Source organism: Oryzias latipes, chromosome 8 (assembly GCF_002234675.1).
Source record: "Oryzias latipes chromosome 8, ASM223467v1".
In the NCBI taxonomy this organism is placed as follows: Eukaryota; Metazoa; Chordata; class Actinopteri; order Beloniformes; family Adrianichthyidae; genus Oryzias; species Oryzias latipes.
The window spans coordinates 13,755,277-13,827,365 of NC_019866.2; the positions used below are offsets into that span (position 1 = coordinate 13,755,277).

The 72,089-nt window shown below is 41.1% G+C and overlaps 2 protein-coding genes across 2 annotated transcripts; one reads left to right on the plus strand and one right to left on the minus strand.

Annotated features, from left to right (window-relative positions):
* Positions 1-20,022: 20,022 nt before the first annotated feature.
* On the minus strand, positions 20,023-22,141 carry LOC110013317 (beta-galactoside-binding lectin). The gene is made up of 4 exons (XM_004071499.3): positions 22,054-22,141; positions 21,177-21,256; positions 20,543-20,714; positions 20,023-20,443 (listed from the first exon to the last, which is right to left on the minus strand). The coding sequence occupies exons 1-4, from the start codon at positions 22,060-22,062 to the stop codon at positions 20,297-20,299; spliced, it is 408 nt and encodes a 135-aa protein (XP_004071547.1). The 5' UTR covers positions 22,063-22,141; the 3' UTR covers positions 20,023-20,296.
* Positions 22,142-67,078: 44,937 nt separating this feature from the next.
* Positions 67,079-69,087, plus strand: LOC101169292 (beta-galactoside-binding lectin-like). The gene is made up of 4 exons (XM_004071717.4): positions 67,079-67,185; positions 67,986-68,065; positions 68,513-68,684; positions 68,784-69,087. Exons 1-4 carry the CDS (start codon positions 67,177-67,179, stop codon positions 68,928-68,930), a joined length of 408 nt encoding a protein of 135 aa, XP_004071765.2. The 5' UTR covers positions 67,079-67,176; the 3' UTR covers positions 68,931-69,087.
* Positions 69,088-72,089: the final 3,002 nt, after the last annotated feature.

Sequence of the window (72,089 nt, forward strand, 5' to 3'; positions counted from 1 at the left end):
CACAAAAATGTAAATGCATTTTGGCCACATGTAATACGTGCAGCATATTGCTGCATTGTCCAAGACTAAATGGTTGTAGTTTCTAACTTAGTTTCTATAGTGTTGCTTACCACTTTTGTGTGGTAGAGCAGTGTTTTTCAACCTTTTTTGAGCCACGGCACGCTTTACCCTTGACAAAAATCCCGCGGCACACCAACATCCAAAAAAATAGATAAATAAAAATAAAAAATAAAAAGCTCAGTCTGTTTTGATCTACAGCCGCTCTGCAATCTCACATGCATTTTTGTGATAGTTGTTGCAGAAAACGCTGGAATCTGAAGCTGTTTTTTCCAAAAGATGTATTAAAAATTAAGTCAAAAGATTCAAAAACTGTTTGATGTGTGTTCGTTGTTTTAAGACGTTAAGAGGAGAGACTCATTGTGCGCTAAGACAGTCACTTTACTGCATCATGGGAGATGTAGTGCCCGTAATCCGCCGACCGCAGAAAGACCAGCGTCTTTGAGCTTCATGGTTTTGTTCACTTGTTCCAGTCTGAAACCAGATTATGTGGAAAGCTACACCGCTAAAGACAAGCTTTAGATGGTATTTTTGTTAGAACAGAGAGACTTTTTTGCGCTAAATCGAAACAAGGAAGTGAATACTTTAACCACTTCTGATTGGTCAGACTGATGAAATGTGATTAAGCCTTCAAGAATGATTGGTGGAGACAGATAAAGGGGCGGGACTTTTCCTTACACAGTTATAGCTGCAGCTAAATCGCGGTATCCCCGTTATTCTTATCAAAATGTCTTTAATAGAATCATATAAACACAAAGAAAAAATAATTTTATGATATTTCATATTCTTAACTTCTCAGTGTTTTATCAGGCCCTGTTTGGATGAACAAAAAGCTGATTTCCTGGAGATGGTAATTGCTTTTAGATCAGTTAATGAGGGCAATTTCTCACGGCACACTTGACCATCTCCCACGGCACACTAGTGTGCCGCGGCACACTGGTTGAAAAACACTGTGGTAGAGGGAGTTTTATTTTCTTTGTTCAGCACTTTGAAGTGTTTTTATTTAGAAAAGGGCTTTGTTACCTACCTTTGTCAGGTTTATCAGCAATTCAAGCCATTAAACTTCAACAACCCCCTCCTTTCTAGACTTGTGTGACAAGCATTTATAACCTCAGTTACATACAGTAGATTCTGGCATATAGGCAACATAAAAAATCATGGAGATTTAAAAGCTGTTGATTTGACAACAATACCTGTAACACTAGAAGACGCAGTTCTTGCACTGTTTAGAGATTAATCTTTAGAGATAATAAATATTTAAATATACCACAAGGTCAATAATTCTTCCAGTTTTGGTTATAGCCATGTTTTGTGAAAATCGGTTAAGTAATGAGGGAGCAAGCCCGTTTTTTGTTGTTGTTGCCTGTCTGTCCTAAACTGGAACAGTAGGATTCTGCTAACCTGACTCAATGCATTTCACTCTATATAGCAGCAAATACGCAAAGGCCAATCCAATAATATATATATATTGGTGGTTTGGTTTCGCCCACCTTTGCCAAATGGTCAGTCAACCCCTGTAATGCATTGTTTGATAGAAGAAACGCAGATACAGCAACAGACTAAAAAAACATTTCTGCTTTTGTAACGGACGTTGGAATGCCAGAAGCAAACATTATTGCCATTAAGGTACTGCATATTTTATTTTGGAAGTTAGTAACTCATGCCCTAAAGCAAGAAAGAAAAAGCTTTAAAGTGCAGAACAAAGTGGTTGTGCTGGCAAGAGGAGCAAATTACTCACAAAGCAGCGGGTGGGGAGTAAATATTATTGATGATAGTGGGATTGGAGGATGGGCAAAAAGAGATAAATAGGTGATGGAAAAAGGTGGAACTAGACAGCAAAACGATGATATTTTACAATTTTCATGTATAAAAATATGGCTAATCAGTCCGTAACCATTGCCACAGCGACTCTACAATGACAACTTTATTTATTTTGGGTGGGTTAGCTGTAAGATTTTAGTTCTGTTCTTTAAAATGACACTTTTTAAATTAAAAAAATTAACAAAATAACTCATGCACAGCAACATACTAAGTTAAAACGAACTGGACTTCTTTTTCCTCCTTTCCTGTCTTAGAGGCTTTCTCAGTCACTGATGCAGGTGTCAAGTATTTAACCACTTACTGGGTCATTAACATCTTGAGAGTCTTAAAAGTGATGTGAGCTCGGGCCCAGTTGACCGTCTCGCAGATCAATAGGACCATTAGGTTAGAAATAAGCGTGCAGACCTTTGTAGCGGGGAGACTAACCAACCCCTCAGCCAGAGACTGCTGGATTAGTGAGGGGAACTAAACTTTCAGCAAAAAAATCAACTATTTAATTGAGTAAATAATTATGGAGAGCTGGATTTTACTCAACAAAGTGTGTCATTGCTGTTGAACACAAATGTTTTCTTCAATCACCTGGAAGAAGAGCTCATCCATGATGCAGCAACGTGCATGAAATGATATCATTATATCCCAATTTATCGCTATGCTGCGAATGGGTGCAGACAAAAGTCTGGGCATGCGGGTGTCATTTAATAAAAATAAAAAATATAGTCGAACAATTCTATGAACTAAAAGACTAAATACAACTTTGTTTATACATGCAATATGAACACTTTAGAAATTTGGACGTGGTAAACAAAAAACCTCTGTTGCCAAGAAAGAAAAAACACTTTTGCAGATTCTTCTGAAAAAAAAAAATGACATCAACCTATTCACTACCCCCAGGCAACCAAAGAATAACATTGTTGCTATGGAGGTGAAACCAACAGAAAAGACACCTTTGTGAAAAAAAAGGGGTTTTCATGAATCAGGCTGGCAGAGGCAGAAGGGGGGGAGTGAAAGGTGTGTAGCAGCCGCTCAGCCAGTGAGGGCAGGTCAAAAGGGAGCAGCACCTGCGGGCCATACAACGCCGCTAGCAGCTTTAATTTGCTTTGAATTCTGACTTTTTATTTGATCAGCATAAACTGCTAGCTTGTGAAGAAACTTTTTTTTTTGTTAGTTCTTTCCGTAAGGAGTGACATTTTGCTGAAGTTCAACTTCATCAAACTCACAAGTCCACACATCTTCAAAGGGAGTGTCCGATTTTTTGTAACATGCCCAAAATTTATTCATCAAATTAAGGGCTAACCTTGATCTCCTTTCTCACAATATCTAAAGTATTTTTGCTTATGGTCACAAAAGAATTGATCACATCCACACCCAAACGCCACTTGTGCCAGTATATCCTAATCAGACACCGTGGATCATTAAACTGGGCTCAGTGACCCATTACGTGTTCTATTCCATGTATGCAACAACAGAAAGCTGTTTTGCTCCTGCCTTCATCAGTAAGAGACAAATCTATTCACCATCGCACCCATCTTTCTTTAACCGTCTCATTTCACAGTTCAGTCCAAACATACCTTAAATCCTCCTGCAGGGATTTGGCTAATTGAAAGCTAGTTTGCACTTTCCATTAGACCCTAATTCTATTACCCAGTTGGCTCTTATTGATCCAAGCTTTCAAGAGACGTGCAAGAGTACGAAAACGTTGACTTGGGCAGGAAAAATGGAAAGAAAGTAGGAAAATTCATATAGTCAGAATCAGAAATACTTTATTGATCCCACAAGTGGGAAATTCGTATGTTACCGTAGCAGCATTGTAATCATGAAAAGAAAATCGAATAATACAAAAAACGAAATAAATGCAAACAAATAAGGTGATATATTTTAAAACTATAGGCAAAAATGTGCATTAATGTGCAAAAGTTATTTATGCTTCCAAGTGTTTTTCCCTCAGATGCATAAAGTAGCGTGAAGATAATTAAAAACAAGAGTAAAAGGGCAAAAGAAAGGCAAAATAAAAGAAAAACAAAAATGATTAAAGGACATCCGTTCACGGCGCCATCTTGGGTTTAGTCTTCCTGGGAGATAAAGAATGGAGCAGCAAAGAAACATATTAGGGACAGAGAAATGCAACATTTATTGTTATGCCGTAATGCATATTTATTTGACAGCATTATAAAGATGGAGTGTTTTGATGTTCTTTCATTATGCAAAGCATGCACATCATACAAGAAGTGTCAGAAAGGGAGCGTCACTCCTGAACTGTAACACGTAGGCGACTCATGCTGAGCCAGAATGATGCACAATAAAAATAAAATAAAATGCAATATATGCAGGGCAAGCTCAGAGTGTAATGACTGCAGTTCTTTGTTGATGTTTAACCCAGAACCTGCTTGGAAGCAGAAATGTGGTCACACCTGACTCACCCTGCCTGGAGGAACGAGTGTAAGGAAAAACTGGAGATTATGAGGGACATTCCCTTGGAGATAACTGTATATGGAGGGTGGGAGGGAGAGGCGAGAGGCAACACAGCAGATAAAGGAGGAGATGAGCTCACAGAGAAGTGTAAAAAGACCTCAGGCGTTGGATTGGGGGGTACAAGGAGGTGAAGAGAAACGAGTTAAAGCAGAAAAAAAACATCAGACGTGCACCAAAATACTTTGCAGACGTCACCGCCACACGCAGCTAAAAAAAGGATGTGGATGTCCACTCTGTCAGAAGTAAAGCCCAAAGACAGATCCTGACCAAATATAGGATCAGTGACCACAAAGGAGCCGCTGAACAAACCAGCTGAACATGTGATGGGAACATGTGGAGGGCTGCTGCAGCTCAGTGGGTTGTGCAGCTGTCTGCTAATTTGTCAGGCAGGGGGTCCAAATCCCAGGTGAGACTGTCATTGTGTCCTTGGGCAAAAGTTTTGAGGAACTCGTATTTTTCTTTTAGACAAATGACATAAATGTGATCAGATCGGCAGAAAAACTGTATTCGGCAAAAGAATTTGAGTAAAAGTCCCTTCCAAATCGAGCTGCTGTTCCGTTGAACGCTTTAAGCTTGTTCTTTTTCCCATCAACAGAAGAAACTGGCAGTAAAACGCTGTGTGAAACAATCATTCCCTCATGTTTACATGCAGTAGCACAAACTAACAAAAGTGCTATCTGGATTAAAGCCCAAGACGTCATGTGCTTTTCTTTTAAGTGACAAACACCCACAATCACATCATTCAGAGCCATCTTTCATTTGACAGCTATGCAACCAAAACTGAAAAAAAAAGTGGTATTATGACTGAATTGTTCCAAAAATATATCTTTTTTTTCTTGATATGAACAGGTTCAAATCAACGATGCTTAAAAATCAAATTACTGTTTTTGAAAAAAGAGCTGATCAGTTTTAGTTTAGTGAGATAATTAACTGATTTAGGTTGTTTGCTCGTCAAACCAATGACGCCATTTTTGAATTGACCTCAGTTTGACCTTATGACTCCAATTAAAAGCATTATTTAAGCTTTGCAGTGGATTGTTGGGTTTCATTTTATGTTTAATTAGGATTACAGTTACAATGATCTAATTAAAGGTTTAGCAATTAAACTACTTCAAATTCATTAATATGTACATAATGAAACATTTATGAGGGGGCTGTGGAGCAGAGGTAGAGCGGTCGACCTCTGATTGGAGGATTACAAGTTCGGTTCCTGCCTTGCCTGTTCATCTGTCGAAGTATCTTTGGGCAATACGTTGCTCTTAATGGTTTAAGGCAATGGAGCTGCCATTATTGTGTGAACAGTACTGTAAAGGGATTTAGGCCTCAAAACACAGTGGAAAAGCGCCATAAAAGTACACGCCGTTTACCATTTTGACTTTGAGTGGCTTTAAAAGGACTATAAACATGCCGCAACTTTTGACCGTTAAACTAATATCTGTGACTAACACAGATTAGCAACAAATTTTGTGGCATAAATGGACATGCGTATGTGAGCGTGAAGATCTGCTTCCACTTGACTTCAGACTTAAATAAAGTTTTCAGACCAGGGCGCTGATTTCAGGTCACTTTATGCTCTCACTGGGCTGCTCACAGATCAGTGCGTTAGGAGGCAGACTCAATTTAAAACACAGTGCATGCTTTTTTGGCTTTCTCTAAACCCCATAAAAGTTCAGATCAGGTCATTTAGCAAGGTAATTACTGAGAGAACATAGATTCCTGTAGCAAATCATTTTTGGAAAACCTTTGTGCTCTCTAAGGAACAGTTAGAGGAATTTTGAGAATAATTGTTTGACAAAAATGGCATCTTGCTATGATTGTGTTTACACCCGTGTGGAGTGATCTTAAGCGTTGCCAGATAGGGCAGTTTTCCGCCCAATTGGTTGCCTTTGGTTCTAAATTTGAAGGCAAAAATGGCTTTAGGCGGGTTTTGAGTACAGGGATGTTTAATGGCCTTGGGCTCTGTCATTTAACCTATTGTAGGAGGTTTGCCGCCTCGCCTGTCCAAAAATGTGTTCTTTAAGCTTGACGCTCTGGCCGGGTTGGGGAGGAGCTATTAGCTAATGATTTTAGCCTGATCCCTACATGGAGTGGTGTCTGTGTTAATCTCATTTACGGTGTTTTAGAGATCAAGTTTATTTGTTAATCATGTTTGAGTTCATGACATTATTCAGCGACTCTCCCAGAGATGTATATATATATATATATATATATATATATATATATATATATATATATATTTATATATATATATATATATATAGAGAGAGAGAGAGAGAGAGAGAGAGAGAGAGAGAGAGAATGTTAGCTCCACCACTGGATGCATCAAACACAAACCTAAACAGCAATTGCATCCCATCAGAGATATTAATATTTATATGCGTTTTGCCCTTGATAAAAAATAGCTGATTGATGGCAAATGTGTAGAAATCATGCAAACAAAGAAAAAAGATTGTTTTTTTCCTAGAATAAATGCATAGAAATGCAAACCTCTTTTACTGTAAAAGCATGCTCTGCCCAGGTCTTCTCAAGATAACAACAATAATGTGGGATATTTATAGGTGGCTCTTATATTAGGAGCATATCTCTGAATCTGGCTTTGTTTCAGGGTCATAACTGAGCTCAAGTTCGAGGATATCCCTGAAATCCTGAATATCAGACTACAGGAAAAGAACTTCAAACTCTTTGTCACGTCTCGTTCTTGTTTTTAAAAGCAAGTCGGAGACACCTTGAAAAGGCCTTGATGCTCTAACAATTCAGAAACAGGAAAGCATTTCAGCCATGCTGGAGATACAAAGTACTTTGAATGCTCTAATTCTTTGTTTGCATAACAGAAAGTGGGAGAAATGATTGATTCATGTCTGTGTGGGGGCTCTGCTCTCAAATGTGGCCTGCCTGTCATAACAGAATGCTCGATTTATGACTTTACAAGAGAAAAAGAGGCTTTCTGATAGATCACATTCCATAAATGTTGCTTTTATTACCGCTACAAACATTAATATGTTTCAACGTTTGTGCAATATAAAAAAAAAGAGTATTCTAAGAAAGAACAAAAATGATATTGGACTGGTAATGTCAGATTTTAAAAAGAAAAAAAATCAATAAAAGGTCTGATTTGTAAGTAACCAACTTTTCAGATTCAATAAAGTTCAAATTTGAATGTTGTCAGCAGTCAGCAGGTGACAGAACACAGACAATGACATGTCTGTGGTCAGCAGAGCTGCATCTGTATGCAACAGGTTAAAAAAGGAATTTGTCATTTTACCGAGTTTGAGAAACAAACAAATTTGTGAATCCACTAAGTTGCAGAAAATCCTCACCTCTTGAAAATGTAAACAAGTGTAAATGTTCTATCCAAATGCTTTTTCTGTTATTGTCACCCTTGCTTGGTGTTCCTCCGTGCATGTTGACCTGCTACATGCATTCATGTGTCGGCTAAGCTCCTGTTTATTTGTCACTTCTGCAGTACGTGAATGCAGCACTGCAGTCAGCTCATGGCGGGCCCACGCACATCTCAATGTGTGGCTGATGGCTTTGCTGCAGAAATCTGGAGTCATGCTGGCGCTAAAAATAGATGGTGGTTTTATGTAAGCTAAGGGTGAATCATTCGTTTCCACATTTTTTAACGCATTTACTCACAGCATCAGTGACTTGGCACAGGTGAAGGGAGTAGAAACAAATAAATAAATATGTGTTGGGAAAAAACAGAATACAGTAAACATGAAATGGATTTAGAGAGCCTGACATCACTCAGATTTGTAAACATTTGTGGCTTTCTAATGCTTGATGAGGCCCGATTCTAGTTAACCCAATACAATCATTTGGATCATATTTGATACAAGCATTTTTGAGACCCCTATCATATTAGCATGATCAAAATGATCCTTAAAAACCCATTGGATATATTTTACTCAATGTTTTCTGCCTTGTAGTTCATTATCATTCCACTAGGGGCAGTAGATTCCTGCTCATTTTAAAATGGTTGGTTCCATTATATCTCAAAAACACTTTTGGCGGGAAAACATTTTGCTAATTTTTACAACTTTCCAATGAAGATAATTCATATATTATTAAACCATTTTAATGACTATTTGTTGTATTAAAATAATGCAAAGTTGGTTGATAATTAGTTATTTTTAATACAGTTACACTATGTTCTAAAAATGTATTTCACATTTGAGACAGTGGTCGTTTTTTTTTTGTTTTTTTTTGGTCACCTGTGTCAATAATTTTGCATCTTAAAATTAACATTGTTGTGAGCACAAAAAGAAAATGTTACAAATGTAAAATAACTGATACTGTTTATATCTAAAAAATATGTTTTACATTTTTTGTGAATTCCATTAAAGGGTTTAAAAAACATCTTAATTTGAGAAAATTGAACTTTCTGTGATGTTGTGGACTAAACATGGTTGATAAAAAATGATACACCACTTTGTGGAAAGACTTGTGTTTGAAATGTCACATTTTTTAAAGCTGTACTTATTGAAAGGTGATCATCACCTGTCTGATTGTGTTCCTCACGGAAGAAAACATCAGTTTGAGCTAGAATTATCCAAAGTCCCGAATATGGATTTTGTCTGACACAAACTAATGAAGACAGGAAGTGTTAAAATGAGTTTTCATCCGATTAAGATGGTAGATATTTGAGTATAAGAATCGCAGAGTTGAGAATGAAAAGAAGGAGGAAGTTGTAGACGAACCATTCAGAAATAAAGTCGGCGAGGAAAAGGAAAAACTTCACACTGACAAAGTGAGCGTACAAGACACTTGTTGAATCCCAAGCATAAAGAATTATAGCAGAGATGATCCCTTCAGCCTCAGAGGATGGGAACTTGTTCTCACAAACGAGCACAGTTCCCCAATTCTACTTATCTATCCGTCCCACTTTAAATGAGCTCAACACACATTTCCCTCCGTTACATCAGATAAGGTTATTCTTATCCTCAAGAGTCCCACTAACCACATGCAGAACAAAGCTGGCTGGTTTTATTTTTCCCTTTTTTTTCTGACTCCCTTCTTGCTCCTGCACACAGAGTGCAAGCTGGCCGGATAATGAGCAGCAGACTTGCACATTGACTTGTTCTCTGGGGTTGTGCTTCTTCAGGGACTTGAGGATAAAATTTAATTCAGTCTTTTTACTTTCAAAAGATGGCTTTAGTTAAAAAAAAATGTTACTCACACTCACAGTTGATTCTTTTGGAAAATAGTTGTAGATAATTTATGCACAGAAGAGAAGCAGAAACTTGGTTTGACTAAGACAAGTAAAAAAAATAGAAAAAGAAGCATCTACTGCCCTCTAGTGGACGACAGGGCACATTACTGCTATAAGCTGGAGAAAAATGTGTAAATAAATAAAATACATTTGATAATTGCAGTAATTGTCATCAGAAAAAAAAAAACAGACTTTAACTTGGTGAAAACATTGCTTTAATGAGTATTGGTTCAAGAAATCAAAAATATTTCATTCTAAAGATGGAACGTCAAAGAAAAGACGAAAATTGTAGAGAGATTTGGAAGGCATCTCATTAAATCTGATGACTGTTATCCTGCCAAAGGTAACACTGAAACACCTTGATGTTTAACATGTATTATGTCAACTAACTTGTTAGGTTTTTGGACAGGCTGTAAATGCGAGCAGTACAGACTGACATTCTAAATTTGTAATTTCTGAATTTTTTAGTACCACAAATGCAGCACAATATTACACGCAGTCATTGGGGACCAACTCTGGAAGTTGCAGAAAAATATTTGAATCCAGAAGAAGTTGCAGATTTATTTGATTTCAATGCTCGTGATTCAAGGTTTGTCTTCAAAGCTGGGGAATGTGTCATGATTTGAAGGCGAGACAGACCCAGACGCTGGAACCCGGAAGGAAAACACAGGTAAGTAGGATGGTAAGTAATATGATTTATTTTGATCCGCCGTGGTTAGGAGTTGTGGCTTTGCTGGAGATTCTGGCGTAGTTAGGATTCATGGCGTTGCTGGAGAGCTTGGCAAGTTTGGGATTCGTGGCGTGACTGGAAGGTCTTGACGTTTTCAGGATTCGTGGCGTGACTGGAGGTCTTGACGTGGTTTGGTTTCCTCAGGAGTTTCAGGAACGTAGCGGCTGCTCTTGGAGACATCTGACTTAGGTGACACTTGTGGTTTGAAGTCCTGAGACAGGAGAACAAGGTTAGTGAGAAGCCAAAACATTGGAGCTAGTCATGACTCTTAAGACCTGGGGGAATTCCAGAAAGCAGGTTATGCTAGCTCCCACGGTAAGTTTGAGGCTAAAGAAGTGTACAACCACTGCTTTCGGTTCCAAAAACAGAGGTGTGCTTCAGGGTATGCTTAGTGCCCCTGGCAACTCATGCTCTGAACATAACCTGGTCTGGAGCAGGTTTAGTTTAAGGTTAGTTTGTTTTCAGAGAGGTAAGGCAGCATGGCGTGTCCATTTGAAGATGACTTAGTAGATAAAGAAGCTCAGATAATACTTTTTCCACCATGAGAGGGTGATAAGACCATGTTTGGATGTTGGAAAGATAAACTTTTTTACATTGATCTAACTTTGGTTTAGTTATGAAAAATCAATTCTTTTTAGTTAAGTCAGCTTAAAAATAACATGTGGTTATCAGACATTTATTTTACTTTCATTCAAATTAATTCAATTAAGAAGGTGTAACTTTGGTGCTGCTGTTAGATCGGCACCGCTAGGAATTGTGGGATACCATTCCCTTTGCCTGCCTGGACGGATTTGGGTTTAAGTGTGGGTTTTTGACCAAATGTGTTTAGTTGTTTAGCTGTTTTACCGTGTTTTGCAGAGTTATTTGTCCTCTTATGCTTAAGTCTCTGCACCATGAGTGAGAGGGAGGGAAAGGATGATGAGTTTATATAGCACCCCTACCGCTACTATTTAGTAAAATTATTATAAATTCATAGATACGGCACATGGATTCTGCATGATGAAATCTGTTTTGTTTCATTCATTTTATTGTTATAAAATTAGCATATCTGCAAGCTCAAATTTAGACTTATGAGAGTTCAAGACGTACAGTAAATTAAGATGGAAAAACTTAAATTGAATTGGAGTAATATCTTCTTTCTCTTTCGGCTTTTCCCATCAGGGGTCGCCACAGTGAACAAGTCGCATGGTAAACTTGGCAGTGTTTTACGCCGGATGCAACTACCCCTGGCTGCAGCCTGCAGAACTGCACAACATAGTGGAATGCTGAAACGCTGAGGAATGTGAACATGCTGTGGAATGTTAACCCCGCCCATGCTGAGCCCGTCTTCTTCTTTGGTTTCACAAGTTTCCATGTGCAATATTGCCACCTACCAGTTTTTAAGGAGTTTTTCCTTACCGTGAAGGGGGGGCCTAAGGGCAGGAAGACGGCAAAAAGAATAAATAAAGAGAAACAGGAAAACAGCATTCAACAGCACGCCCCTTACTTGAACTCAATTATTTTGGATTACTGGAGTTATCTGGGAAACTATTAATACATTTTGTGTTAGGTCAATTAAATGTAGATACATTCTTTTAAAATAAATATTTTTAAATAAAAAAAACACAATATTATTGTGTTACATGAAAGATGGGGCTTGAATCATTTTTTTGAGTGATAAAAAAACATTGCACCATTCAAATTTTCCTCCCCTCTGTTCTCTTTCTTCCTCATACAATTACCAATGACACAAAACATGCTCCACTGATTCTTCCCCTTTCCTGCAATCACAACTGCACTGACGAAGGTGAATCAAATGCACAGGCTATGTGGGTGGGGTTAACATTCCACAGCGTGTTCACATTCCTCAGCGTTCCAGCATTCCACTACGTTGAGCCATTCTGCAGGCTGCAGCCAGGGCTTACTCGCTGGATGCCCTACCTGACGCAACCTTCTCAAAGCAACCGGGCTTGGGACTGGCACAAAAGTAGAGAAGGGAACAGGGAGCAGCCTGGATTTGAACCCTGGTTTCACAGACGGGAGGTGCCGCAAACCAGCACGAGGTAAACTGGCTCCCTAATTAAATTGGAGTAATATAAATAGAGATAAAGATAAAAATGTAAATTTGAGTTGTAAAAAAATATTGAGTTAGGTAGATGTAAGAAATTACGTTGAATAAATTTAACTCAATTACTTGTTACCAATTGAAGTAACAATTGGGTTGGGTAAGTTATATATATATGGGTTAAGTTGGGTGAGTTTTATATATATATATATGTATGTATGTATGTATGTATGTATGCGTCACAATGAAAATAAGATCAGAAACCCTTGCGTTTACTTTGTCCGTTATTTTTCTCCAAGCAGAAACTCTTTCTTTTGCTGACTTTTGATGGGCGTATAATCTTCATACACCGTCATTAAAATCTCAGACTCCGCCTCAGTGAAGTATGGCGCTTTCTTTTTTTTCTCCACGCGTTTCCATGGTGACTCTGGACATCTGCGAATTATTGAGAATGTCTTTATGTACTTGGTATGCACGTGCATTAACCCAGGGTTACCAAGTCGAGCGTAATTACGCTAACTCATATCCGGTCTTTTGGAACTGACATACCCAGAGTAAGCAAGTGGATTTCAGCCAGAGTTCAGGGTTAAAGTCAGGGTAGTTTAAACATGCTTCCTGGAATATCCCCCTGACTAAGCACCATGAGGAGCAACAAACTAGCGAAGAATGCTGGAGCTGGGTCTCCTTATGAAGAGCTGGAGGTTGATGAGGTGAGTGGTCACAGCTGGTAGAGTCAGGAGCAGACCAGAGAGGGGAGGGGAGAGAGAGCTGCCAGAGGCACCATGACAGAGGCTGTGTCCGAATTCCTACCCTAACCCCTAACTACTAAAACCCTATATAGTGCGGCACTATATAGTTTTCTATATAGTTCTCTGAATTTTCAAAGCAATTCGGACACCCATGCTCACTACTTTTCTCTTTTGGATGTTTTCATATGGCGCTTGACACGGAAACAAAGTGGTGCATTACCGCCACCACCTGGTCTGAAGGCGAACTACTTCTATTTAACTCGGAGAATGACACCTATTTGTCAAAGTAAAAACATAATAAATATGAACATTTTTACAAAGACTATTAAGGAATCTGCTGTGTTCTGATCATGGAAAACGTGGCTGATTTATAAATAATAAAATTACAAACAAATTGGTGTTGATTTAATGTATTTGTTCAGAAATAAACCCTCAAGTCATTAGTCCATGGCAATATTTATTTTTTATTTTTTTGCCGCTGAACATTTTACGGGCTCTTGCGAGGAGGCATTTTTTTCACTAGTTTTCTCTTCTACCTTACTGAAAATAGCTTTGAATATGAATCTGTCCGTGTTCCTGTTGGCAATAATTCAACCGTTTTTCGTGAGATCAAACCGAAAACGAGCAGATATGCAGCATCACAGGACAGCAAGGAGGAGAAGCAGACGTCTCAGAAGATTTCTTCTGGATAACCTGGCCAGACATGAACAACTTGTGAGTTAAACTTAAAGTTTTTTTTTAGTCAAACTTAAGCATTTGTCACTAATTGTGCTCAAGGTTACACAATCTGCTGGGTAAGACTTTAACATTCTCTTTCAACATTGGATTATGAGTTGTATAGTCAAACTACATGAAACACTTGTGAATTCAAAGTTTAGTATTTTTTATTCAGAGTCAAACCAAATCACTTTTTTAAAACAAAAATACTTTCATTTATTAAATACTTTCATTTTTCACCCAGTAAAAAATGACTGTACTGTGAGGAATATAACATATTAAACACATCATCTTACGTATTTACAAATATATTTCACAACAGATACTAGATACTTTTTAATATACTTACATGTTTCGGTTGTTTTCCTTGCCCAACCGGCTGCCATTTTCAAATAATTCAAAAGCAATGCATTGTGGCTCATACGCAGTGCATTCTGGTCCGAACGCAGTGCATTCTGGTCAATATTCGCCAATCGATCCACACTGGTTTTTCCTAGAGACTTCTGGGAAATTTCTAGTCCACTCGACACAGGGAGTATGAGTATTTCTCAGTCCCCTCTGCACTCAAAGGGTGCACAGAAACCATAGGATCAGGTCAGGTCAGCTCTGGCAGGTCGAAGATGTGTTAAGATGCAGGCAGAATCTGGAGCAGCCTATAGTACTTGTTACTGTTATTAAGTTTAATTCAAACATGTTAACAGTAAGTTAACTGATTACTAGTTAGTCTGGCAGCAAGCCTGTCCAAAGAGGAATGTTTTGGCCTCTCTTACTTGAGCTGGGAGCTCATTCCATAAGACACAGGGTTGGTGGTTAAAGGCTCTACCTCCAACTGTGCTTTTAACAAATTCTAGGAACCACAAGCAGTCCTGCATTTTGTGAGCAAAGGGTTCTGTTTGGTTGGTAAAACACTATGATGTCTTTAATATGCATACCATAAAAGGCCTTATAGGTTAGCATGAGGATCTTAACTTGATTCTAGATTCAACTGGGAACCAATGAAGTGACGCTAACACAGGAGTGATGGGTTCTCTTCTGCTAGTTCCTGCTAACAATATTGCTGCTGCATTTTGAAAAAGTTTAAGACTTTTGGAAGAACCTTTAGGACACGCTGCTAACAAAGAGTTAAGTAATCCAGTCTGGATGTGACAAACGTGTGGATGAGTTTTTCAGCATCCCTTTTAGATAATGTTTTTTCTGATCTTAGCTTTATTGCACAGGTGAAAAAATGCAGTTTTACAAACCTGTGATATGTGAGCCTTAAATGATAAATCCTGGTCAAATAAAACCCCAAGGTTTCTAACTGAGGAATTGGAGGCTATACTTATGCCATCCAGGGAGACTAGCTGATCATCTTTACTTACATTATCAGAAAAGAAAGAAAGGAAAAAACTTCCTATAGCAGCTGTCTGTTTTATATTTAAAGCCTGCAGTGAAGCTGACCTTGTCAAGCAGCAAGTACAGACAGTAAAAAGTAACTAAAGTACTCTCAGTAATACTTACCGTCATCATCTTTGCAGATTTATTCCTTCTTGTGCTGGTGAGAAGTGCTTGTGTTGCAGGCCCTTTTCTTTCTGACTTCAGTCGAACAGATGACTCTGCAGAAGGGGAGGGTCATTCACTCTGAGTGACAGGCCCCTCAGCCAATAAAAGAGCAACAGTGAGTAACGATTGCGCTGAAAGTTCAGCCAAAATGATCAGAAGGCCTTTAATGAAACTTTGCAGGTTTTAAATCAATGTTTTTCTGCATGAAAGGGTTGAGTCATCTCAGAGAAAGATCACCATCCACAACATCTAATCAAAATAGATATTTGTTGCCAAGGAGACGGTTAAATATTTAGCACAGGGAGCAGCCCTGGTGTCCAGTTACAAAACAGTAACTTATGGTGATGTCAGAAATTTGAAAAGACATAGCTGCAGTGAGAGGAAATAAAATCAGTTTGTAAAAATGTTTGAATCTCAGAGATAGAGTTTGCACACTTTGAGTCATAAATGTTAACCACCTCTATAAAATATCAGAAAAAAGTTAGTGTTTCTGTTTTTGTGAAATTTACAGTGATGTGGTCATGTTGTGTTTTCTTCATATTTTTTCTGGTTTGAACAGTTTTAATGGTGTATCATGTTTTTTAATGACAAATGCTTTTGTATTTGGTAACTAGTTACTTTTCATTTCCCGTGTTTGTTACCGAATAATGCACCATTTATGTGTTTTTATGCATTATTTAATATTATTAGTCATAAGTTTTTACTATGGGTTGTTTTAATGTATGATATAATGTATATATAATATTTAAGATTAAGAATAATCTTTAAAAGTTTACATTTTATGAAAAATATTTTATTAAATGTATATGTCTAAAAATGAGTTGATTGTTTTATAGCCTTCAGGCTGCAGTTAAATGTCTCTACCAGTGGATGGCAGAACTGCCCCACAACTGTAATGATTCAAAAACACACAAAATTCCTAAAAATGCTACAGTCTTTCATTCACAAACTTCCACTTTCATTCACAAATTTCCACTATGTGAAAGGGAAGTGAAGAAACCTAAATCTCCTTCTTTTATCAATTTACAATTGTTTGATAACATGTCACCAAATTTGTCATTTTTGACACAATTGGACAAACAACACAGAGAAAGCAGAAATGCTTCAATTCTTTAAATTCATTCAAATTCTGCCAAATTCATCCTTATATATATATTGTTGTTTTTTTAAATGCTATTACTGACATGCAGTCTGTTTCAATCATATTTCTTTTTAGGCCTTCCTATACTTAGAAATCAATAATATATGGAATTTATAGCAAAGCTAATTGAGTGGAATTGAGAAAACTGTCACCATCGGTCATCAAACTTTATTTATAAAATAGCGCTTCTCACAAATTGCGCAACTTGAAGTGCTTTAACATAAAACACAAACACACACATACACAATATTACAATAAAAACCTAACCCACCCTTCATCCTTCCCACTTCCTTCCAACACATAAGGCCCATGACCCCACACACAATGAATACTGATAAAAGTAGCCTCTAAAAGAAACTTAAGGCTTAACTTTCCTCTGCTGTGAGGAAACAATATTTGGGAATCTCTTCATACCAGGAAACACCTTGGCTGTAGGAACATCACCACAGTGCCCACCCAGACCAGGACAGCAAAGGGGTCCACTTCACAGCCGTGAGGCTGCAATATTGAACTCCAGCCGCCACAAGCAAGGGCGACAACCGCGGCAACAACCACTGACCAAGCCTACAGGCCCTGCCAGAAAAGACCCCACAAAAAACACTGGGGCTACAATCATGGTAAGATGCTAAAATTAAAGACCTAAGATGTATATAAAAACTTAAAATTAAGAATAAGATTAAATGCAAACAATAAAACTAAATGGATATAATAATACATATTAAAACTAATAAGTGGATAAGATTAACTAAAAGTGAAATTAAAATGGTGGGTCTTGAGCCTTTTCTTAAAAAACCCTCTAGAGTCTCTGCGGCCCTGATGCTTCCCGGCAGGTTGTTCCAGTGGTGAGGACCGTAATGGCAGAACGAAGCCTCACCATGAGTTTTGGTCCTCACCTATAGGGACAACTAAGAGGCCAGCCCCAGAGGACCTCAGGGTCCATGAGGGTTCATACCTTAAAAGAAGATCATTTAAACAAGAGGGCAGAAGACCATTAAAACATTTTAAACCATTAAAAGAATCTTAAAATCCATTCTGAAATGCACAAGGAGCCAATGCAACGATTTTAAAATGGGTGTCATTTGTTGCCGCCCCCTGGTTCTCGTCAGAACTCGTGCCGCAGAGTTCTGTAAAAGTTGTACATTTAAAAGAGACTTTTTGGGTAAACTAGAGAGCAGGGCATTAGAATAAACTAAACGACTAAAAATAAAAGCATACATCAGCACCTCTGTGCTGGCAAGAGCGAGGAATGGGCGGACTCTGGCAATGTTTTAAAGATGATTAAATCCTATCTTAAAGACACTTTTAATTAATTGGATAAAATTTAGCTCAGAGTCAAAAGAGTCGTGCTTTAAAGTCCCACTCGAACTTTACATTTTTTCTTTTGTAAAATTAACATACAGTTTTAATCTTCAACTTCTTTTATAAATTTCCTCCAGCATCAGAAAAATGCTACAAAAACATGTTAAAATCACCACGAAAACAATTTTTATTAAATTGGGTATTTAAAAGATCAATAGAAGAGAAACTAAAGTACCTTATTGCTTTATTAGATGCCAAAAATGTTGAAGTTTATCCTTAAAAAATGCATCTGGAGTTCAAATGCAATAGTTGTAATAGCTCTGTAGAATTCCAAATATGTCAACATCTTCTTTTCTCAACTAATATTTTAAATTATTGTAGTTTCATTTAATCTCGTAGCTATTTTACATGTTCCCATTGTTTATACATCACTTTCTAAAAGCCAGCAGGGCTGCCTGAGCTTTTCTTTTCTCTTTTATTCATTCATAATCTAATTCTAATCCGTTTGTTCCCTTTCGGGGTCACATGGCTGCCGGAGCCTATAGCCACTTGTGAGCGAAGGGAGGGGACACCCTGGACAGGTCGCCAGTCTGTCGCAGGACCACAATCTCACACCCACCCACTCTCACACCCATGGACAATTTAACCAATTAACCCATGAAGCATGTTTTTGGACGGCGGGAGGAAGCCTGAGTCCCCGGAGAAAAGCCACGGACACATGGGGAGAACATGCAAACTCCACACAGAAAGCTCCCCCATTGGTATTCTAGGTGATCCATGTCCTGGGGCCTCATTTATAAAACTTTGCGTAGGATTTGCGTCAGAAGTAGCGTACGGATGAAACATAGGACGTGCGTACGCACAGAAATGTTCGGATTCACAAAACCGTTCGCACGCACATCCTACGTATTTTTCCCTTAATAAATCACAATCAATTCCAAATGTTGCGCAGCTTTTGCGGCTTCATGACACGCCCATAGTTGCCCATAAATAGTCCGTGAAACGCCCACAAGTTAATATTCATTGATTGCGAAATAATGGCAAACACAGAGAGGAAAACAAAAAAACCTTTTGGGGAAATATCTGTAAGGCACTTAGCTCCTTCTTGGGAGTCAAACTGACTTTGAACCCACTTGTATTTCTGTTTGGAATAAACAGTGGGGCCACATTGCCTGCAAGTGGTCAGGGGATCATTACTTTTTCAACTTTGCTAGCGCGACGCCTCATTCTTCTTAAGTGGAAAGATGCTGCCCCACCCACTTTATCACATTGGATTCGATATGTGCTTTACCATCTTAAACTTGAAAAAATAAGATTTACTGTGAGACGGTCAGAGCATAAATTTTATGAGGTATGGAGACCATTTCTCAACTTTTTTAGTGTACCATCTACGAGTGTGACAGAATGATGCCCCCCTTTTTTTCTCTCTCTTTTTTCTTTTCTTTTTCTCTACGTGTATTGATACATTTGCACTTTACTTATTGTTTTTTTTTTTATAAATATGCTATTTCATCTATACTGTGACTGATTTTATATATTCATGTTTGAGCAACAAGATTTTTGTCAGGGACTGTATATCCAAAGGTAATCAATGCATTAAGGACAGATTTTTCTGTAGTTTAATGCCCTTTTTCAGCACACACAGTATCACAAGAACATGCAGATGGTTGGATCCAAATGCAGCTGTTTTTTTAGCTAAGCTAAAAGTCCAAAAGGCTAAATCAGGGTCAGGCAAGCGGGAGTCAGTAGCAAACAAGAGATAATCAAAGGAGAGATGGGGTAGTCAAGATCCAGGCAGGAGTCGGGGCAGAGGGCAGGCAAACAAAGTCAGAAACAGAGTCTGGAAACAAAAGCTCAGGTCCAAATACAATGCTCAGTAAGGCATATACAGTAGAGTGGCACAAACAATACTTCACACTAAGCTTCATTCAGTGCAGAGCTCAAGTATTCTGTGGTTGATGAATTAATAAGAGTCAGGTGTGCGGCATCCAGGAAGTGTGTGCTGGGGGTTGCTGGGAGTTGTAGTATGACCTCTGGGGACAGATCCCCATAATAAAAGCAACTGTGATATGAAAACACGCAGACTCATGTTCGTTTATGGCCCAGATAAAAGATGTTCTTTGTTCCTCACAGAAATAAAATCACATAACTGAAAAAAATAAGCACTTAAGGTGGAGACTTTTTGTTATCTTTAGATGACTTGAAGAAATCATTTGAAATAATAAATCAAACAGAAAATAATAGACTTTTAAAGATTTATTGAAGGAAATTCTGTGTGGCTTACATATTCTATTGTTTACTAATGACGTTACAGATATAGAGGTCATTGAATCCTAACACTTCTGTTGACATTTTTGGGTTTCTAATAAGTTTATGTACTGAAATCTTTCATTGACGCTGGTATATGCACTTACCAAACGACTTTTGTTATAAGATCAAAGGGAAAACACAGGTTTTTATTTTTTGTTTTGTGTAAAAGCAGCAATGCTGGGTGCAGATTTATGATTATGGAAGCTCAGTAAATCTCAACGCTCCTGATGCTAACATCACCAACAAAGCAGAAGTAGGAGTATTCATCTGAATGCAGGCGGTTGGGGAAAGTGAATTGAAAGCCATCCGGTAAGGTAATCAAAAATCCTCCACAGGTCAGTTTAATGATGATCTGAAACAGACAAAAAGGACATTTTCATCAAGTTAATCACATGACAATGAGGAAGCTGAGAAATCAAATCACAAGAGGAACACAAATTTTTATTCAGACCTTGAAGTTCTTTCCTTTGAAGAAACCAAAGCCCCCAGGAAAAACCTCCTCCTTCCAGCAGCCTTTTTCCAAAGAGTTACAGACAATCGTGTTCCTCTGTCCACAGGCATCAAAACGGGGATTCAGGTGTAAGGCATAGTTCTCATCATTGTGGCCAATATTCACAGAGAAACTAGAAAAGACAAAAAAGAATTTTTTTTCAGTTTTGATGCTAACTGAGAAGGATCCTAAAGGTCAGCATATGATAGAGTTTCTAAGAACTAGGTCTTCCAATGAGTTAGTAGTAATTTATTTACAATGAAAAATATTTTGTTTTTGCATAACAAATGCCAAATTAGTTGAAAGGTTAAACTTTTAGAGCAAAATAGTAATAAATATCAGTATTACAGCAGCTTTTGCAGATAAAATGTTTTTTACGGATCCTTCATCAGGAGAAGTTAATGACACCTAGTGATGTAAATATGCATCAAACCACTTCAGATTCAAAATGAAAATATATTTAGCAAAGGCAAAAACACGCGTGATTTTTTTTATTTTGTTTTTTTCATTGCTGGAAAAAAGTCAAAGTTAAAGAATTCTAGAATTAGAGTTCAAAATAGTAAGAAATACATTTTTAATAACTTGACACACTTACTTGGCTGCATTGGGTGTGTTAGTTCCCGCAATAGCCACGGTCTGTCCAACTTTGAAGGGCATATTCTGGATCACCATATTCTGCACAAACGGAAAGAAAAGCAGCTGAAATAAAATGTATTTGAGATGAAGAGACCCAGAGTTTAAATTGTAAACCCGTTTTGGTCCTTTTCGGGATCCCGGGGCTGCCTGAGCCTATCCTGGCCTCCTGTGGGCAAATGCAGGGCCACAAATCACACACACCTAGTGTGGATTTAGAGTAATCAATTAACCTAGGAAGCATGATTTTTGGACAGTGGGAGGAAACGAGTACCTGGAGAAAACCCATACATGCACGGGGAGAACATGCAAACTCAACACAGAAGGGTCCCCCATTGATGTTCTGGTTCAAGTCCCCCAGCTGGGATTTGGTTTTCTCGCTGTGAGGCAAGAGCGCTAACCACTGAGCTACCGTGCCGCCATTAATATTGATAAATCAACCTAAAAGATTGATAAAGTTTTACTCATAACAAATATTTGTAAACCTATTTGTAATTTTTATCATATAGAAATGCAACAGAGTACATTAAATTTGCACTGAAATTTAATATGATTACATACCGTTGCATAGAAAAGTTTGCTCCACCTCAGTGGAAAACTTCAAACTGCATATTGTACAGTGCTGCAACTAAACCAACACTTAAAATTTGACGTCTTTCATTAAAAATAAAACACAAAAATAATAGTTATCAGCTGGACACTTTAAAGATCAAGATTAAATTCTGTTTATCTGAATTCATCTTCAAGACTTTTGTTTCTGACCTTGAAACTTTAAGGAGTTTGTCTTAAAAACTTGTATTGAAGTATAAGTAAGAATTTAAAAAGAAACTTGTACTCACAGGGGCCATCTTTACAGGGAGATGTTGCTGGTCGAGTGAAAAAGACAGGAATGAAGCTTTGCAATGCTCTCACAGAGGGAAGTTCTCTTTTCATCAGGAAGCTTTTCCCCCTCCTTTTTTCCAAAGAATCTGAATATTGTTTCTAAAGTATGTTGCGTGTGGTGTCTATTTTCTTTTCCACAGCACATTGTGTTCTGCATTGTGATTGGTTGTAGGTTTGTCTCATGTTATTTAGATTGTATAATTTGTAGAATCTGTGCAGTTTTCGCTTGAACATCTTTGTTTTCATGCTATTTTCCTGGACATATTTTTCTATAAAGCTTTGAGAGTTTCAACAAGAAAGAAAAGTGTGAAAATGTTAGTGTTTGTCAGAGAAAAGTATGTAAAGTGTGTAGTCAGATGTTCAACTGCCTTAAAACACTATTATAAATAAAATATATTTCTCTTATGAGGGTCATTTTTATTTATTTACTCCTCTTACGTTGTCAGAACTTTTTCCATTGGGTTCAATTTTTATTTTACTAAAATACTTTTTTTTTTTTTTAGTTTTGTGTTAAGAGCTCCTTCAGTATAAAAGCCCGATTCACATTTAAAACTTGATCAAACCCTTTTGCTTGTGTTGGCAGAAATCTGCTCCTTCTCTGGATGTCACTGTTTCCTCTTTTCAGCCATTTTGTTGATTTTACATTTTTAAGCTTACATCTTTGCAAAACTAATGCAAACCTGTGTAACCCTCTTTTCCCACAACAGTTAATTTCTGTTTTTAAAATCAAATCACTGTCTGATTGAAATAGACAGAGCCACCAAATTGACACATTCATTCTCAATGACTTTATGTTATGATCCTTCAGTGCCTAAACCACACCTGCTCCTCACCTGCTCATCATCAGCCGCTCTACTTATACTTCAGATTGACCTCCAGCTGACGCCAGACTATTGTTCACTTGTGGTAAGAATATTGGCAGTTTTATCACAGCCAAAAGTTATTTTTCATGTGTCCAAAAATTCCCTGCCAAGATCTTGCCTTCCTGCCTGCTAAAACTGCCAGCCCGCCATCCTCACTCTCTGTTCAAAATAAAAATAAAAGTAACAGTTTCTATGAGAAACTGATACTTGTAAAAGGTTCCTATGTATATATTGAAAGCAGGGCTTTAAATTAACACCTGCCCATTTGCCAAATGTGGGTAAAACTTAAATTTGGCAGGTAAAAAAACAAATTCACTAGCCAGTTATATTATTGATTATCATCTCAGACAGGGGGCCCAAACTCAAAACCAGGACTTTTCATTTTCTGCCCCCCCCACCCACACTCACACACACTTTAAGTCCAATCTTGTGATCTTGTGTTAACTACTTCAAAGACTTGTAAACTGATCATTGACTTTAGCCAAAGCAGAAAAAAATTGTTGTCGTCAATAATCCATGAGTATAAATTGTTGAAAAATTTACATTTCTGGGTTTGGCAATCGAATGTAAAGAATTAGTGAGGACAACCAAAAACAGTCCGAAGACAGGAGGAAGTGAGAAAGGATCTTTTCATAACAAAAAAACAAGGATTTCCACAGAAAATAAATGTTGTCATCTATGATCCATGAGTATAAATTCTTGAGAAATTTACATTTCTGTTTGATTTTCACAGTCCCAAGCAAACTGCTGTCGCCCCCTCCACGTTGAGCAAGTCTGAAACAAAATATAGAGTTGATGACAGGAAAATAATTGAGCAAGAGAAAATTAGTCCAAGCTTGCAGTATGAGATAAATGTTGGTTTAACCCTTGTACTATCTTAGATGACCCCACCCTTGCATTGACGTGTTATTCCTATACCATGACAAAGGTGGATAAAGGTGGAAAGATTTCGTGTAATCCATGGACACCAGTGAAGATCACAAATCATTGAAGAAAAAAGGTTCAGAGCACTGTCTAGTGGGTCTACATGACCCAAATCCCAATGTTAAAGTGCCCAGGATAGCACAAGGGTTAAGGTTTGTCCCCTGGGGGGAAGAGGGAACAGCATCCAAAGTGGGATGAGCCACTTCAGAGGAAGTGTTCCACATAAAAAAGGTCCTCTTCCATCCATTAGGACCTGAGACGTCCAAATAATCCATAAATCCAAAATTTAAACAAGAAACAAAAATTCTCCAAATCATCCTTTTGTGTAATTGGTTTTATCAAGTATTTCTCATTTACTTATTTATACTTTTGATCTGTGTCATTTTGTTTCAGCAGAAAAGTCTTCGGGCCATGGGGCTTTGCTATTAGGCATGAGTAACAGAGCTTCATGAAGTTTAGATAATGAGAGCGGTGAGTCGTTATTTGTAATTTGATGCTTTTTTAACCTGGATAGGTTTACATTATAAAGAAATTAGTTGATGCTTTGCCCTGATGGATTGATCTGTGATGTGTATAAGTTTTATATAAAAGTCTTTCAACACGTTATAAATTAGTATTGTTGAATTCTAAGAAGGTTGCCCACTCTTTTTTAAAGAATTACATAAATTCTTGGTCTTTTAACAGAGATGTATTAAACCTCCAGGTTTTACTTGAGTGTGGATATATCCCTAGAAATATTCACAGAAACTGCTGCATGATCACTGATACTAACTGGATAAATGCTGGAACTTTTGAGAAATTTTTAAAGAGATTTACTGACTAATTGTTACGACTCGTGACCGAAGGAACCCAAACGCAGGAAGGAAGGACTCAAAAATCAAAGTAGACTGTCACAGTTTACTCGAATTCTCAAGGAAGTCAAACATCCAGTTGTACAAACAAACAGGACTCTGCAACACTGAAAACAACAAGAACAGAAACTTAAATACCTAACCACATAATCAGGAAACTGAAAACAGCTGAAAGAAACAGGTGAACGCACAGAAGGGGGAGGGGGAGGGGGAGGGTGCAGCTGCCAGCTGAACCATGACATAACCCCCTCACAAAGTCCGGCTCCCAGACGGACCCCGACAACGGTGATCAGGGTGGTCACGGTGGAAACGGGCAATCAAGTTCGGGTCGAGGACATGGCGCTCCGGCACCCACTGACGATCAGCAGAGGCGTAACCCCCCCAGTCCACCAGATACTGGACGCCTCGACCAACCATTCGAGGAGTTCTCGAATAGTGTAGACAGGACCTCCATCCACAATACGAGGTGCAGGATGGGGCACGGGAGGAGGCTGAAGAGGTGAGTCCTTTGCAGGCTTGAGCTTGCTGACGTGGAACACCGGGTGAACTCTGAGAGTACGGGGGCAGACCAAGCCTCACTGCCACAGGGTTGATGATTCCAATTATGGGGTATGGACCAATGTAGCGAGGCATCAGCTTCCTAGAGCCCCCTTTGAGTGTAATGTCTGTGGAAGAGAGCCACACTCTATCTCCTACCTTGTATTCAGGGGCGGCAGTCCTCCGGCAGTTGGCAACAGCGGTAAAACTCTCTTGGTTTCTCAGCAACCGCTGTCAGGAGCCCTCCCAAAAACCATAACAACGCCTCACAAATGCTGCAGGACCCGAAACCGAGGCTGCCTGGTCCTGGTGTGGGAAGAGAGGCGGTTGGTAGCTGTAAGCTGCTTGGAAAGGGGAAAAACCGGTGGTATTGATGAGAGAATTGTGTGAATATTGAGATGAGATGACCAGGTGTTGGGGTTCTTTGAGCACATAGCTCGTAGAGTGGTCTCCAGATCTTGGTTGAATCTCTCTACCTGGCCGTTGGTCTGGGGGTGAAAACCGGAACTTAGACTGACCTTGACTCCCAACATATTACAGAACTCCCTCCAGAAAGAAGCTACAACCTGAAGCCCTGTCAGGTTTTGAATAAGCTGGACCCAAATGCAGACAGGAAACAGATTTATTGAGAAGAGGAGTGAGTCTTTGAGAGAGTTAACTGGCAGAAGATCCAGAAGGCGAGGCTGAAAAGTGGTGGGCTTGGCTCGTGTTTGAGCTGCTTGGTTTGGTTTGCTTTGGTTCGGCCTGGCTTGGCTTGACTTGGTGTGGTGCAGCTTAGCTTGGCTGGACCTTGCTTGGTTCGGGGCTGCTTGGCTCAGCTTGGTTGGGTCTTGAGCTGCTTGGCGTGGCGTGGCGTGGCTTGGCTTGGCGTGGCTTAGTCTTGAGCTGCTCAACTTGGCTTTGCTTAGCTCTTGCTTCAACCAGCGGGGATCAGTGGTCTTTTCCATAGAGGAGAACAGACGAACCGACGATGGCCGGAGGAAGAGAAGGACTTATAAAGGCCGACTAATCAGATGTAGAACAGGTGCGGGAACCAGCGGCAGGTGTGCGGGGACGGCCTCGACACCTGACAGTACCCCCTCCACAAGGGACGCCACCCGGCGTCCGAAACCGGTCAGGGTGCAGACGGCGAAAGTCCCGCACCAAGGCATCATCCAAAATGAACGAACGGGGCACCCAACACCGCTCCTCAGGGCCATAGCCCTCCCAGTCAACCAAATACTGGAAACCACGGCCCCGGCGGCGAACATCCAGGAGGCGACGGACAGAAAAGGCAGGATGGTCATCCACAAGCCGGGCGGGCGGAGGGGGCTCGGCCGGAGGGCACAGCGGACTGGACGCCACAGGCTTAAGACGGGAGACGTGGAAGACAGGGTGGACTCTCATGGAACGGGGAAGACGAAGCTTGACGGAAGCAGGATTAATAACCGAGTCAATCACAAAAGGGCCAACGTAACGGGGCGACAGCTTCCTTGATTCAGTGAGCAGGGGCAAATCCTTAGTAGAAAGCCAAACTTTTTGTCCAACGGAATAGGCTGGGGCTGTGGTACGAGAACGGTCTGCAGCAGTCTTAGTGCGTTGAGAAGCACGGAGTAAAGACCGTCTGGTAGCAGTCCAAACCTTACGACACCGGCGGATATGGGCTGCAACAGATGGAACCACCAAATCCTGCTCCTCAGATGGGAAGAGGGGAGGCTGATATCCCAAGGAGGCCTCAAATGGAGAACGGCCTGTGGCGGAAGAAACCAGAGAATTATGTGAATACTCCACCCAGACGAGAAAATCAGACCAAGTCGTGGGATTCTGAGAGCAAACACAACGAAGAGCGGACTCCAAGTCCTGGTTAGTGCGTTCTGTCTGACCATTGGTTTGTGGATGGAAGCCAGAAGATAAACTAGCTGTAGCCCCTAAAGCTTGACAGAAACATCTCCACACCTGGGAGGTGAATTGGGGCCCTCGGTCGGAGACGATGTCAGATGGGATGCCGTGGAGACGAAACACATGGTGAGAGAGAGCACTGGCCGTCTCAGCAGCGGTGGGGAGTTTAGGCATGGCAACAAAGTGTGCTGCTTTGGAAAAGCGGTCGACGATGGTGAGTATGACCGTGTTTCCTTTAGAAGCGGGGAGACCGGTTACAAAGTCGACAGCGATGTGAGACCAAGGCCGAGAGGGAATAGGTAGGGGCTGGAGAAGACCAGCGGGTGCTCGATGCGTGGACTTGTTGGTGGCACAAACTGTACAGGCGGCCACAAAAGCCCTAGTGTCCGCAGCCATGGTGGGCCACCAGAAACGGCGTTGAATCTGGGAGAGGGTGCGGTGAAAGCCTGGGTGACAAGAGAAACGAGACGCATGAATCCAAGTCAACACCTGGGACCGAACTGCTGCAGGGATGTATTGGCGGTTGGGCGGTCCGCCTCCCGGGTCGGGGTCAGAGACCAGAGCATCTCGAATGGCCGCTTCGATTTCCCAAGTGAGACTGGCCACCACACATGAGGAAGGAAGAATGGAATCTGCCGGGAAGTCAGGGTCGTTGGAGGTATGTAAACGAGAGAGGGCGTCAGGCTTCTGATTACGTGATCCAGGACGGAAAGAAACGGTAAAGTTAAATCGACTGAAAAACAAGGCCCAACGAGCCTGACGTGGATTGAGTCTCTTAGCAGCACTGAGATATTCTAAGTTTTTGTGGTCTGTCCACACCAGAAATGGATGTTCAGCTCCCTCCAACCAGTGCCGCCACTCCTCCAAGGCCAACTTAATGGCCAACAGCTCCCGATTTCCCACATCATAATTCCGTTCAGAGGCTGAAAGCTTACGGGAGAAAAAGGCACAAGGGTGGAGTTTTCCATCATCGGTCCGTTGAGAGAGGACAGCCCCCACCCCAGTATCGGAAGCGTCGACCTCGACCACAAACTGCCGGGTGGGATCAGCGTGAGCTAAAACAGGAGCAGTGGTAAACAAGTCCTTGAGATGGTTAAAGGCATCCTCTGCCTCCTGGTTCCACCGGAATGAGGTCTTACTTGATGTCAAACTGGTCAGAGGATTAGCGATGCAGCTATAGTTGCGCACGAAGCGCCGGTAAAAGTTGGCAAAACCAAGAAAGCGTTGCAGATCTTTGCGGGAAGTCGGTCGGGGCCAGTCTCTTATTGCAGCGACTTTGGTTGGGTCCATATTCATACTCCCCTTCTCGATGATGAAGCCCAGGAAGGACACTCTGGGGACGTGAAATTCACATTTCTCTGCTTTTACGAAAAGTTTGTTTTCGAGAAGTCTGTGAAGGACTAGGCGTACATGCTGACAGTGTGACTCAAGAGAAGGGGAATAAATGAGAATGTCGTCCAAGTAGACGAATACAAATCGGTTCAGGAAGTCTCTTAAGATGTCATTAACGAGAGCCTGGAACACCGCTGGAGCATTAGTCAAGCCAAAGGGCATGACCAGGTACTCAAAATGACCCAAGGGGGTGTTAAATGCCGTCTTCCACTCGTCCCCCTCCCGTACCCGCACCAGATGATAAGCATTCCGGAGGTCCAATTTACTGAATACCGCAGCACCCTGGAGGTATTCAAATGCAGAGTTTAATAAAGGCAGAGGGTATTTATTTTTGACAGTGATTTTATTGAGTTGCCGGTAATCAATACAAGGGCGGAGAGTCTTGTCCTTCTTTTCAACAAAGAAAAAACCTGCAGCCAGTGGAGAGGAAGATGGTCGGATTATGCCAGCTGCCAGGGATTCTTTGATGTACAACTCCATGGCCTGGAGCTCCGGTTTCGAGAGGCTATAGAGGTGGGATTTCGGCAAAGTGGCACCTGGGATAAGCTCAATAGGGCAATCATACGGTCTATGGGGAGGAAGAGCTGAAGCCTTCTGTTTACTAAAGACCGCTGAAAGGTCATGGTAGATGGAGGGGACGCCAGACAGATCTGGGGAGTCAAGAGAGGGCGAAGACCTGGGCTGATCAGGGTAAGCAGAGCGAAGACAAGTGGCGTGACAATAGGGGCTCCAACTCATGATGTTGTTAGACTGCCAATCAATGTGTGGGTTGTGGAGACAAAGCCAAGGGCGTCCCAATATTATTTGACTGGAAGTAGCCTGAAAGACATAAAACTGCAGGGTTTCGACATGGTTGCCAGAAACAAATAGGAGAACAGGAGCCGTTTGGTGTTGGATGACTGCAAGGGGTTGCCCATTAGCAGCACTAACCCTCAAAGGAGGGTCCAAAGGGATGAGTTCTAATCCCCCCTCGAGGGCCAGGCCCTCATTGAGAAAATTTCCCTCAGCCCCCGAGTCAATGAGAGCAGACACCGAACGAGACCATGAACCAGACGACAGGGAGACCATAAATTCAGTCTTGGGTGGGGTGTGATTTAGAAACCCTGCGCCCTTCAGTGTCCCCATATTCACTGAAGGGCTCTGTCTTTTGGTTTCACAGGACAGACAGCCACCTGATGAGCATTGCTGCCACAATAGAAACATTCACCTCGTGTCCATCGTTCCTGCCTTTCCTTAGGCGTTAAACGTGTCCTCCCCAACTGCATTGGCTCTTCAGAGGATGCAGATGAAACCGCAGGCTGATACGTCGAAAAACTCGAAGAGGGCGTTTCCTGGCGTGACGTAGTTCTCGGAAAGGACGGCTGGGACTTGTAGTTCCGGGTAGGGCGGCGCTCTCGAAGGCGGTTGTCGATTCTGATAGAAAGAGAAATGAGAGCTTCCAGGGAGACAGGTTTGTCATAATGTAACAGTTCATCTTTTATGGCGTCATTCAACCCGTTGAAAAATACTTCCTGAAGTGCTCTACAGTCCCATCCCGCTTCCGTGGCCAAAATGCGGAAGTCCACAGAGTAATCAGCCACGGACCGTTTGTCTTGACGTAAAGCCAGCAGCTTCCGGGACACATCGTGATGTTTCTCTGGTGTCTCGAATATTAGTTTAAACTGGCTCATGAAGTCCTGGAAAGATAACACAGCTGAGCTCTGGTTCGCTAAAAATGCTTCGGCCCACTCCAGAGCACGGCCACGTAACAGCCCGGTCACGTAGGCGATCTTGGCTTCATCAGATGAGTACATGCTGGATTGCTGTGAAAACACCATGGTGCACTGGAGGAGGAAACCTCTGCAATGGTCGGAGGTTCCAGAAAAAGGATCCGGATTAGGAATTCTGGCTTCCTGGACCTGGGATGAAAGACTTGGAGGAGCCGGAGGCGGCGGAGCAGCGGAGGCAGGTGAGCGTGATGAATCAGCAATAGTCTGGAGCAGAGTCTGGAGCTGGGTTAACTGTTGTGTGATGGCCTGTTGATTTTCTGAAAGGCTGTGGAGCATATGCTCATGTCGATCCATGGTGGTGGCGTGGGATGACAGAGTCTGATTCACAGGGTCCGTGCCTGCTGGGTCCATGATGGTCGGTTCGTTCTGTCAGGTTTTGAATAAGCTGGACCCAAATGCAGACAGGAAACAGATTTATTGAGAAGAGGAGTGAGTCTTTGAGAGAGTTAACTGGCAGAAGATCCAGAAGGCGAGGCTGAAAAGTGGTGGGCTTGGCTCGTGTTTGAGCTGCTTGGTTTGGTTTGCTTTGGTTCGGCCTGGCTTGGCTTGACTTGGTGTGGTGCAGCTTAGCTTGGCTGGACCTTGCTTGGTTCGGGGCTGCTTGGCTCAGCTTGGTTGGGTCTTGAGCTGCTTGGCGTGGCGTGGCGTGGCTTGGCTTGGCGTGGCTTAGTCTTGAGCTGCTCAACTTGGCTTTGCTTAGCTCTTGCTTCAACCAGCGGGGATCAGTGGTCTTTTCCATAGAGGAGAACAGACGAACCGACGATGGCCGGAGGAAGAGAAGGACTTATAAAGGCCGACTAATCAGATGTAGAACAGGTGCGGGAACCAGCGGCAGGTGTGCGGGGACGGCCTCGACACCTGACAAGCCCACGATCAGAAACTATGTTCTGCGGAAGACCGTGCAGACGAAACACGTGTCTTGTCACTAGTGCTGTCATCTCCTTGGCTGATGGTAACCCCTGTAGTGGTATTGCATGAACCAGCTTGGAAAATCTGTTCACTATTGTCAATATGACAGTCTTTCCCTTAGAGCTGGGCAGACCAGTGATGAAATCCATAGCAATATGGGACCACGGCCTGAAGGGTACAGGCAGAGGTTGAAGAAAACCAGCAGGATGAGTTTTGGGAGTTTTAACACTGGCACACACAGGACAGGAGGCAACAAATGCCCTTATGTCAGAAGACATGGTGGGCCACCAGAATCCTTGGGCCACCAGGAAGGCAGTTCTCATAACTCCAGGGTAGCAGGCTAACCGGGACAAATGTCCCCACTTTAGGACTGACTGACGGAGACTAGAGGGAACAAACAGACAGTCTGCAGGACAACCTGGTGGTATATTTGCAGGATCAGTAACCAAGGCCTTCACCCTGCGCTCCAAGGACAACCGTGTAGCACCCAGAACCAAATGAGACGGGACAATGGGGCTGGCTGTAGTCGAGTGTCCACCCTCCTCTGTCTGATGTAGATGAGACAGGGCGTCCGGCTTGGTGTTCTTGCTGCCAGGGTGATAAGAAAGGGTGAAGGCAAACCGATCAAAAAACAGAGCCCACCTAGCCTGGCGAGGGCTTAGGCGTTTGGCAGTCCTGATATACTCCAGGTTCTTGTGGTCAGTCCACACAAAAAACGGTTTCTCAGCACCCTCCAGCCAATGACGCCACTCCTCAAGGGCTAGTTTGACAGCAAGTATAGTTCCCTGTTCCCAATATCGTATTTTCTTTCTGCAGGAGAGAGCTTGCAGGAGAAATACTCGCAGGGATGGACTTTATTATCAGATGCTCTCTGAGACAAAACAGCCCCCACTCCTGTCTCAGACGCATCTTCCTCCACAATAAATTGTTTGGAGGGATCAGGCTGAGTCAGGACGGGAGCTGCAGAGAAGCGTCTTTTCAGCTCGGAAAATGCTTTATCTGCGCCCTTATCCCAGATGAAAGGTACCTTAGCTGATGTGAGTCCATGCAGGGGTGCAGCCACGTCACTGAAGTTTCTAATGAACCGCCTGTAGAAGTTGACAAACCCTAGGAAACGCTGAACTGGTTTGCGTCCAGCAGGAACAGGCAACTCCAAAACGGCCCTCACTTTGTCCTTTTGCATAAGAACTGATCCAGGTGAGATCACATGACCGAGAAACTTTGTGTGTGTGGTGTGGAATTCACACTTCTCGGCCTTACAGTACAGGTGGTTCTCAAGGAGGCGCTGGAGTATGGCTCTGACGTGCTGCACATGGGTCCCGAAATCTGGAGAAAAGATCAAAATATCGTCCAGATATACAAACTCGAACTTATTCAACATGTCCTTGAGCACATCATTAATAAGACTCTGAAAAACCGAAGGTGCGTTTTTGAGCCCAAAAAACATAACCAAATATTCAAAGTGGCCATTAGGGGTATTAAAGGTGGCCTTCCACTCATCCCCCTCACGTATACGCCCAAGATGGTACGCACTTCGGAGGTCCAATTTGGTGAAGATCTGGGCCCCCTTTAATTGACCAAAGGCAGTCTGTAAAAGAGGTAAATGTTCCGAGCAGTGATGCAGTTCAACCCCCTGTAGTCTATGAAAGAACGCAACCCCCCGTCTCGTTTCCCCACAAAGAAAAATCCTGCTCCTGCAGGAGATGCAGAGGGACGAATGATGCCAGCCTAGAGACCCTCCTGAATGTATTCCTCCATAGCCTCCTGCTCAGGGCGAGAGAGAGGATATACATGTCCCTTGGGTGGATGTGTTCCTGCAGAAGATCTATGGCGCAATCATAAGGACGGTGAGGGGGAAGAGACTTGGCCAGGATCTTGCTGAACATGGAACCAAGTTCATGGTTTTCAGTAGGAACAGTGCTGAGATCCAAAGTTTCGGGGGTAGGTTTTTTTGACCGAGGAACGAATTGTGGCAGCAGTTAAACAGTTCAACAAACAAAACGAACTCCAAGACAATACACGTCCAGAAGTCCAGTCCATATGAGGGGTGTGTCTGCACAGCCAGGGAAAACCTAAGAGAACCTGTGGTTTCAGTGATTCCTCAACAAAAAATCTCCGCAGTTCAGTATGGTTACCTGACACAGTTATATGAATGTTAACCGTACGTGCAGACACTTTATGAATGGCAGACTCATTAATGGCATGAATATGCAAAACAGGAGACAAATGTTCTATAGGAATCTTGAGTGTTCCTACTACATGAGAAATGAAGTCACCATCTGAACCAGAGTCAATTAAAGTCTCAAGCTCCTCCTGTGCTCCTGCATAGTTTATTAAGACCTTGGTTGAAGGCCATGAGGGAGAATAAAAAGACGAAATACTGATCACCAGTTCCCTCTTTGCTGATGAACCCTGTCGTTTCCCGGGCAGTCGCGCACAAAATGTCCAGACTGTCCACAGTACAAACAAAGTCCAGCTCCCACACGGCGCCACCGCTCAGCAGGAGTCAGACGTCCTGCACCCAGCTGCATGGGCTCCGGGAAAGGGACGAAATCCTGGCGTGGAGCGCTTGAACGGAGCAGAGGATCACTCACAGGAGGCAGCGGACGAGGACGGGGGCTGGTGTTGCGGCGTCGCTCACGACCCCTTTCCCGCATCCTCTGATCAACACGAACTGCCAGATCGATCAACCACTCGTCTAGGTCCTCTGGAATGTTACGCCCCCTTCAGAGTCTAGGGGTACCTAGGGAGGCATAACATAAAATGTAAAGTTTTCAGCTACTCAGTGACTGTAACAAATAAACAAATAAATAAACAACCACCAACAACTAAAAGTGAAGCTAAAAGGCTTCAGGGTGAACCAAGGCCAAAATAACTAACAAAACCCCACCTAACTGAAACATGTCATCTTACCTATAAATGAAAGAAAAGGGAAATCAATGATAAACACTAACCTCCCTACACTAACAAAAACAGGAGAAAACAAGTACTAAAGAAAATGGCAGTTCACCCCTACAGCTTCACATAACATAACTACTAACCAAAAGACTAAACAAAGTGGGCATGGACAAAACTACAAAATACTAAAACACAACACTAAAGTGCAACACAACTAAACAGGTGGTGTAGTCGAAAAACAAAATGGAGAACATGGCCAAGCTGCAATGGAGTCTTGTTGCTGCAAGGCTCCCTTCTCACAGGCTGGAGGTCTTAGTGGTGCTTGTAAGGCTGCCTCCACCAGCTCTGGTCCAATTGGAGGCCACACCCTTTCCAGCACACCTGAAAATAATCAGACAGACATACAAACACAAAGATGCACAAGAACACAGAGGTCCCACTCTTTTACAGAAATAATACACAAAACACAGAACAAACAGAACCAAACAAAACCAAATAACACCCCCCTACCCAAGATAAAATTTTTTCCCCACAAAAGCATTTATCCCAAGTAGAGCACAAACACCAAATGGTAGCTCTCACAACACACCGCAATTCAATTCAATTCAATTTTATTTGTAAAGCCCAAAATCACAACAACAGTCGTCTCGATGGGCTTCGAAGTAAACATGAACTCAAAAGGATCATGAATACAAAGAGTTCAATAGGAAAATACTAAAATGAACTAACAAACTGACTAAACTAAAATGGCATCCCTGCCCTTAGACCCCCCTTCGCGGTAAGGAAAAACTCTTAAAAAAACAGATTCCGGAAAAAACGAAGAAACCTCAGGGGTGCCCACATGAAGGAGGGATCCTCCCCCAGGACGGACAGGCGATTTACCAGAACTCTTAGAGAAGAATTAACTTATCTAAATCTACAACTACATATATAAAGTCCAGCAGACAAGCTTCATCCAGCCGTGGTTGGGGGGACAGTCAGGGGCGCGAGTCGAGCCTGAGACAGGAACCACAGCCAGGTGTAGGAGCAGGAGCAGAGACGAGGTACTCGGTCAGGTACAGAGCAGAGACGAGCCAGAGGCAGGATCCACAGAAACCACACAAACGCAAGATGCCACACAAACTCAAGATGGCCTCACAAGACGAATCACACAAACTCAGGACACGCACTCCTCAAGGTATGCAACGTCCACTCAGGACACGCACCCCAAGAGGCACGCAACCATCCAACTCAGGGTGCGCACCCCGCAGGACACGCACCCATCAACTCAGGGTGCGCAGCCCGCAGGACACGCACCCATCCAGTCTAGTCACCAAAGACTAGTCACAAACCAACTAGAAATTAAACAAACAAAACGAATGTGTTGCACCACAGTTTCAGAAGCAAAACACGTAACAAACAAAACCAAATACGGCCACAGCCATAACAAGAATTTGCCTCGCCGCCAGCTCATCCTTGAGGACGCTGGAGAGACCCTGGAGAAACACGTCCATTAGCGCCTCATCCGCCCAGCGGCTGCTGGCAGCCAGAGTCCGGAACTCCACGGCGTAGTCCGAGGCGCTGCGTGCTCCCTGCTGGAGGCGAAGAAGCTCAGACGCGGCTGCTCGATGGGGTGTGGTAGGGTCGAACACAGTGAGGAGTTGGTTTGAAAATGCTCGTGCCCGTGGAGGACACGGGTGATGCTGTAGGACACGTGATGCTGTAGTATCGCGAGAGCCGACGAGAGGAGTGTGGTGAGTTTACTTGGCGGCGCGTAAGTTGTGAACAAACATTTTTGATTTATTTTATTACACCGCCATATTTAAATAATCCAGAAAGTTAAAAAATAAAAATCTGAAAAAGTTTGTCAAGCATTTGCCAGCCTGGATGACCTGGAGGACCTGGAGGATCTGGAGAATTACATCGACGAGTGTTTCAATACCTGCCTCATGAAGAAATCCAACACCGCCACTCCGTCCACCAAACGCAACCGTCCCGAAGACTTCCCGGGGGCTGTCTCCTCTCCAGGCAGCAACATGAGTGACATCCTGGATTCAATTGATAAAAGGCTCTCCAGCCTTGATTGCCGTTTAAATCTGCTGGAGATCCTCCATAAGGAATTCCAAGGTCTGCGAGAGTCTCTGGAGTTCAGCCAACAGCAGGTGCAGGAGCTCGCAGCGGAGAACCAGGCCCTCAGAGAGACCGTCAAGACCTTGGGCCACGACACCGCCCGTCTCTCTGAGGAAAACCGATCCATCAAGGAAACCCTCCTGGATCTTCAGGCGAGGAGCATGAGGGACAATCTAGTGTTCGCAGGGATTCCAGAAGAGGCAGGAGAAGTCCCGGAGAACATTGTTAAGTCCTTCATAGAGGTCCACCTGAAACTCCCCAAGGAAGAAGTCCAGAAGATCTCCTTCCACAGGGTTCACCGGCTCGGAGGAAAAAGGCCGGACAATCAGCGTCCCCGTCCTATTGTTGCTAAATTTGAACATTATAAACAAAAGATGCAGGTAAAAAGCAGAGGGCGAGAGCTGAAAGACACACATTACAGCGTGAATGATCAGTTTCCAGGCGAGATCCTCCGCCGGCGGAAAATCCTCTTCCCGCTGAGGAGGAAGCACCTGTCTGCTGGAGCCCGCGCGGTGGTTGCCGTTGATAAACTTTTTGTGAACGGCAAGCTGTTCCGGGACCCAGAGGTAACACCCTGGCTGTGCTGAAGGCTTTCAGAGGCGCACTGACATCTGCGCCGCCCAGAAGAAACCCGCAAACTTATTTAATTGAATAGGAAATAATCGGATCATCAATAATCCACACCTCTCAGGAAAAGTGTTTTTTCTTTCTCTCACATTCATGTTTCTGTTGTTGTTTCGTTGTTTTTGTTTTTTGTTCTTTCTCTTTCCCTCTCTCTTTTCTCTTGTCCCCCCCCCCCTTCCAATGTTCTCATATGTAAATCAGGTAAAGTCAACGCAACCACGGTGAGTATTTATTTATGCACGGAACGGGCGCGCGCGCATACTAGCGCGCATAAGAGCATGCACACGCGATCCCGCACACACACGTTGATAAACTGCAAAAACCTCACTTAGGCTCACACAGGACACACGTAACATGCAGCTCATAGCCAAGACACGTTCACCCACAACGCACAGCGCTTGTCAGTGTAGCAGGAACGCACAGCGTGCACGCGCACACGGACGGGCACACGCACTATTTAGCCTTGCACTCTCCCGGTTAGAACAGCTATGAACAGTCTTAACATCGTTAGCTGGAATGTGCGTGGACTTGGTTCTGGGCCAAAGAGATTGAAAGTGTTAAATCACCTGAATGATCTTAAAGCAGATATAGCTCTGCTGCAGGAGACCCATTTATCTTTATCAGCTGGTCAACTCCTGTGCTGTTCCCAGTATCCAGTTATGTATTCTGCCAGTTTCAACTCCAAACAAAGAGGGGTTGCAGTTTTGATTAATAAAAATGTTACATTTACTCATAAGGATACAGTTACTGACCCAGAAGGCAGATTTGTAATCATTAATATATCCATTCAGAATAAGGACTTTTGCATAGCGAGCATCTATGGCCCTAATGTTGACGACTCTTCCTTCTTTCACAGATTCTTCACCTCACTCTCAGCTCACTCTGACTCCACAATCATTATAGGAGGAGACGTCAACCTGGTTTTGGACCCTGAACTTGACAGACTCAGCACAGCAGCAAATCAGCGTACATGGCAGTCTGCAAGTATTCTAAAGCAGTACATGAATGATCTGGGTCTCTGCGACGCGTGGCGCTCATGTCATCCAAGCACTAAGGGGTTCACCTTTTTTTCTCCAGTTCACCATTCACACTCTCGTTTAGATTTTTTATTAGTCAGTAACTCCCTTTTGAAAGAAATTAAAAGTTCCAACATTCATCCAATTATTATCAGTGACCATGCACCAGTTTCTGTTACTATTTCAAGGGAAGTACCCAGACCCTCGGGTTCAACCTGGAGGTTTAATACATCTCTGTTAAAAGACCAGGAATTTATTGAATTCTTTAAAAAAGAGTGGGCAACCTTCTTAGAATTCAACAATACTTCTGAAATATCACCAAGTATTCTTTGGGAAGCAGCAAAAGCAGTCATGAGAGGGAAAATCATCTCTTATTCAACGCATAAAAAACGCAAAGAGAAAGCAGATTTATTAGAATTAGAAAATAAAATAAAAACTCTGGAGACTGCTTATGCTGCTTCTGCACAGGAACACATACTGGGCGACATGATAAATTTAAAGCTACAGTTAAATGAAATCATCAATAAACAAACACAATTCCAGATACAAAGGCTTCGACTGGAAAGATACGAAAACTCAAATAAATCTGGCAAATTTCTAGCTAATCAGCTTAAAATTAATAAAGAAAAATCAACAATCACTTCTATTATGGACCAAACAGGGAATGTCACCCATGACCCGGTAAAAATTAATAATGCGTTTAAAGACTTTTATCAAAACTTATACACTCCACAGATCAATCCATCGGAACAAAGCATCAACTCATTTCTCAACAATATAAACCTGCCCAAGTTAAACGAAGATCAAATCACAAATTTAGACTCTCCGCTCTCGTTGTCTGAGCTTCATGAAGCTCTGTCACTTATGCCTAATGGTAAAGCACCAGGGCCTGACGGCTTTCCTGCAGAGTTTTATAAGGAATTCTGGGAACAACTGGCACCAACGTTTTATAAAACGGTAAAATTTATCAATGAAAGCCAATCTCTACCACCTAACATGAACTCTGCCAACATTATCCTTCTTCTAAAACCAGACAAAGACCCCACGAGTCCTTCAAGCTATCGCCCCATTTCTTTAATTAACGCAGATGTAAAAATTATCTGCAAAGCACTAGCACAGAGAATAGAAAAAGTCACTCCTCACATAATTGACTTTGATCAAACTGGATTCATCAAAGGCAGACACTCGGATGATAATGTCCGCAGACTCGTTAACATAATAGACTTTGCCACCATCAAAAACCAGGAAATGACTATACTATCACTGGATGCTGAAAAAACCTTTGATAGAGTAAACTGGAAGTTCCTCATTGCTGCCCTCCATAAGTTTGGGTTTGGAGAATCATTCATCAATTGGATCAAAATATTATATCACAACCCCAATGCATCAGTTAGAACTAATAAACAGACTTCCAACAGGTTTTTTCTTGGAAGAGGAACCAGACAGGGTTGCCCACTCTCCCCCTCTCTTTTTGCAATATTTATCAAGCCTCTAGCTGCAGCAATAAGACAGAATGAGAGTATTAAAGGAATTAAAACCAAACACAGCCATCATAAAATTAGTCTCTATGCAGATGACATATTACTGTTTTTAAGTAATATACATTCTGTAAATGAAACGGCAACAATCATTAATGAATTCTCTTCTATATCAGACTATTCCATTAATTGGAATAAATCTGTTTTATTACCACTGAACAGTAATGCGGAGCAAGGACTCACGATACCAGTCAAATCAGGCAATATAAAATATCTAGGTATTTATTTTTCCCCCAAAATTTCAGAACTGGTGCAGCTAAACTACACCCCATTACTGAAAAACATACAGGACGATCTAACACGCTGGACCAACCTGCCTTTGTCCCTTATGGGCAAGGTAGCCACGGTAAAAATGAAAATCTTACCCAAAGTTAATTATCTCTTCTCAATGATTCCCACACAACCGCCATTAAAATGGTTCAAAACATTAGACTCATCCATATCAAGCTTTCTATGGAACAATAAACCTGCAAGAATTAGTCTAAAAACTTTAAAATCTGCAAAAAGCTGTGGAGGATTAGAATTACCTAACTTCCACAATTACTTTCTTGCAAATAGATTACAATATATCTTAAAATGGTTAAAAAATAATCCAGAAACTAACTCATGGTTAGACTTGGAACAGGCGTTATGTGGAAAGATCAACCTGTCAGATCTTCCATTTATTAGCCAAATAGTTAAAAAACAGGATTGTTTCAAAAGTATTAATATAAACGCCACTTTAACAGCCTGGTGGGAATTTCTCAAAATATCAAAATCATCAATTCAACCGTGCAAAATGACACCCATCTGGAACAACCCAGACATCCTCATAAACAAAAAAAATATCCACTTCCCAGCTTGGCAAGCAGGGGGCATAAAACAACTAGAGCACATAATTATTGATAGAAGATTCATAACTCCCCAGGAACTTCAAGACAAACATGGAATATATAACTTCTTGGAATATCAGCAACTTAAATCAATTATTACTAAAAAGTTTAAATACAGAGACAACGATTTAAAGCTACCAGATGTGGTTACCACTCTGATCAATTTCTCAATGAATAAAACTCTCTCCAAAATATACAAACTTTTATGCAATTTAGATAACAATATTTCACTTCCGACAACAAAATGGGATGCGGATTTGAGCATCAGCACAGATGAAAGTTTTTGGTCAGAACTTTGTCTAAACACCTTTAAAATGACAAAAAGTCCAAATCTGCAGCTAATCCATTTCAAAACTCTTCACAGAATTTACTACACTGGACAGAGGATGTTCAAGATGGGTCTCAGTAACTCAGACATTTGTCAGCACTGTGACAGTAATCTACCCGACAATTACATGCATGCGCTATGGTTCTGCACGCCTGTCCAGGCTCTCTGGCGGCAGGTATGTGCCGATCTATCAGTCTGGCTTAAGGTTTCAATCACGGCTTCACCGTCACTTTGTGTGCTTGGTGACATGAGTGCCATCGATGTAGAAGGAGGATTAGGCTCTATCATTTTCATAACTCTTTGCATTGCTAAAAAAACTATTTTAATAAATTGGAAAAGCAAAAAAAATATAAATATAAGTCAACACAGAAATCTGCTGCTTGATCATATCAGCTTGGAAAAAATGTCAGCCCAAAGTTCAAGTAACTTCGAAAGAATTCGGTCTCTCTGGTCTCCCATAGCTAACTCCGTGACTTAGGGGGTGGGGGGGGCCTGGTCGTCGCTGCTCCTTGCCCTTCTGCCGTGGGCTGGGGTGGGGGTCGGGTTCTCCGGTGCCTGGCGGGGGTTGTTGGGGGCTCCGTTGGTCGGGGGATCGGGTCCGGCGCCTGGGTGGGGCGGGCTGGGGCGCTGCGTGGTCCTTTGGGCTTGGGTGTGGGGGTGCGTGGGGGGGGGGGGGGGGTGGTGGTCTGGCCTGGCTTGGGGGGGTGGTCCCTTTGCCTGTGCTGGGGGGGGTTGGCGGGGGGCGCTGCTCGGGGGGGGGGGGCCAGCGGCGCTGGATGGGCTTCCCATCTACGCCTGGGGCTGGGATCGGCCCTTCCCTGGCTCTGGGGCGGGACGGGACAACCCTCTTGGGGCCCCCGGTCGCTCTGGGTGTCCTCCGCTTCGGCTGCGGGGTCTGGGGGGGGGGGGGGGTCTTGTCGGCCCTGACCTGTGGGGGGGCATTCTGGGTGGGGGGGGGGTCCACTATTGGTACGGGGCAGGGGGGGTTGACGGGTCGGGGTCTCCGCTGAGGCCATCGGCGGTTTCCCCGGCCGGTTGGCTGCCTCGGTCCCGTCGAGGCCTGACCAGAGCTCTTCTAGGGCCGGCGTTTGGGGGTGGGGGCCTGGGCTTGCTCCGGGGGGGGCCGGCGCTTTCTGGCTCCTCTCTCTCTGTGTGGGGGTGGTGGTGCTGGGCCTGCGGTGTCGGCGCCTCCGGGGGTGGGGCCCCTGGGCTGGGTGGGCCTGGCCCCCTTGCTGGGGGGGGGGGGGGCGGGGGACAGCTGTTTGACCACCGGGGGACAGTCCATCAGATGTCCCCAACTTACCCCCTTCCTCATATAACCTCATAATAGGGTGAGGGGGTGGAGGGCTTAGCCTGCGATGAGCCTTGGGGGGGGGGGTTTACTAGGCAGTGGCCCCCCTCCTATGGTTGCCGTATGGAGTGGGCCCCCCCTCTTTCGGTTTTATTTGCACATTAGACATGTAGGGCCCTTGGTAGGGGGGGTGCTTGGACATCACTGCCAGCAAGCAGCAGATGTCCTCCTAGCACCCTACCCGCCAATTTTAACCGCACCTTAGACATTTAGGGCCCCTTGGTGGGGAGGGTGAGGGGACGTCACTGTGAGTAATCAGGAGATGTCCCCTTAGTGCCCTACCCGCCAATTTTAACTGCACCCCCCTTATTACACACACCCCTCCCCCCTCAATATATACATCCCAACATAAACACACACACATGCACACACACACCATCTCAAACACACATACACGCACACACATTTTGCAAGGAAGGTGGGACCTGGGTCCGTCTGTCCCCTGCCTCTTCCCTGGTGGGGGGTGCGGGCCCCCCTTTGCAACGGCGGCCGTGTCCCCGGGGTGCCGCCTTCCTGGGCCCGGCGGTGCTCTCTCCGCGCGGTGGGGGAGTTCACATTACATCTGAGCCGGGGGTGTCTGGTCCCTGGGGGGTGGGTTCTGGTCCTTGCTCCTGAGTGCTGGGCCCCGCCAAATTTCCAACTGTGGCAGAGCCTGGTCGGGCCATATTTATAACACCCCTTGTGGGCCCTCTTTTTTTCCCCCGGGGTTCCCCCCTCCTGGGCGGGGGCGGCGGGCCCCCTGCCTCGCTCCTCCCTAGACCAACCGTGGGCCGGGCGGATGGCTGCCTGGAGCGCGGAGCGGGTCTCCCTTGGGGGGTCCTGGCTCGTACCTGGGGTTGGGGCGGGGGGATGCCCGGAACTCCTGGGCGGTGGTGGGGTGCTCGTTTGGGGCTGTGGGCGTCCTTCTCCGGTGGGGCTCTGCGTTGGGTTCTCCCGGCGCGGCGGGGGGGCTGCTCTCCTGGTTGGGCTGGGGCGGCGCTCTCTTTCCCTCCGTGCTTCCCTGGCCTCTGGCTCTGGGGGCCTTGCGGCGGCCCTGCTGGCCCTGGCCTGGGTGGCGGGCTTGGTCGCCCGGGCGGCGGTTGTTCCCTGCCGGTTCCCGTGTGGCGTTGGGGGGACTCCGGCTGCCGCTGCTGCTGCGGTGGGGGTCTTGGGGTGGGGATGGCTGGGCACTCTCCCTCCTTCTTTTCACGTTCCACCATCCATTTTAGAAGAACATAAAACCTCACCTGAGCGCTGGTGTTAGCTCACCTTTGCACTAATAGCTTGCATGACTGAATGACTGAAATATTTCACACTAGTTGGTTTTAAGGCATACGTATGCGTGTGTGAACACTATCTGTTTTGTGTACATGTCGACAGGTGGACATTTTTGCGGCTAGCAGGTGTGTTTGTAACATTGGAGTGTGTGTGTGGACGGGCCCCGCCCTTTTTGTACTGCATTTGAAACATACCATAATGATTAACAACCAGTAAACTTGTTGCTGTATGCTGCTTCATGGTCTTATCCCCCTTCCCCTCCTATTATCACCCCCTACCCCCCCCTCTCTCTAGCGTCCCTCTCTCTTCTTCCCCTCTTTCCTTTTCCGTCCGGTCCAACACCAAAGATTTTCAGACATGATTGAAATTAATAAAGTTTGGCCTCAATTACAAAAGGGGTTTATTCAGACATACCTTTGGTTTGTCAGAAGATTAATAACCCCTCTTGTTAAAGCAAAATATGTCCAACACAAGAGGCCCTCAGCTCTCGTCTGTCTGCCCAGCTGTTGGACAGGACAAGTTAAAAAAAAAAAAAAAGAAAGAAAATGCTCGGAGGGGAACTTGCCGGGGTTGAAATCAAAGTGGAGGCGACAGGAGGTGATGAACGCCCGGCAGTCCTCAGCTGTTCCATCGAACGGCTTGGGATGACCCAGTCTGGTTTGTTGGGTCGAAGGTGAAGGAACATGCTCCAGTCTGGAGAGACGATCGTGGCGCTGTTGCATCCCGGACATGAACCCTCGCATCTCCTCAGCCAGAACCAACAGCTCATCACCGGCGGCGGAGCCTCCTTCAGCGGATGATCCAGGTAAGTCCCTCAGCTGGGAACCTCCTGCTGGGTTGGTCATGGTCGCAGAGTAACGACTCGTGACCAAAGGAACCCCGAACCAGGAAGGAAGGACTCGAAACTCAAAGTAGACTGTCACAGGTTTACTCGAATTCTCAAGGAAGACAAGCATCCAGTTGTACAAACAAACAGGACACTGCAACACTGAAAACAACAAGAACAGAAACTTAAATACCTAACCACATAATCAGGAAACTGAAAACAGCTTAGAGAAATAGGTGAATGCACAGAAGGGGGAGGGGGAGGGTGCAGCTGCCAGCTGAACCATGACACTAATAAATAGTCTAAACGAGAGTGTGAATGGTGAACGCGAGAGAAGAAGGTGAATCCTTTAGTGTTTGGGTGACATGAGCACCAGGCGTCGCAAAGACCCAGATAATTCATGTACTGCTTTAAGATACTTGCAGACCGCCATCTGCATTTGTGTGCTGCTGTGCTGAGTTTGTCTAGTTTAGGATCCAGAAGCAGATTGACGTCCCCTTCTATAAGAATTGTGGAGTCAGAGTGAACCGAGAGTAAGGCGAAGAATCAGTAAAAGCAGGAAAAGTCGTCAACATTCGGCCCATAGACACTAGCTATGCAAAAGTCATTTTTCTGAACTGATTTATTATGTAATTCCCTCGCAGTCAGTCCAGATACAAATGGTTTCTTAAACATGTGTCCTTATTAAGGTCTTACACACACCGTGAAAACTATAGAAAGCAAAAACAAAACAATGAATGCTCATCAAAATGCACATTTGAAACATTATTGTTATGTTTTTAAGATGCTAATGATACATTTATTGGCATTATAGATGCCTAACAAATGTGTCAGTGTTAATAAGATTTATCAACAACCTTTGTTAACAAATTAAGAAGTATTAATATAGTTTGAGGTTCTAGTAAGACATTTATTAGCATTATAGAAGTCTCACGCAAACCTAAGTGTTAACAAGCTTAATACGTTTTATTAACTAACTTAACAAATTAATATTAATCTTATACATTTGTTAATGTATAAGATGCTAGTAAGATGTTTATTAGCCTTATAGATGTCTTGCAAATACCTGAAAGTGTTAATAAGATTTATTAACATGTAAAGTCAGACCATTGTCTTCAAAGTCCATATTAACATACTATGGAAGCGATTCTGTAGAATAATTAAAAATAAAAGTCAAAACCAGAAATGCTTTTTCATTTTCAAAATGAAACTTCATTTTTTGACTCAAAATTAAAATGAAAAACCAATCCACCAAAATGCTTTTTCATTTTCTTCTTCAACACTATGGAGTCCTATACTGTTCATAATTAAATAAATAAGTATTTAATTAAATAAATAAATATGACCTCGTGCAAATACATAATCAACCAATAAATATCTCATAAATATATAAAAAGATCATGAAATTGTAAAAAACCTGCACACTGATTTTAAATAAGCCATTATATTATTCAATATATTTCATTTTGCTTTAAAAACCTGTTCATTATTTTAAAACAGCATTTTAAAATATTTATTTTTAATCATGTGGAATATTATTATAATTCTATCTATCTAGTCTTTTTTCAGAAGCTCGTATTTCAAAATCAATACTTTCCTAGGTTGCTTTGTTTTTATTTCATGTTGCTGTTTTTCACAATGGCTTATTTATTTCATGAAGAGCTTTTTCAGGAGAATGAGTCTATCTGTCAATCAGTGAAAGTGGGCGGGATCTAAACGCTCATTGGCTCATCCATGGAAATCGACTCATATTCCTCGATACCCGCTCAGCTGTATGGCAGTCAGAGATATCTGCGCGGCTTTGCTGACATTAGATATCAAATAGAGACAAACAATCTGTCTGCTGCAGCAAACATGGACGACTCTGTTTTTGTAGTTTGAGGGTTTGTATGGACCAAACCACAGAGGAGCTCCAGTCGTCCACATCTATAAGTCCCCCGTTGAAACACTCCTCATTCTTACGCCATTCACTCAGAGCCCACATCGTGCCTCACACTGTGTTGGCTCACAGGAGGCGAGCTGGCGGACCGACAGAGTCAGACCAGGCAGCTGCGCAAAGCGGAACAAGTCTGCTCAGGCCTCCTGAACCTTACGATATTTTTCTATTTTCATTGAGACAATGATTATAATCGGGTCCTCTGATTTTATTTTTCCCTCCCGGGAATATGTTGAAACTTTTCTGCGATGACGTTTCTGACCGTGGTCGGAAAACGCAGCGGAGATCCGGGATTGATTGAGCAATTCTGCAGCCAGGGTTTACTCCAAGAATCAGGCTCTGTACTTTGGAGGAAACATTTTTTTATTATTACTTTTCCGGGGAACAGGGCAACATACTGTAGAAAATGTATGTTTTAATATCTTATTCTTTATTATGTTACAGCTTTATCTTTAGTGTGAAGTGAACTTATTTTGAACTATCCAGATTTATGGTCGTGTGACATTCCTTTTTGCTTTATGGTTGCAGCATCCTGTGAAGAAATAGGATGTTCTTTGTGCAAAGTTAGGAGTTTTACATAGGTGCCATAAATATGCCGTGGACCATATCCGTACCATCTGGGTTGAAGATTCTTCCCCTGGGAAAGTGTGAAGATTTGTGTTCTCATGTGGAGGTTGGAGCTGACCTTTGCTCTGGATGCCGGTAAAGGAACCTTGAGTTGTCCAGGAATGATTTACTCTGACCAGATGGGGACTCTTTTGATCATCGGACTGGGTGTGCGCCGGTGAAACGGGCCCCCGAGAGGCGGAGCACATCTGAAGTGGCAGCCGTCAGCTATTGGCCAGAGGAAGCAGGCGGGCTATCAGCTGACGAATCAGAGCGACCAGGGGCAGAGATCCAGCGACCATGCTCTTTCCGGAAGGTGGAGATTCAAACTCATCTTAAAAAGACTGGTTTTAAAGTTTTCCATTGTTCTTGGGAAAATCTACGAATAATTCGCATGTAACTTGTGCGTCAGTAGATCTTTACTTGAGAATCCAGATATATCTGCATTAATGTTTGAAACTGTGCTTTAGAACTATTGTCAGGGAAATAAACTTCGAGTATTTTTAATCCGGTTGAATCCTTGTTTGTTTTACCACTCTCGACTATCGAACACGCATGGATGGAAAGAACTGAAAAGCGGACGATTTCTTTCCTACAATTTTGGTGACACCAACGTGGAGTCGGGAAGGACAGACTGAACCGGATTTTAGTATTTTGCGAAGTTTCCTGAGACACAGTGCAGAAACGGGACTTCTCCTCTCACACGGTCAACTTTCCCAGAGGCCTCATATAGAGTATGGTAAGCAGGAGCCTTTTATGAATTTCTGCATATTGAATAACTCAAATCAAGGGGAAGTTGAGTGAGTGAGCGGCGAGTTGTACCCCAGGTTTTGTGTAATTCACCCGCTTGGAAAAGAAAGTTAAATGCGGAGGGTTTATTGATGTGTCTGTTTAACCTGCGACACTGCGGTGTGCGAAAAACAGAAGAAATTTAGATTAAGAATGAAGTTAACCCGTTGGCATACGGAGGGTTTGCGTCTGTTTGGGCCTGGGACGCCAAAGGCGTACAGAAAACAGTGTTATATAGGAACTAATTCTGCGCGTAGGATGATTTGGAAGCACGAATGAGGCGTCGACCTCAACAAATTATTTTTTTTATTCGCGGAGAGAAACCAAGGAGGATTCAAAATAAACATGAAAGGTGAATTTGACAGAAAAAAGGAGGAAAATTGTGCATTTTGTCAGAACAACAACGACAACAATGGACTTGACGACTGACTGACGACAATACAGACGTGATCGCTGATGAACGGACTGAATGAATGAGATTTTGGATACGCGACTGCTTGTGAATGAAATGTATGCATGAGATTTTGGAAAGTATGGGATGAAAAACTGTTTGAAATCGGTGAATTTTGGCTTTATTTTCCATGTTTCTGTGTGAATTGTTTTCTCTATGGACGTGGCCATCTTGTTTCGACTTAGCCAATAACGGGACGTTTTAGTTTCTTTCAAATGCGTCGACAGCGCTGATTGGCTTTGTTTGTACCATGTGGTCGGCGTGACGGCGTCCATGGAGACCAAAATGTTGGACCTCCGCTAAACTTTCATGGAACAAAGCTTAAAAGTTTGCGATCTAATTTGGGGTAAAATAACGACTGATACCGTAATTATTGAGCGTGGTCATGACCTCTGTTGTAAGACGTCGATAAAAACTAATTTCAGTGGTCTTGGTTCGACGAAAAAGATTTTTAAGTAGAAAGGCGTCTATTAGCAGCGCTTCCGACGGAAGTTTAAGCCACAACAGCAGCTTGACTGCAGCTGCAGCCTGCAGCAACAGTCTCTGTTCTGCCTCTGCTCGAACGAAAATAACTTTCTCGGGAGTTTGCCTAAAGTTGGGCAAATCTTTCTAAAACACAGTAAGGTAATATCGGTCCAACATATTTTGTGTAAAATGATTTTGCAATTATTTCGGTTTTCTTATCTTGAATACGTCATCATGTTTCTACTTTATTTGTAATTCCTAATCACCGCTTAGTTAAGTTTTGCTAAAAAGTAATGCTATTGACACTAAATGTAAGTATTTGTTGGTTTAGATCCGGACTCCCTTAAAAAGAATGTTTGCAATGTTTAATTTATTGTTTGTTTGTTTTAATATTTCCCAGATTACTTAGTGTTGGTGTTAAAAGAGTTATTGGTGTTTAAAGATGAAAGTTGAAGCAGATCCCATGTTTTGATGTAATTATAGTTTGAAAACAGTGTAAGTGGATGTTGTACAGAATGGGAAAAGGACAAAGCAGTGAATTAAAGTAGAAATGAACGGCATAGGAAGTGATAGAGGGTCTGTGGACACAGAAAGGTATGGTAAGGAAAGGTGCTGGTTCTAGTAGAACAGAATAAGGGAGAACATGAATGTTAATGCTAGTGATAAACAATTCATTTCAGTGAAATGGTTTATTTTGTTTATGTATAAGGTGCCTAATTTGTTGTGTTATGTCTTTTGGTGTGGTTTTGAGAAAACGGTTAAAAGAACCTGTTGTTTGAGTGTGAATTGTATTTTTAGTTAAATAAGAAAAAGCCTAAATTGTGGAATTTTGTTGCTTGTAGCACTTCTCAAAATTATTTTTCTGGGACAGCAAGTCCTTAATGGTAAGTCAAAACAATTTGTCTTTGTTTCTGGATTAAAAGTGAATAATTAGCTGCCAGAATAAATCTAAAAACAATGTATTTTTCAAAGATTTTGCTCCACATCCGTCATATAGTTCAGAGAAAAGTTTAGGGATTTTTTCCTTTGCTGATTTTCATCATTGATTAACTGACTTTATCCACAGTGTTGGTGATGGTGAAAAGAAAGCATGACAGTAACAAATCTGCTTTAACAACATCTGCAGCAACAACATGTTTTTTCCAAGCAGCACATTGCTTTAATGTTGCAGGAAAGGCACAGAGCAGAGCCGTCCTATGAGGGGCCGTATAAGACATTATTTATTCTGAACCATTCACATTCATACATTCTTGCTCTCACAGTCATATATACTCTCTTTCGCATACATATATTCTCTTACGCATCCATATATTCTCTCTCTCACATTCATACATTCTTGCTCTCACAGTCATATATACTCTCTTTCGCATACATATATTCTCTTACGCATCCATATATTCTCTCTCTCACATTCATACATTCTTGCTCTCACAGTCATATATACTCTCTTTCGCATACATATATTCTCACTTGCACATCCATATATTCTCTCTCTCGCATGCATATATATTCTCTTACGCATTCATATATTCTCACTTGCACATCCATATATTCTCTCTCTCGCATGCATATATATTACTTTACACATACATACATTCTCACTCTCATTGTCACTCTTAAAAAAGAATGTATGTATGTGAAAGACAAGTATATATGAACGTGTGAGGAAGAGTTTATATGTGTGTGTGAGAGAGGAGTATGCATGAAACGGAAGTTACTTTGCATGAAAAGGAAGGCACTTTGAATGAAACGGAAGGCAGATGATTTCTCGTGCTCTGATTGGACGAGAGGCCGCCACCTCCCATTTTGAACAGACGCTAACACGAACCAATAAGAAGGCCATCGGAACCTTAAGAAATATTTTATCTTCACCTCAAGTGGTCACAAATCTGTCTGCATCTCTAGAGACACAAAGGAATGTCTCAAATACCAATAATGGTAATAGAAGTGCCACCGAAACAGAAAATCCGTATCCACCTTATTCCTAGCCCCCATGAGCCTTTGCGTGAATTATGGGCGACACTTCCTGTAGACGCTGGAACACGCATTTACATTAAAACAAATTCCTCTTGTTTTCGATCCATAACTACATATAAATGTGGGAAAACCAGCTGTCATTTCTTAAAAAAGGCAACGGTGAGGTGGAGATGAAATATTTGTTAAGGTTCCGATGGCTGCAGGACCCCCGTGGCTACTTCTTGCCGGTTCGTTTTTTTTTTAAAATAAACTTTATTAACAATATCTTGCACATACAAAATACCAAACACAAAACTCCACTGTGTGCAAAATACAATCTTCACGTTCGCCATGAGAATGAACAAAAAAACATAATGATAACCATGTAAAACAGGTTATGCAAAAAGAAAACAAAAATAATAAGGCAAAGGAATCTGTTAAAGTTTCAGGAGAGACCATGTTTCAACTGTTCTGACAGCTTTTTTGTTAGTGGAAGATTTAATACTGTTCACATACAAAACCATTTCTTTCTGAAAAACATAAAACACGTTTTTTTTGTTGGCATATTTACACTTGTGTATAAAGTATTTAGCCATAATTATAAGTAAATTAACTACATATATTTTTTCTGCATTAAGTCTTTCTTGTGTAAAATATCCAAAAATAATATGCTCGTAAAATAATCTATAATCTTCACATAGATGAGTTCTTATAAAAATGTATCACATCTTTCCAAAATAGTTGAGTGAAAGAGCAAAACCAAAAAAGATGAGGCACAGTTTCTGGTGAGGAATGACAGAATGAACAGTTTATGTCCAGATCTTTTTTAAACTTAGTAAAGAAATGTTTCACTGGATAAAATTTGTGAAGAATTTTGAAAGAAATTTCTCTGATTTTATTGGTGATGAAATACTTTTGTGGCAGGGTCCAAACCTTTTCCCACTGAATTCTACATCCAAAGCTGTTCCAGTATGAGATAACATACGGTTTTGTGGCAATCTCATTTTGAAACAGAGAACGGATACTTTGATTATTCCTGCTAGCTGAAAAACATACCTTTCCACAACACAAGTCTGTTAATTTGGGATTTCTTGCTTGTTCATGTTAGCGTCTGCACTGTAATCCCTAGCGAGTTGACTGAATTTAAAAATTATTTTGTAACAGATTACGCAACAGTTAAGTTATATTATTAAAACTTTTAAGTTAACATTTATTAAAATTCATATTGTCAGTTGGCTTACATTTGTATTATTTCATATAAAAAATATTAAGATTCCTCAACTTATAAAAGAGAGATTATTTACTTAAAGTTTTTAATATTTTCCAACTAAAAAACGCTTTAACTAACTATATTTTTATATTACTCAACTCATAAAATATGTAAAATTCAATCAAATGCTTTATAAATTCTTTAACTCATTAAATGTGTAGCATTGAAAATATTTAAAATTCTTCATCTTAAAATGTATTCTAAACAGAGATAGAGATGATACTGCCCCACTACATTTTAAAGGCTAACATTGATAAAAACCAACAAACGTGAAGGCCACACAATAGTGATTGCTTAATACACTTTTTTTAATTGCTCTTTAAAAAAAAGCACAAATATCAAGAGGATGAAGAAACAATAAGTGCAATAAAACTGCATTATAAGAGTGCCACACAACATATTGACAAAAAGAGTTGGTTTTGTATTTTACGGCAGAAAAAGCAAATGATCACAACAAAACACATTAGTTACATAACACTTAAACCAACAAATAGTCCATTCTGGAAGACTCACTCAACGAAACATTCTTCAGCGTCAATAAATGTCCTTTCAGTGGTTTGCTGTCCTCAAGGCTCAAGACAGCATTCTGAATAAATATGAAGGCAAGTTCAAGTTTTTTGGGGTGCTGTAGGTCCAGAGCATAGATGTCCCCGAAGAGTTAGAAGAGATTAGTCAGCCAGATCTGTGGGACCACTGACGGCAGCATCCGGAGCGTCACCACGACAACTGAGAAGATACCCACAGCAGTGTCTGTGAGGTCTGGTATTCTGGAAAATACAAAACAAAAAACACAGATGAGTTCAGACCCTCAAAGATATTCATCACACTAATGTCCAAAACTGACATTCCTGCCATCTGTCAATGGGAATCTTTTCATGCTAACATTCTGTTAGCTTTTAATCAACTGGCTATGATGTTTTAAGGACCAACTCCAATTAAAATTGTGTTTTTAAAAAGTTCTTTAGCATTTTTCTGAAGGAGGACATTTATAAAATAATTTAAGACTAAAGCTTCATTTTTCTTTATTCAAATAATGATGGATCAGGAGCAGAAAAGGTAAACGAAACTCCACTCCTTCCAATCAGGAGTCCCTGATGTTCGCCTTTCATCTTCCGTCTCAGTTTTAAAACCATTTAAAAATATCACTCAGTTTACAAACTACAAACAATTGCCCTATTTATTATGTCACTCAATAAAATCTCAATCAATATTAAAGGATTAGTGAAAACCATTGACAGGGAGTCGTGTGCACTTACTGTACAGGTCTTGAAGAAGTTGGAGGCATCTTCATGCAGATAAACAGGAAGTGCAAGGAGGACAAGTGCCCGTCTCATGTTCACGTCACGCTGGTCCTAAAAGAATAAAAAGAAATATCCATTACCTTTGAAGCAAATGCAGAGCAAACACTTCCAATATTTACTTAAGGAACTTTAAGAAATAATAAAATGATACCTTTTCTAGATGTCTATTTCTAGTAAGAGGACAATACAGTGTTTATGTCATGATCCACTTCAGGTCAAAGACCCAAAGTCATTTGAAGGCAAGTTACACCGTGGCTTCTTACAGCTGTTTACAAATGATTTGTTATCCGTTTTTGAATTATGCACATTAGAAATTCACCTGGAGGTCATAAATCCTAACCAAGCTGGCCAGTTCCTGTCTGTTTTGGTGGACTTAGTCTCAGAAAAGGGCAGCTTTAAGTTACACAAACATGTAAAAACTGCACAATTTCCTCTGACTGCATCTACTCTACATAAATCCATTTCAGATCTTGACAGATGAGTTTTCATGGTTTCAAATGATGGAATGGTGCTAATGCAACATCATTTTATTATTGTAATATACTGTCATAAAGACATGACAATATTCCAAAGTGTCTCCACATACATGGCAGTGGAAACACTTTGGAATATTGGCTATGTAGTACTGCAGTATTATATGTAGTACTGCATAGTGCCAAAGTAACAGAACACAACTTGCACCTCCATTCCATTGTGCCACCTTCAGCCTGCAATCTAAATATGTTTAGTTAAATTGTAAATAATTTCAGCTCTATTTAGACCTTTGGCTAGTTAAAATGTGCATAAATGTTTCCATGCTGCCGTATAAATCTAATAATGGTAATAGTTCAGGATGAATGTATTAAATAAGTATAAAACTCACCCACTGACAGGTCTTTTCTGGTGAAATGGTGACTTTCTGGTGAACTTTCTGAAGTTCAGTATCTGAAAAAGTCCAAAAGAGATTTTTCAATGTTAAAAAATGTTTCAATTATATTCTGATCAAAAAACATTTATTGCACTACACAACCTATTGCATTTTTTGTTTTTTTAAAATAGCTCTAGACAAATAACAGACAAGTTACCTGGCTGGCCTTGGCGTCTACCTGGAGGTGAAACACTGAACACTCTGTAGTTCGGTACCTGAACACAACACGAGCACGTTGATTAATTTATTTTTACAAAAACCTTTTTTATAACGGAGATCAGTGATTTATAAAAGCTTAAAGCTGCATTCAAAACCCAATGCTTCCATGTAGCAACCAGGCTTAAAACTGTTGGCGGTAGCTCCTCCCACACAACCGTTAGAGGCTTTGAGTGACATTTTTGGACAAATGTCCAGCAGCAAACTTTAGCCACAGACAGAGGCCTCCAACGCGAATTTCACACGCGGATCATGTTTAGTGTGATTGCAGCATAACAGATCATTTCTACCTCTGAAAAAAAAAAAACCTCATCACTGTCGTAACTTACGGGCAGAAATGCATTTTGGGTTTGGCTCGCCATACGTCTGCTATGACAAACTAATCATGTATACATTTCCACATTAATCTCTAAAACAATCATAACACACACATGTTTAAACAACAGTAAACCACATTTACGGTAGTATAAGAGCATTTTTAAAGCATTCATTCATAAACCATGAACGATACTTACCAAATTAAATCAGGGCTGAAGACAAGACGGCACCATCAGCGATGAGGCGGATGAAAAAAAACCCGAGGTTGGGGCGTCTTGAAGCGGGACGAAATCGCAACGCTTTGCAGAATAATAAAATGCTCGACTTTCAATTTCAAACGTCGCATACTCGCATTCGGCAAATCCAACATGGCCACCTGAGCTAACGTAGAGAAAACGAAAGACCCTCCCACCAGTACGTGATGACGTCATAACGCTACTTCACGGATCTTAAAATTTTTGAGTGCCAGATACAAATAAGCTTTAAAATATTTAGCACTGTTAAGTTAAATTTGAAAAAATCTTGATAGAGCTTAATACTTTATAGTTGAATCAACTACAAAATGACATTTAAGTTGTGTAACCTTAATAGTTATGAGTCAGTACAAGTGATAGGGTTTAGAGTGTGTTCAAAATGGGAGGTGGCGGCCTCTCGTCCAATCAGAGCACGAGAAATCATCTGCCTTCCGTTTCATTCAAAGTGCCTTCCTTTTCATTCAAAGTGCCTTCCTTTTCATGCAAAGTAACTTCCGTTTCATGCATACTCCTCTCTCACACACACATATAAACTCTTCCTCACACGTTCATATATACTTGTCTTTCACATACATACATTCTTTTTTAAGAGTGACAATGAGAGTGAGAATGTATGTATGTGTAAAGTAATATATATGCATGCGAGAGAGAGAATATATGGATGTGCAAGTGAGAATATATGAATGCGTAAGAGAATATATATGCATGCGAGAGAGAGAATATATGGATGTGCAAGTGAGAATATATGTATGCGAAAGAGAGTATATATGACTGTGAGAGCAAGAATGTATGAATGTGAGAGAGAGAATATATGGATGCGTAAGAGAATATATGTATGCGAAAGAGAGTATATATGACTGTGAGAGCAAGAATGTATGAATGTGAGAGAGAGAATATATGGATGCGTAAGAGAATATATGTATGCGAAAGAGAGTATATATGACTGTGAGAGCAAGAATGTATGAATGTGAATGGTTCAGAATAAATAATGTCTTATACGGCCCCTCATACCGTCCTGAGACCTCATAAATCTTTACACAGCAAACCCCCTCTGCTTCATTGGGTGAGTGACAAAAAGAGCATTTCTCAGTTCTCTGGCTTCACAGGAAGGAGCCGTGTTAGGAGTGTCTGACCCTCAGGTCAGCTCCGCTAATCAAATGAAGCCATGACTGCATGCATGGAGAATGCATCGGAGCGTCTGCGAGGTGATAAGAGTCTATTTAAAATACATCTGATTCATCACTGGAGAGCACATTTGAAGAAAAGGGCAGGGGGTGAAGTTGAACAACTGAGAAAAAAAATATATTTATACTGCAGGAAAAATCCACTCTGGATAATAAAGGTGTTAAAAAAAAAAAAAAAAAGCAAATAGCATGATGAGTTTAAACACCCTCAACACCTGCAGCAATGTTCAGGTGTCGGAGGCCGGGACGGGAGGACAGGTATCCCCTCCTGGGAGGCGTGAGCCACCCAGGGTACCCACAGCAGCAACTGGAAATGGCATCTGTAGCGCTCAGGACAAATGGCAACGACTGCCCACAACAAGGTACCCAACAGCAGAATGCACAGACCAGGAGCAGAGGACATGAACAGCACCCACGACCGCTCCAAGCTCCTCCACCATGGCGAGGACCACAGGTGGCAAGTCGGACAATACCATTTGGTGATGCAGGAGCCATGGTCCCTTTCAAGCTCAGAGGTAACTCCATGAATAGACACTGGTGCAATGTGTTCCTCTATAAACTGCCGGTTGCCTCCATCAGCTCTGACAAATGAACATATGACTCCTCAAACCCGGCAAAAGACCATCCAACTGACTTTTGACCAGATGGTGGAACATTCATTTGTGCATTCACCACACACGCCTGTGAATCTTTTGGGACTGAACGTTTTTGTCAAAACAGGAGCCAGCATTCTTTCAGACTGGATGCCATGCCACACCCCACAGCCAACCCCCACTGCTGACACCTGCTGGATCCAGAGGGCCCTGAAACGCCAGGTGTGTCCATGTATTTCAGGTTTGGATGCCATGAGTCCTGTCCTAGAAGCAATATTTTTCCACCTCCGATGACCTGAACTGCACACTCTATTATGACAAAAAGGATGATCAACTGTACCGGGAAGCATTTCATCAGGTAGACGGCCATACGTGGCATTTTAAACTACACTGACATAGATATTTGAAAAGAGGGTGTATAGTTTATTTTGCATTCACACACTCACATTTGCAATGGTACCGGAAGTTAGAAACACCTGTATCGCACATAGAATTAGCACTCCCCTGGTCATGAAGCTCGGCAACTCAGACCCATGACTGAGAGGGATGTAAACAAAACAACTGTCTAAACTGTGATTTTCAGGTGTTCACTTCTCTCCCTCAATAAAAATGTACAGGATAACTTTGCCTTCAAGGACTAACTCAGTTCTGGAGCATTTCTACATCGTCAGTCATCGCAGCAGAGAGAAGACAGATCATGAAGATGCAGAAGTGATGTTAAAAACGCTCTCTGATGCTTCATGGTCAACAGGTTCATTTGATGTTTGTTCATGCCCCACTGTTCCCCCGCTGGAGATTCAGGTAACTGCAGGAACAAATGTTTTTAGATCTCAGTGCAGCTGAGTGAAGGATGCAGATGAAGGGATGAAGGAAACTCAGTTTGGTTTGTGGAAGTCTGGTGTAATTAAGCATTCTTATTCTTTGTGGTGTGCTCATTTGAGACCGGTTTTACAAGCAGATAATAAAACTTATGGCATGGCACATGATTTAAGGGCTGTTAGTGAAGTCACCATTATTCCAGTCCTCCCTGTGCCTGCTCCACATCGCATGCTGTCAACTTTAACCCACAATGTGTGTGGTTTACTGACATTTATTTAGCAAATGCTTTCTTTTGCATTCCATTACATGAAAATAGCTGACATCTATTCGCCTTTCAGTATAAAGGTGTCCGCTTGTAGTACACACGCTTGCCACAAGGATTTAAAAATTCTCCTGGCATTTTCTATCACTGTTTAAAGTTTCTCCGACAGGATATTATGCTCTTAGAGGGTTGTGTTTTTGATGTAGGTTGATTATCTCCTGCTAACAGCACCAACTGCTGAAACCTGCCTGCAAGTAATGAAAGATCTTCTTTTAACGTTGTTTGATTTGGGTTTTGAAGTATCTAACAGGAATTTGCAACGTTGCAGAAGGGAAGTCACATTTTTAGGTACAACTGTTTCCAGCACAGGCTCTTCAATGTCTACGGAGCATAGAAAGTCTGTTTTGCAGCATAAATGTCCAGAGACAGTAAGAGAAATTATGGTTTTCTTGAGTCTTTGTAGTTATAGAAGACATTTTCTTCTTTGTTTTGTGGAACCTACTACCCCTTGAGGTCAATGCTAAACGACAAGGGAGACTGACCTCACGGCTGCAAGGCAACGACAATAAGTGGTTTCATTTCTTCACGTTGTGATGTTGCTTTTCACAGGACCGTGGACAGGACGCCTGTTAATCTAAATGGTGCACTGATCTGTTTGTTGTTCTCCTATTTTATGTTCAATGTCTATTTTTATTCAATTTATATTTTTCCTTTCAATTTATCTGGTTTTGTGTTTGTGCCTTATCTCTGTTTGACTCTGCAATGTTTCCACTCCAAGAGAGGGAGATGGACATAAGGGAATCTTAAGGAAATTGTTTTATTATCATTGTCAAATTGTTTTATTATTATCATCGTTTAATTGTATTTGTTTAGAAAGAATGTTTAAATGGTAACTCAGATTGACCTTTTTCACTTTGTCTACAGCTTTGTGTGTGTGTGTTCATCTGGTTCACTCATCCTCAGCACGGATGAGGAAGTTTTACGACACTGTCCTGGGTTGATAAGGCAGTTATACGACTGTCTCTAATGAACTTTTCTCTTTGTCTTGAATTTGTATCTTTCCCACTTGTGTTCTTAAACACTGCACGAGGAGGAGCATACCTTTCAGAAGTGACACACTGATGGATTTTTTTCCATCACATTTGCTGCTCTCCTCTGCGCATGCGTAACTTGATTCTTGTGTTTTCTTTTTCTGATATGGTTTTTGAGTTATTGTTTTTTATATTTAAGTTACTGACCCTAACGCTAATCAATATTTAGATCCACAGCAGATTCATCTTTGGGAGAAGGTACATATGTGTGGACACTCCAAGCTCTTTTACAGCTGTTCTGTTGTGTCCTCTGTATCAGATCTTTAATTACCAGGGTTATTGAGAAGTTCATAGGAGGCCTGGTCCAAGCTGGTCAGCGCTTGTGGGACATACAGAAGGACGCGAGTGTTCGAGGCCCTGAAGGACCTTTTGGATTTTGTTGTATTTTTCCTTTTCCTTAACAGGGTGTTGCTATTCTTATTTAGGTAGTACGCATGTATCACAGCCCCTCCGATAGGACCCCATAGAAGAGATTGAAGTAATTTCCTGAATTACGCTTGCTGTTATGTTTAACAATTCTGTGTTTCTTTTAGTCATCTGTGTGATTTTGTTCTGCCTTAACATGTCTCGCTTTCCTCCCCCTTAATTCCAGGTGTTCTTTTCTTTACAGGAAGTGTTATCTTCTTTCCTTTTATAATTGCTATTTGAATTTGAATTAGACTGACTTAGACATTGAATTTGTTTGTTTACCTTATTTACTACTTTATTTCTTGTACTATGTCACTTTTATTTATGGAATTGTGACAAGGGGTTAGGTCGATCTTGTGAGCATGAGCATCCTTAGGGGTGGTTGCCGCAGGAGCACGGAGCCGTCGCAAGATTTTTCCTGTCCGACTGTAAACTGAATGTTTATCAAAGATGGTATAAAGTATGCTCTGGCAGGTTTTTCGCTTGCACGCTTATGCATGGACGCCTAACTCCTTTGAAATATTTTGTGTTCCAGATTGTGCGGGCTTGAGACCACAGCTGTCAGGTCCAATGGACCTGTTTGTGATATTTTGTTGTTTTTGAGTGTAGTAGTGTTAGATATTTTTGGTGATCACACTTTGTGTGATCAAGAGAGGGAAATGTAGAAAATGTATGTTTTAATATCTTATTCTTTATTATGTTACAGCTTTATCTTTAGTGTGAAGTGAACTTATTTTGAACTATCCAGATTTATGGTCGTGTGACATTCCTTTTTGCTTTATGGTTGCAGCATTCTGTGAAGAAATAGGATGTTCTTTGTGCAAATTTAGGAGTTTTACATAGGTGCCATAAATATGCCGTGGACCATATCCGTACCATCTGGGTTGAAGATTCTTCCCCTGGGAAAGTGTGAAGATTCGTGTTCTCATGTGGAGGTTGGAGCTGACCTTTGCTCTGGATGCCGGTAAAGGAACCTGGAGTTGTCCAGGAATGATTTACTCTGACCAGATGGGGACTCTTTTGATCATCGGACTGGGTGTGCGCCGGTGAAACGGGCCCCCGAGAGGCGGAGCACATCTGAAGTGGCAGCCGTCAGCTATTGGCCAGAGGAAGCAGGCGGGCTATCAGCTGACGAATCAGAGCGACCAGGGGCAGAGATCCAGCGACCATGCTCTTTCCGGAAGGCGGAGATTCAAACTCATCTTAAAAAGACTGGTTTTAAAGTTTTCCATTGTTCTTGGGAAAATCTACGAATAATTCGCATGTAACTTGTGCGTCAGTAGATCTTTACTTGAGAATCCAGATATATCTGCATTAATGTTTGAAACTGTGCTTTAGAACTATTGTCAGGGAAATAAACTTCGAGTATTTTTAATCCGGTTGAATCCTTGTTTGTTTTACCACTCTCGACTATCGAACACGCATGGATGGAAAGAACTGAAAAGCGGACGATTTCTTTCCTACAATACCCTTAACTTGCGCTCACACACTCACTCTCGCGCTGCCTGGGCGCTCTGATTTACACGTAATTCAAGACGTAGTTTGACTGCAGGACCTGAAGCAGAGGCTCTCTGGGATGATCTCATGAACTCAAACATGGAAACATTGTTATCATGTGGAACTATTCAAAATAAATAAACCTAATCTTTTAACACTCCATTTGCAATGTGCATCCATGCATTTTTACTGAGATAAGCACAGGTAACCGCTCCATGGGGCTATCAGGCTAAAAACATTAGCTGGTAGCCCCTCCCACACGCGGCATGTTGCGTTCATGGAACTCCAGTTCATAGAAGCATAGTGGAACTCCAACAGCCACCCAGCCTAACTTAGACCACTATTAGATGTTAATGAGAAGATGAAAATTGCCGAACCGACCACAAAACCACCTGAATTATGCACACTCGCCCAAAGCCACTTTTATCCGCAAATTTAGAACAAAAACTGCCCAATTTATGGTAGCACTGTGGATGTGTTGAGGAGTGTGCATTGCGCCGTCACGTTTGGTGAAGCATCTTCGATCGATGTAGTCAGGGTGCTGCTGCTCATGTCTGAGTAAAGGAGTAGCCAATCACAAAAGTGTCTCCGCCTTGTCTAGTTTGATTGACAGACAGACACAGTCTCCTGAAAAAGCTCTTCATGAAATAAATAAGCCATTGTGAAAAACAGCAACATGAAATAAAAACACAGCTATTTTGGAAAATATTGATTTTGAAATCCAAGGTTCTGAAAAAAGACGTAGAATTATAACAATATTCAAGATGATTAAAATGAATATTTAGAATGCTGTTTTAAAATAATGAACAGGTTTTTAAAGCAAAATGAAATATATTGAATAATATAATGGCTAATTTAAAATCTGTGAGCAGGTTTTTCACAATTTCATGATCTTTTTATATATTTATATGAGATTTATTGGTTGATTGTGTATTTGCATGAGGTCATATTTATTTATTTAATTAAATATTTATTTATTTAATTATGAACAGTATAGGACTCCATACAACACTGCTTATTCTGTCACTTAATTAAAATTATAAAGAAAATGTTATTTGACATTTCATTTTCAAAAAGTTCTCTGATAAATGTGTAGCACAATTAATTTAGAAAGGTCTAATTTGACAATTGATATGGATTAACAGAAATGCTTTTTTAATGTTCAAAATGTAACTGACTCAAAATTAAAATGAAAAATCAATACTTTAAAATGGTTTTTCATTTTCTACTTAAAAACCACCTATTCTGTGTCATAATTAAAACGAAAGTGCAAAAAGGGGATTGCATTTTCATTTTAACAACCACCCTGCGTACATTGTCGCAATATTCAATTTGAATAAGAATTTCCAGAGGGGAGGCGGGGCGATGACGTCAGTGCATCTCCGTGTGGCCGGCTGCTAAGAGTAGTAGCAGTGTAGCTTTGTGTTAGCGGCAGAGAAGAGGGCTTTGTGATTGTTGTGAACTTCTGATGATTTTTCATAGCTTCTCAGGAATACGTAGCAGCATTTCCGCCTTTCGCTGTCCTTCTTCGGATGCACCACGGTCAGTGCTTTTTACTTTGGACCGGCAGCTGCCTTCGCATAGCGGAGCGCGAAGATCCCAATCGCCAAAGGCGGAAGTGCTGCTACGATCTGAGAAACCATCATATGAATTTGGGTTTCCAGTGGTGTCCAGAACAAAATAAAGGATGATGTTTGGTTGTGAATGCTTGATGTATTTTAATGGATAAAGCTACTGTAAAACATTTCACAGTTTTACTGTTTACTTTTAAAGAAAAAAGTTACTGATGTTTACCACAGCACTGGTCTGATACTATGAGTTTGACTTCTGTCAATTGGACTGCAGAGTGAGAGAAACTTAAGTGACATTCCATTTAGATGCAGAAATGCATGTCACTGAGTAACTAAACTTAACTTTTGGTTGCTTGTAACTCATAAGGTTTAAAGGGTACAGGTTTGTTATTTTCTTGCAATAATTGTAATCGTGTGCAAAGTTTGAACGCATTTGACAGGTTAAGGGGTTTTATACTGTTAAAAGGAAAACTTTGCATACCCTGTTTGAACATTGCACACAAAGTGTCCCTCCCAGTTTAAAAACACAAGCATACATGAGGAAATAAAGATCAAATTGAACTTGCTGTATAGTAATCAAAAATGTGAGCAGAAAAAATTCTCTGTCATTTTTTGACGATTTTTGCCCAAAACCCCTCCCCAAAAAAACATTTAGGGTGTATGAGGGTGTATTCAGACTGGACACATTTGGTTCGGTTAAAGTGAACCACAATTCTTTTCACACTTCGTTTCCTTCGATAATCCGGAACAAAGTTTCAGTCTGAATACACCCAAACATGATACACATTGCTTCTCACTGTTTTCACAATCTAAATGTCAAAAACATTTATTAGAGTACCTTCTTAGCTGTCTTCTTGCCAGTAACCAAAACCAGCAGAAAAAGTGTTTTACAGTATAATACTTTTTTCAGGTACAACTTGTACCTGGTATTAATACAGGCGTTTAAAATTGGTCAGCTAAATATAAAAGTTTTAATGAACTACCTCAAAATGGACTGCAAAGCGGGAGACGTCTATTATAATTTCTATCTCCATTTGCTTTGCTCCGTTCTCATAATCCCTGACCAATAAGTAAAGAGATTTTTATTCACGTGATTGTGTTTGCTAGCTTTGTTGCAACCTAGGAAAGGCAGCTTAATGGCAGTCTGAATGCAGACCAGACACAAGGTTGAGAGCTTGATCCAGACCAAATTAACGGTTTTCCCAGTCTGAATACTCCGTTAAAAAATGTCTAGGCATGTCCTCGTCAGAATTTTTTGCCCCAATGTAAATGCAAGTCTTTTGCACATTAGTCAATCAATCAATCAATCAATCAATCAATCAATCATTTAATCAATTGCCATATGTAATAGTTGAATCACATTAGAACAACAACTGCAAGGCTCCCCACACAGAAAAAAAGATGATTTGGAAATGGAGAATTTTTGTTTTTTGTTTAGATTTTGGATTTCTAGATTATTTGGACTGATCATGTCCTAATGGATGGAAGAAAACTTTTCTGTGTGGAACATTGACTCTGGAGGAGCTAATCCCACTCTGGATGCTGTTCCCTCTTCCCCCCAGGGGACAAACCTTAAACCAACATTTATTTCATTCTTCAAGCCTGGACTAATTTTCTCTTGCTCAATTATTTTCCCATCATCAACTCTATGTTTTGTTTCAGACTTCCTCAACATGGAGGTGGCGACAGCAGTTTACTTTGGACTGTGAAAATCAAACAGAAATGTGAATTTCTCAAGAATTTATACTCATGGATCATAGATAACAACAGTTTTTTTCTGCTTTGGCTAAAGTCAAGTCTTTGAAGTAGTTAACACAGTTGTGAGTTTGGGCCCCCTGTCTGAGATGATAATCAATAATATACCTGGCTAGGGATTTTTTTTTTACCTGCCAAATTCAAGTTTTACCCACATTTGGCAAATGGGCGGAATCTTGACAGCAAAAGTTTGAGTATTTAACCCTCTTATTATCCTTGGGGTCCCCAATTCAAGGTTTGTCATTAAAAAAAATAAACTTTTTTTTTTTTTTTTTTTTACTTCATATTTCATGACTTTTCCTAATTTGATGGGGACAACTGATTAAGCATAAAATCATCATCATGAAACTTTTTTCAATGTGCTAAACACATATTGCATACATTGGTGTTCCTCTGGGGTCAATTTGACCCCAGGCTGTTTTAGCTGTGTAAAACTTGTCTGTCTGTGTGTGTGACCTAACATCCCCACACCTGCAGGTGCAGACTTGATACTTTTGAGTTGATACATAACAGGGGGGTGGGGAAGACAGCTATTCCCACGAGGACATGGTCATGGTGGTGTGGTGTGAAATCCTGACAAAATCAGGAAGCAAAAGTAGGCTTGTGAATTGATCACATCCAAGTCTTTCCAACTACACGTGCCTCCCCTCTAAAATTATCATCTCAAGTAAAATATTTTCAATTGATGATTAAATATTTTATGTTTTATATATATTTTATAATGTTGAACTGTAACACTTGAAGGTCACGTCACTTTGCTTCTACTGCAGACAACAGAATTTCCCCATCGGGAGATAATTAAAGTTTTCTCTAATCTTATCTGTCAAATGAAGAGCTCGAATAATGACTTTGTCTCCAACATGGCTTACTGTGTGTCTGGTGGGACATACTTTTAGCAAGAAATATGTCTGCAAGGAGCATGCACAAACTCTCTCCACATCCTGTGTACAGTAGTGCAGACTAAAAGCTCCACTCTGGGCATAAAGAACTGTTCCATGTTCTGACTATCTGACTTATGTTCTCATTATGATTTTCTGTTTCACACAAAAAACATTTAAAAAAAAAGAAGAAAAAAAACTCTCTAAGTCTGCCACTGCCACTCTGTCCCAAGCCCGGATAACTAAAGAGGAGAGGTAAATGAGACTTTATGTCGACCAACCACAAATATCTCACAAAAAAGGAGATAAAAATAGGTAAATAAATTTGTTCATAAAAGGAAAGGGGGTCACAAACATCTGCCAATATGCTTTATTTTGTGAGAGTCATGAATGTGCACCCCAAATTAGAAAAGATTTGGAGGAAGATTTTTCAAGATCCACTAACTCTAAAACGGAAAGTTTAACCTGATGGTGGTGCTACAGCAAAGGTCATATCATCACCAAAACCAATAGGGTTCAAACTATTGTTGTCATTAATATTGTCAGTAAATTTGAGAAGATTTGTATGAAAACTTTTTAATATGCATTCATTCTAATTTTAAAGTTTGGCCTGATGGTGGCGCTAGAGAACAGGTCAACCCACTCATTTCTTTCATTATCAAGGGGTTATTTATGTATTCAACAAATAAACAATGTGCCTGACACAAAAAACGTGGTTAACCATTTTATGTAAATCATTTTCTGAAGGCAAATATCCCTGGAGTTACTGTTAATACGAGGGTTAAACGGTTAACGGTAGGTTTCTGTCTTATCACTTTACATACAGAAGGTTTTAGCTTAAATAGTCACGTATGCATGATAGTCACTGTGTAACTAAACTTAACCTTTGTTTTTTTGTAAGTCATAAGGTTTCAAGGATACAGGTTTTTCTATTTGTTATTTTCTTGGAATATTTGTAATCGTGTTAGCAAAATTTGAACAGACCAAACGCAAGGTTCAGGGCTCGATCCGGACCCAATTAAAAGTTTACCCAGTCTGAATACACCCTTTATAAAGGATGTCTAGGCATGTCCCTGTCAGAATTTTGTTCCCCCAACCTAAATGCACGTCTTTTGCACAATCAATTAATCAATCAATCAATCAATCAATCAATCAATCAATCAAAGCAAAATAAGCATTTCTTGACACAATGAGCCATTTGTAATAGTGTAATCACATTAGAACAACAACTGCAGGGCTCCCCACACAGAAAAAAAGACATATTAGGAGCATAAATAAGTAAATAAGAAATACTTGATAAAACCAATTACACAAGAGGCTATAAAAGGATCATTCAGAAATGGAGAATTTTTGTTTCTTTTTTAGATTTTGGATTTCTGGATTATTTGGACTGCTCATGTCCTAATGTATGGAATAAGACTTTTCTGTGTGGAACATTGACTCTGAAGGAGCTCATCCCACTTTGGATGCTGTTCCCTCTTCCCCCCAGGGGACAAACCTTAAACTAACATTTATCTCATACTGCAAGCCTGGACTCATTTCCTCTTGCTCAATCATTCGTCCATCATCAACTTTATTTTTTGTTTCAAACTTGCTCAATATAAAGTGGTGACAGCAGTTTACCTGGGACTGTGGAAATCAAATAGAAATGTAAATTTCTCAAGAATTTCTCCTCATGGATCATAGATGACAACAGTTATTTTATGTGGAAATCCTTGTTTTTTTGTTGTGAAAAGATCCTTTCTCACTTCCTCCTGTGTTTAGACTGTTTTTGGTTGTCCTCACTAGTTCTTTTCAGTCGGAGAGAGCCACACTCAGAAATATACATTTTCCAACAATTTATACTCATGGATCATTGATGACAACAGTGATTTGATTTCAAAAAGAGAAATTACCTGTTCAACTTAAAAATGTAAAATCAACAAAATGGTTGAAAAAAGGAAACAGTGACATCCAGAGAAGGAGCAGATTTCTGCCAACAAAAGCAAAAGTTTGATCAAGTTTTAAATGTGAATCGGGCTTTTATACTGAAGGACCTCTTAACACAAAACTAAAATTTAAAAAATAGTATTTTATTCTATAAAAATTGAACCCAATGGAAAACGTTCTGACAACATAAAAGAGGATTAAATAGTCCGTCAATTTCGGCAAAGGTACTAAAAATGACCCTCATAAGAGAAATATATTTTATTTATAATAGTGTTTTAAGGCAGTTGAACATCTGACTACACACTTTACATGCTTTTCTCTGACAAACACTAACATTTTCACACTTTTCTTTCTTGTTGAAACTCTCAAAGCTTCATAGCAGAATAAATCCAGGATTATAGCATGAAAACAAAAATCTTCAGGTGAAAACTGCACAGATTTTACAAATTATACAATCTAAATAACATGACACATACCTACAACCAATCAGAATGCAGAACACAGTGTGCTGTGGAAAAGAAAATAGACACCACACACAACATACTTTAGAAACAATATTCAGATTCTTTGGAAAAAAGGAGGGGGAAAAGCTTCCTGATAAAAAGAGAACATCCCTCTGTGAGAGCATTGCAGAGCTTCATTCCTGTCTTTTTCACTCGACCAGCAACATCTCCCTGTAAAGATGGCCCCTGTGAGTACAATTTTCTTTTTAAATTCTTACTTATACTTCAATACAAGTTTTTAAGACAAACTCCTTAAAGTTTCAAGGTCAGAAACAAAAGTCTTGAAGATGAATTCAGATAAACAGAATTTAATGTTGATCTTTAAAGTGTCCAGCTGATAACTATTATTTTTGTGTTTTATTTGAGAAGATTTAAGACATCAATTTTAAGTGTTGTTTTAGTTGCAGCACTGAACAACGTGCAGCTTGAAGTTTTCCTCTGAGGTGGAGCAAACTTGTCTATGCAACGGAAGTTAATCATATTAAGTTTCAGTGCAAATTTAATGTACTCTATTGCATTTGGATATGATAAAGAATACAAATAGGTTTACATATGTATTTTATGAGTAAAACTTTATCCATCTTTTATGTTGATTTATTAACGTATTAATGGCGGCACGGTAGCGCAGTGGTTAGCGCTCTTGCCTCACAGCAAGAAGACCAAATCCCAGCTGGGGGACTTGAACCAGAACATCAATGGGGGACCCTTCTGTGTTGAGTTTGCATGTTCTCCCCGTGCATGTATGGGTTTTCTCCAGGTACTTGTTTCCTCCCACTGTCCAAAAATCATGCTTCATATGTTAATGATTACTCTAAATCCACACTAGGTGTGTGTGATTTGTTGCCCTGCCTTTGCCCACAGGAGGCCGGGAAAGGCTCAGGCAGCCCCGGGATCCCGAAAAGGACCAAAACGGGTTTACAATTTAAACTCTGGGTCTCTTCATCTCAAATACATTTTATTTCAGCTGCTTTTCTTTCCGTTTGTGCAGAATATGGTGATCCAGAATATGCCCTTCAAAGTTGGACAGACCGTGGCTATTGCGGGAACTAACACACCCAATGCAGCCAAGTAAGTGTGTCAAGTTATTAAAAATGTATTTCTTACTATTTTGAACTCTATTTCTAGAATTCTTTAACTTTGACTTTTTTCCAGCAATGAAAAAAACAAAACAAAAAAATCACGCGTGTTTTTGCCTTTGCTGAATCTGAAGTGGTTTGATGCATATTTACATCACTAGGTGTCATTAACTTCTCCTCCTGATGAAGGATCCATAAAAAACATTTTATCTGCAAAAGCTGCTGTAATACTGATATTTATTACTATTTTGCTCTAATGGTTTAACTTTTTAACTGATTTGGCATTTGTTATGCAAAAACAAAATATTTTTCATTGTAAATAAATTACTACTAACTCATTGGAAGAGCTAGTTCTTAGAAACTCTATGATATGCTGACCTTTAGGATCCTTCTCAGTTACCATCAATACTTAAAAAAAATTCTTTTTTGTCTTTTCTAGTTTCTCTGTGAATTTTGGCCACAATGATGAGAACTATGCCTTACACCTGAATCCACGTTTTGATGCCTGTGGACAGAGGAACACGATTGTCTGTAACTCTTTGGAAAAAGGCTGCTGGAAGGAGGAAGTTTTTCCTGGGGGCTTTGCTTTCTTCAAAGGAGAGAACTTCAAGGTCTGAATAAACATTTGTGTTCCTCTTGTGATTTGATTTCTCAGCTTCCTCATTGTCTTGTGATTAACTTTATGAAAATGACCTTTTTTTCTGTTTCAGATCATCATTAAACTGACCTGTGGAGGATTTTTGATTACCTTACCAGATGGCTTTCAATTCACTTTCCCCAACCGCCTGCATTCAGATGAATACTCTTACTTCTGCTTTGTTGGTGATGTTAGCATTAGGAGCATTCAGATCTACTGAGCTACTGAGCTTCCATCATCATAAAACTTATTAGAAACCCAAAAATGTCAACAGAAGTGTTAGGATTCAATGACCTCTATATCTGTAACGTTATTTTAAACAATAGAATATGAAAGCTACACAGGATTTCCTTCAATAAATCTTTAAAAGTCTCTTATTTTTCTGTTTGATTTATTATTTCAAATGATTTCTTCAAGTCATCTAAAGATAACAAAAAGTCTCCACCTTAAGTGCTTATTTTTTTCAGTTATGTGACTTTATTTCTGTGAGGAACAAAGAACATCTTTTATCTGGGCCATAAACGAACATGAGTCTGCGTGTTTTCATATCACAGTTGTTTTTATTATGGGGAGCCGTCCCCAGAGGTCATACTACAACTCCCAGCAACCCCCAGCACACACTTCCTGGATGCCGCACACCTGACTCTTATTAATTCATCAACCACAGAATACTTAAGCTCTGCACTGAATGAAGCTCAGTGTGAAGTATTGTTTGTGCCACTCTTTATGCCTTACTGAGCATTGTATTTGGACCTGGGGGTTACTCCTGGGGGGTATTCCAGGAAGCATGTTTAAACTAGCCTTACTTTAAGCCTGAACTCTGGCTGAAATCCGCCTGAACTTGCTTACTCGGGGGTATGTGGGTTCTAAAAGACCGGATATGAGTTGGCCTAATTAGGCTCGACTTGGTAACCCTGTGTTAATGCACGTGAACGGCAAGTACATAAAGACATTCTCAATGGATGGGCGATTTACAGGGTCACCATGGAAATGCGTGGAGAAAAAAAGAGCGCGACACTTCAGTGAGACGTAAGTCAGACGGAGTCTGAGCTTTTAATGACGGCGTATAAAGATTATACGTCCATCAACAAAGTAAAATAGCTGCATCAGCAAAAGAAAGAGTTTCTGCTTGTATAAGAACAAAGTAAATGCACGAGTTTCTGATCTTATTTCCATTTTCCTTTTGACGCATAACTTATCTAATTTTGCCTACTTACCGTAAATGAATTACTTCTATTAGTAACAAGTAATTGAGTTAAATTTATCCAACCTAATTTCTTACGTCTATAAAACGCAATAATTGTTTATACAACTCAAATCTACATATATTTATCTAACTAAATGTCATATTACTACAATTCAATTAATCTTTTTTCCATCTTAATTAATTATAATTCTTGAACTCTCATATGTCTAAGTATGAGATATCTCAATTTTATAAAAATAAAAAATTGAAACACTACATACAGACTGCAGACAATTATGTTAGGAATTTTCATCATTATCAATACTTTGCTAAGTGATAGGGGTGCTACATAAACTCATCATCCTTTCCCTTCCTCTCACTTATGGTACAGAGACATAAGCTTAGTAGGACAAAATAACTCAACAAAACACGGTGAAACACAGTACAACAACTAAACAACTAAACACATTTGATCAAAAACCCACACTTAAGCCCAAATCCGTCCAGACAGGCAAAAGAAAATGGTATCCCACAATCCCTTGCGGTGCCGATCTAAAAGCAGCATCAAAGTTACACCTACTTAATTGAATTCATTTGAATGAAAGTAAAATAACTGTCTGAAAACTACGTGTTTTTTTTAAACTGACTAAACAAAAAAATTATTTATCTTAACTGAAGCAAATAATTAAGTTAGATCAACAATGTAAAAAAGTTTGTCTTTCCAGCATCCATATGTGGTCTTATCACCCTCTAATGGTGGAAAAAGTATTATCTGAGCTTCTTCATCCACTAAATCATCTTTTAATGGACATGCCATGCTGCTTCACCCCTCTCAAAACAAAGTAACCTTCAACTAATCCTACTCCAGACCAGGTTATGTTCAAAGCATGAGTTGCTATGGCAACTTGACATACCCTGAAACATATCTCCATTTCTGGAACTGAAAGCTGAGGTTATCAACTTCCTTAGCCTCAAACTTACCGTGGGAGCTAGCATAACCTGCTTTCTGAAATACCCCCCAGGAAGCATGTTTAAACTACCCTGACTTTAACCCTGAACTCTGGTGGAAGTTTGCCTGAACTTGCTTACTCTGGGTATGTCTGTTTTTTTTTCCCGCTTTTGGTCTGTCAAAATCTCATTTTGCGCGTGAAATCTCCGCCAAAGTGAGTTTTGGAGAGACGGGGAGACAGACAAAGAGAAAAATGGAGAGAAGGAAGGAGGGCTGGCTTTCCTTTATTTGGTCTCTACATGGAAAGTGTTGTTGTTGCACCAGCAAATCACCCTCTGATGAAATAAACTGCAGCAAATGCCTTTTGAACAGATGTGAAAGCATATAGACCAAGCCTGCCGGGGCATAACAGAGCTGGACTCTTCAATGCTGCGTGCGCATTTTGTGCAATTGTGGACTTAAAGTTAGATGGATGTTGAGTTTCTAACAAGTTGACAGAAACAATTACCAAATTAATGTAGCATCAAGTCGACCCGCGCTTGCTTCAAAGCGCGCTCGTGCAGCGACAGATAATCAGGTTGAGCGTTTCATGTCTTTATAAGATCGGACAAGCGAGCGTACCATCGCAGAGAAACTCAAGCGTGAGCGCCTCCCATGGAAGAGTACTCTGGCTGCAGAGCAGGAGTCTGCGGGGGGAACAGGTAGCCATACTTCAGTAGGGAGTGTTGTGTAGGTTTGGAGGAGAAGAGAAGAGGATGGAGGGCTGTCATGGGAGGCAATGTTCATTATGAAGTTCAGGGGAGGTATAAATACTCCCAAACATGCGCACATCAGTTCAAATCACTGCTGGGTTCATCGTTTTTTCAGCACCATGGACAGCGACCAAACCTCTACACCTTTCCTCAATGATTAAGACTGTCATTTTCATTAAGAGGACATTGTTACATCCTTATTTTCCTGCCTTGAGCTGTGCTGATTACACATCAGTGCTGCAGCCGCCTGATGGCTCTTTGTTTTCCTCTGAGAAATGTTGGCAACACATTTCTGACAGAGGTCCAAGGCTTGGTCACAGTGTTTGTCTGGGACGGCAGTCAAGAAATTGCATTGATTGTATTATCTCACTTCTTATTTCAACTTAATCTTTACTACATCTTTAATTTATCAGGCTAAGAATAGCAAAAGTCTTAAAACTTTAAATTAACAGGTAACTTTTAGATTTCCCCAACCTTTATTGACAGAAAAAT

What these genes read in the sequence shown, in the direction of transcription:
- LOC101169292 (XM_004071717.4), top strand. An exon ending in AACACACCCAATGCAGCCAA is followed by an intron (nt 68,066 to 68,512) that starts GTAAGTGTGTCA and finishes TGTCTTTTCTAG; the next exon opens with TTTCTCTGTGAATTTTGGCC. An exon ending in TCAAAGGAGAGAACTTCAAG is followed by an intron (nt 68,685 to 68,783) that starts GTCTGAATAAAC and finishes TTTCTGTTTCAG; the next exon opens with ATCATCATTAAACTGACCTG.
- LOC110013317 (XM_004071499.3), bottom strand. An exon ending in AACACACCCAATGCAGCCAA is followed by an intron (nt 20,715 to 21,176) that starts GTAAGTGTGTCA and finishes TGTCTTTTCTAG; the next exon opens with TTTCTCTGTGAATATTGGCC. An exon ending in TCAAAGGAAAGAACTTCAAG is followed by an intron (nt 20,444 to 20,542) that starts GTCTGAATAAAA and finishes TGTCTGTTTCAG; the next exon opens with ATCATCATTAAACTGACCTG.